General features: G+C 38.4%; 2 long non-coding RNA genes across 2 annotated transcripts; one reads left to right on the top strand and one right to left on the bottom strand.

Annotated features, from left to right (window-relative positions):
• Positions 1-13,993: 13,993 nt before the first annotated feature.
• On the bottom strand, positions 13,994-30,212 carry LOC132673780 (uncharacterized). The gene is made up of 3 exons (XR_009608196.3): positions 29,987-30,212; positions 18,741-18,801; positions 13,994-14,372 (listed from the first exon to the last, which is right to left on the bottom strand). It is a non-coding gene; the product is annotated as an uncharacterized LOC132673780 (long non-coding RNA).
• A 157-nt stretch (positions 30,213-30,369) lies between these two features.
• Positions 30,370-70,889, top strand: LOC132673799 (uncharacterized). The gene is made up of 3 exons (XR_009608206.3): positions 30,370-30,564; positions 52,886-53,016; positions 69,388-70,889. It is a non-coding gene; the product is annotated as an uncharacterized LOC132673799 (long non-coding RNA).
• Positions 70,890-72,089: the final 1,200 nt, after the last annotated feature.

Here is a 72,089-nt window from a genome sequence, read left to right as displayed (position 1 = left end):
GCCTACTGGAATTTACTTCATCAAAGAGCTTATGGTCTACTGTGTGGAGTGGGGTGCAGTGGGGAGGAAGGAGAGGTGTGACAGTGCCATTTACCTCAAGGTAATGGCTTTAGCAGGAGGAAAGTTTATTTTCTCTTATGTAAACAAAGTCAGGAGGTAACCAGTCCACATATCATGACTCTTTCTATCAAGTTACTTTACCATCTTTAGCACATGGCTTTTTTCTCATGGTCTCATGCGTCTGCTTAAACCTCCAGTGCCACAACTGCATTCTAGAGAGAGGGGAAGATGAAAGGGAGGAGAAGAGCACAGGCTTTCCCTCTAACGGTATTTCCTAGAGGTTGCATATGGAATTTCTGCTTCTCTGACATGGTCAACACTCAGTCATGTGGCCACATACCTCACTAAAAGAGGGGCTTGGAAATCTTGTCTTTGGGGGCATCTGGGTGGCTCACTTGGTTAAGTGTCTGACTGTTGATTTTGGCTCAGGTCATGTTCTCATGGTTCGTGAGATCGAGTCCTGCGTGGGGCTCTGTGCTGACAGCTCAGAGCCTGCTTGAGATTCTCTCTGTCCCACTCTCTCTGCTCCTTCCCCCACTTGCATGTGTGCACTGTCTCAAAAATAAACAAACATTTAAAAAACTTAAAAGAAATCTTGCCTTTATTCTAGTACTTACGTAGTTAACTAAAGACTGGGGATTTTACCATTAAAGAAGAAGCAGAGAAGTAGTATGGAGAGAGATGTGGCAGTCTCTATCATGGAGGGTTTTGCAAACACATAAACATATCTCCATAGGAGCTGGCAGGTACTTTTTTGCTGTAGCAGAAGCATGACCAAATGCCACGGGAGAAGAGAGGGAGCTTTGAAACCTAGGGAGGAGTTCATGAAGCATCTGGCATTTTAGTATGGGGAATTTGGGAGCAGACTATTCTAAGTGGAGGGAACAACCTTTAAAAATGATTTTAAAAAATCATAGAGACATAGAAGTTCATGGTCAGTTTACGAAAAGACAAATGGTTCATTGTTACTGATCTCCAAATATATAGAGGGCCAGGGAGGTAGCAGAAGATAAGGTTGGGCATCCATATTGGAGCTAAGTCTCATAGTCTTAATGATCATTCAAAAAGTTTAAGCCTTATTTTGCACATAATCACAAGCCATAGAATGTGTATCAGAAACCTCTAATTGTCCTTTCATATGAACTCATTCCTCATCCTAAAAATGGCTGGACTGTGGTAGACACCCAGTCTGCAGCTCTTCTTGCCTTGTCCCTCTGCCTTGGCCAACCTCAGCCATCTTGGACAGAGTTCTTTAACTTGATCCTGAGCCTCATTACTCATTCCCATTCCAAGCAGTCACTACCAACCATATGAATTTAGAATGAGAGATAAAACCTGTTTTCCACCTGAATTACATGATCTTCTTGGTTCTTTCCTGCTATGAAATGTCAACAATCTATAATTCTCTAAGAGAATATTAATAGAAATGCTTTCCACTTCAGCTTCGGCTAAAGATCCAGGGATAGAGGCTGAGTACAAAGCGGCTAAAGATCCAGGGATAGAGGCTGAGCGCAAAGCAATAGGTGCCAAGAATGCCCTCATGCCAAAGCAGGGGACTAGATCATGCATACAGCTTCCCAGAAAACTACATTCATAAACGTTAGCTAATTGCACACTTTGATGATATAAAAGGTCTGAACTAAAAGAAACACGGGGAAAAAGTGTACGAAGAAAGTGTTACAATGCTGGAGTGTTGGAGGCTGCTTGGAGAGCTTGTTCTCTGTCCCTGGAATTTGGGGACACAGTGGATTGCTCTATGGCAAACCAACCCTCTGAATATTTTTAGAGGCAGAGAGAGCCATGAAGAGTGGAAGGCCATACTAAGAGAAAACTCTTGCCCCCACTTAGAGCATGTATGTGAAGTTAGAAGTCAAGAACAATCTGTATGGGTGTTATCATGTGTAAAATAGCTTTTTTTAATGCTCCATTACAACCTTGGTTATTTCCAGAGCTTAACTAGCTTAAGGACTCCGACGACGTTTGAGAGTGCTATAGCTTTCCCTGAGCTTCCCAGGTAAGGGGAGTCTCACATTTATTCTCTCGAACATGGCTGGAAGACACCCAGCCTAAGAAAGAAGAGGTGAGAGGCCTCTAGATTTATTTGATCAGCACAACAAAAATAGAGTCTTTAAAACTTTTTACTATTACAAATTACTTGATGTCAAATGTTAGATAGCAGTGGAATCAGAGGACAAAGCTATTTCAGCCCCAGCCTTTTATTACTGTGAAGTAATAAATGTGAAGACTGAAACAGCACCACTTGGCATGAGCAACAGAATGGTTCACTTGTAATCTTTTGTTTCAGGTCCCAAGGGTTATTCATAGTAATCATTTAGCCTGATTTATCACTGTTCTCCTCCCACCATTTAAATTATCTTAACAGCTTTACTGAGTTACAAACTCAGTAAATAAGTTTATAAGTAAATAAACTTCACATATTTAAAGTGCATAATTTGATGTTTTGACATATGTATATACCTGTGAAACGATCACCAGAATCAAGATAATGAACATGTTCATCACTTCCAAATGTGTGCTTGTTTCCCTTGTACTACATCCCTCCTGCTTCTCCTTACCCGGCTGTGGTCCCCCAAGCAACAACTGACCTGCTTTCTGTCACTTTGGATTAGTTTGTATTTTCTAGAATTTTCTATAAACAGAATCATACAGAATGCATTCTTTTTTTTTCCTGGCTTCTTTCACTCATTATAATTATGTGGAGATTCATACATGTTGTGTATATCCATAGTTCATTCCTTTTTACAGCTGGGTAGTATTCATTATATAAATATAATATCCTTTGTCCATTCACCTGTTGATAGACATTTGGATTGTATCTGGCTTTTTGTCTGTCGCAAATGAAGCTGCTATGGACATTTGTGTGTAAGTTTTTATGTGGACATATTTTATTTCTCTTGAGTGTATATCTAGGAGCATAATGGCTGAGTCACATGGCAGGTCTATGTAACTTTTTAAGAAACTGCTATACTGTTTTCCGAAATGGTTGTACTATTTTATATTCCCACCAACAGTGTATGAAGGTTCTAGTCCCTCCACATTCCTCACCAGAATTTGGTGTGGTCAGTCTTTGTAGTCATCCTAATAGAGGTGTAGTAGTATCTTGTGGTGTTAAACTCTCTTTCTCCAGTGACTAGAGATGATGATATTGAGCATCTTTTCATGTGCTCATTTGTAAACCATATATTTTTGGAGAAATGGAGTTGTCTGTTCAAATGGATTTCTGTATATTGATTTTGTGTCCTATGACCCTACTGAATTCATGTATCAATTCTAGTAGTTTTTTGGTAGAGTCTTTAATAGGATTTTCTATATAGAGTATCAGGTCATCTCCAAACAGTGGAAGTTTTACTTCTTACCAGTTTGGAAGCCTTTTATTCCTTTCTCTTATCTGATTGCTCTGGCTAGGACTTCCAGTATTATGTTGAGTAAAAGTGGTGAGAGTGGACATCCTTGTCTTGTTCCTGACCTTAAGGGGAAAGAAAAGCTCTCAGTTTTTTACTATTGAGTGTGTTAGCTCTGGGTTTTTCATATGGGGCCTTTATTTGGCTGAGGTGTGTTCCTTCTAAGCCAACTTTGCTGAGGGTTTTTTATCATGAATGGATGTTGTACTTTTTCAAATGAATTTTCTGCATCTATTGAAATGATCAGATGGTTTTTATTTCTCTTGTTGATGTGATGTATCACATTGATTTGCGAATATTGAAACGTCTTTGCATCCCAGGAATTAATTCCACTTCATTGTGGTGAATGATTTTTTTAATGTATTGTTGGATTTGGTTTGCTAATATTCTTTTGAGAATTTTTCTGTCTATTTTCATCAGAGATATTGGCCTCTAGTTCTCTTTTTTTTGTAGTGGTTTTAATATCAGGGTAATGCTGGCCTCATAGAATGAATTTGAAAGCTTTCCTTCCTCTTCTATATTTTGGAATAGTGTGAGGAAAATTTGTGTTAATTCTTCTTCATGTGTTTGGTAGAATTCACCTGTGAAACTATCTGCTCCTGGACTTTGTTTTTGGGTTTTTTTGATTACTAATTCAATTTCATTGTTGGTTTTCAGTCTGTTTAGATTTTCTATTCCTGATTTAGTTTGGTGGGATTATGTTTCTAGGAATTTATACATTTCTTCTAAATTGTCCAATTTGTTGGCATATAATTTTTCACAATATTCTTTTACAATCCTTTGTATTTCTGTGGTGTCAGTTGTTACTTCTCTTTCATTTCTGATTTTTTTTAAAATTTGAAAAATAATGATGTGTCTGGCTAGAGGTTTATCAATTTTGTTGATCTTTTAAAAAGCTTCTAGTTTCATTGATCTGTCCTATTGTGGGTTTTTGGTTTTGGTTTTGGTTTCTATTTCTTTTATTTCTGCTCTAATCTTTATTATTTCCTTCTTTCTTCTGGTTTTGGGTTTTGTTTTCCCCTTTCTAACTCCTTTATATGTAAGATTAGGTTGTTTATTGAGTTTTTTCTTCCTTCTTGACGTAGGCCTGTGTAACTATAAACTTCCCTCTTAGAACAGCTTTTGCTGCATCCCAAAGATTTTGAACTTTTGTGTGTTCATTTTCATTTGTCTCCATTTATTTTCTCTTTGATTTCCTGGTTGACCCTTTCATTATTTAGCAGCATGTTTTTTAACCTCCACGTATTTGTGTTCTTTCCAGATTTTCTTCTTGTGGTTGATTTCTAGTTTCATAGCATTGTAATTGGAAAAGATGGATTCAATCCTTTTGAATATATTGAGACTTGTTTTGTGGCCTAATATGTGATCTGTGCTGGAGAATGTAACATGTGTACTTGAAAAGAATGTGTATTCTGCTGTTTTAGAAAATAATATTCTGAATATGTCTGTTAGATCCATCTGGTTTAATCTATCATTCAAAGCCATTGTTTCCTTGTTGATTTTCTATTTGGATAATTTATTCATTGATGTAAATAGGGTGTTAAAGTCTCCTACTATAATTGTATTACTATCAATGATTTCTCCTATGTTTGTTATTAATTGTTTTATGTACTTAGGTGCTTCATGGGTGCATGAATATTTACAATTATTATATCTTCTTGTTGGATTGTCCCTTTATGATTATATAGTGTTTTTCTTTGTCTCTTGTTACAGTCTTTGTTTTAAAGTATCTTTTGTCTGATATAAGTATAGCAACCTCGCTTTCTTTTGACATCTATTTGCATGATAAATTCTTTTCCGTTCCTTCACTTTCAATCTTCCTGTGTCTTTAGGTCTGAAATGAGTCTTATAGGCAGCATAAAAATCGGTCTTCCTTTTTTAATCCATTCTGTCACCCTTGCCTTTTGATTAGAGCAGTTAGTCTGTTCACATTCAAAGTAATTACTGATAGATGTGAACGTACTGCCATTTTGTTACTGGTTTTATAATGGTTTTTGGAGTTTTTCTCTGTACCTTTCTTCTTTTACTCTCTTCTCTCACGGCTTTCTGGATATCTTTAGTGATATACTTGGATTCCGTTCTCTATTTTTTTTTTGCATTGTATTACTTGTTTTTGATTTGTGGTTACCATTTGGTTTACATTTAACATCTTATACATATAACAGTCTGTGTTAAGTTGATGGTCGCTTAAATTTGAACCTATTCTAAAAGCATTAAATTTTTACTACTCCCCCTCACCACCATGTTTTAGATATATGGTGTCATCCTTTCATTTTGTAATCCCATGACTGACTTTTTTTTTTTAATATATGAAATTTATTGTCAAATTAGTTTCCATACAACACCCAGTGCTCATCCCAAAAGGTGCCCTCCTCAATACCCATCACCCACCCTACCCTCCCTCCCACCCCCCATCAACCCTCAGTTTGTTCTCAGTTTTTAACAGTCTCTTATGCTCTGGTTCTCTCCCACTCTAACCTCTTTTTTTTTTTTTTTTCTTCCCCTCCCCCATGGGTTTCTGTTAAGTTTCTCAGGATCCACATAAGAGTGAAACCATATGGTATCTGTCTTTCTCTGTATGGCTTATTTCACTTAGCATCACACCCTCCAGTTCCATCCATGTTGCTACAAAAGGCCATATTTCATTCTTTCTCATTGCCACGTAGTATTCCATTGTGTATATAAATCACAACTTCTTTATCCATTCATCAGTTGATGGACATTTAGGCTCTTTCCATAATTTGGCTATTGTTGAGAGTGCTGCTATAAACATTGGGGTACAAGTGCCCCTATGCATCCGTACTCCTGTATCCCTTGGGTAAATTCGTAGCAGTGCTATTGCTGGGTCATAGGGTAGGTCTATTTTTAATTTTCTGAGGAACCTCCACACTGCTTTCCAGAGCAGTTGCACCAATTTGCATTCCCACCAACAGTGCAAGAGGGTTCCCGTTTCTCCACATCCTCTCCAGCATCTATAGTCTCCTGATTTGTTCATTTTGGCCACTCTGACTGGCGTGAGGTGATATCTGAGTGCATGACTGACTTTTATAGATATACTTAATTTTACTGTTTTTGTACTTCCTACTTTTCTTACTCTGGCTTATGATCTTTCCTTTCCACTCAAAGAGCCCCTTTAACATTTCTTGTAAGGCTGGCTTAGTGGTGATGTATTTCTTTAAGTTTTGTTTGGGAAATTCTTTCTCTCTCCTTTTATTCTGAATAATAGGCTTGCTGCATAGAGTATTGGTTGTAGGGTTTTTGTTTTTTTGCTTTTCCCCCTTTTAGCCCAGTGAATATATCATATCACCCCCTTCTGGTCTGCAAAGTTTCTGCTGAAAAACCAGCTGATAGCCTTATAGACTTGCTCTTGTATGTAACTGCTTCCTTTGCTCTTGTTGCTTTTAAAATTCTCTTTATCACTACTTTTTGCCATTTCAATTATGTGTCTTGGTGTGGACCTCTTCTAGTTGATTTTTTTGGGATTCTCTGTGCCCCCTGGATCTGGATTTCTATTTCCTTCCCCACATTTGGAAAGTTTTCGGGTATTATATCTTCAAATACACTTTCTGCCCTCTTTTCTCTTTGTTGTCCTTCTGGGATCCCTATAGTGTGAATGTTACTACACTTGATGGTGTAATTGAGTTCCCTAAGTCTATTTTCATTTTTTATTAGTCTTTTTTCTCTCTCCTGCTCAGCTTGATTGCTTTCCAGTACTCTGTCCTCCAGATCGCTGGCCCATTCTTCTGCTACCTCTATTTCTTCCCTCTAGTGTATTTTTAATATCAGTTATTGAGTTCTTCATCTTTCATTCTTTTTATGTTTTCTATCTCTTTGTTGTGAGTCTCACTGAGGTCCTCCACTCTTTCTCAAGTCCAGTGATTATCTTTATGACAATTACTTTAAATTATCTATCTGGTATATTACTTACATTTATTTTGTTTATTTCTCTTGCTATGATTTTGTTCTGTTCTTTCATTTGGACATATTTCTCCATCTCTTCATTTTGTCTAACTCTCTCTGTGTTATATGTTAGAAAGGTCAGCTACATTTCCTGCTTTTGAAAGGCATGGCCTTATGTAGGGGAGGTCTATAGTGCCCTGCAGTGCAATGTCCCCTGTTTACCAGAACCTGACACTTGAGGGGTATCTCCTATGTGTGTTGTGTGTGCCCTACTGCTGTGGCTGAGTGACATTTGCCTCAGTCCAGTCATCTGCAAGAGCTCTCTTTGCCTGTTGTGGGCAGGGTTTGGTCCCTGTGTTGTTAGTGGGCTAGTCTAGGCCACCTTGGGCTTGAGTTGGGTTAGATCAGCTGTTTCTCAGAGCTGTGGTAGTATTGAACTACAGGATGCTTTCCCCATATTGTACCCCACGAAGCTTTCATTGGTGGCTGGCGCCCTGCAGTCAGACCAGAGGTCTGCCCCCAGCCCATTGCTAGAGCCATAGTCATACTGCTATGTGTGGTCTTCTTCCTCTCCCCATGGGGTGGGAGTCATTTTAAGGTAGTGCTGACCCCTGTTGGGGCTGCTTGCACACTGCCATGATTGTGGCAATGCCTTGGGTGCACTCCTACTAAGGGAATGTTGGAGGGGGCAGGTCCATAGGAGAACATGGGTGTGGGAAACATGATATTACCAAGGTTTGCACTGGTCTGCTATGGGAGGGGACCTGGAGTTTCTTTGGAAAGCTGCCAGGGCCAGGCTGGAGGGGATAGTTCACAGGGGAACACAGGTGCAGAAGGCGTTAGCAAACTAGGTGGAAAGTGCTCTTGCTACACTGGTTCCTGCAGGTGTCCATGTATCTAGGCTAGGTTGTGGGGGAGGGAAGTGGTGCTCTCCAGCCTTTTTGTTCTTGGAGAAGTCTCCCAAAGACTCCTGCCCCTCCAGCACATGCTGAGATTAGTAAATAAATGTCCTTCCCATATACTTCAGGCATTTTTCAAACTGCTGCTTCCATGCTGTATCTCAGTGGGGCTGTTTTCTGTGCTGTGTCTTCGAAGGCCTGGACTCAGTTTTGTCTCATTCTGGCTCTCTCAGAATTGAGCCCACTGGTTTTTAAAGTTACACGTGTTAAGCCCCACTGATGGTAAGAAGTTCAGAAGTTAAGCCCCTCTGGTTATCAAAGCCAAATGTTACAGGGATTCTTTTTCCCAGTGCAGGTCCTCTGTACCTAGTTGCCTGGTGTGGGGTCTGCTCCTCTCCTGTCTCTGCACCCATTGCATCCCTCTCTCCCATAGACAGTTCCATGGGTCAGGTTGGCTCCCAACTGCATTTCTGCCCTTCCTACCCTCTTTGATGTGGCCTCTTTACATTTAGCTCTGGAGGATCTGTTCTGCCAGTTTTCAGGTCACTTTCACTGGGTCATTTACACTGATGTGGGACAAAGTGAGCCCAGGATCCTCCTACTCTGCCATCTTCCTCAATTTGTCTCAAACTTGAGATCTTTAGGAATCATCTGGAGAACCCATTAAACTAAATTTCTATGGACCACTAACAACTATCTTAATAGAGGGAGGAGATGGACCAGGAATCTGTAGTTTAACATAGACCTTAAATAATTCTGTTGCAGGAGGTTCACAGCCATTGTGGAAACACACTGATTTTACCTAACATTTGGTCAGGTGCTATGAAAATACTTACGAGAAAAATATTTGTTACAGTCTATGATAACAGTGAAGATTTGGCATAATTGTTAATTGGTACCTGGTCATGTTTTTAACTCACTTCTGCTACATAAATGAATGAAAAATGAATGCCTGGATTAATGAATTAATGGATTTAAATTCTGCTTCTGTGTTCATAAATTGATGAGATTTATGTATAATAACCATATTAGTTATTGATCTAATTATTAGTGCCATATAATTTGTATTGATTTTCTAAAAACATATTAACTTTCAGCCCAATAATATATTTATACTCTAAAACAACTTAGCAAATCCTTTTCAAAATAGTATAAATGAAAATTCTAGTCCAATTCTAGCAATATCATGAACTTGGGGTTAGAAATGTAGGAAATATTGAAGCTTCCTTGGGTTTATGAATGTTTTAACAAGAAAAAAAAATCACCAGTTAAAGAAAAATTTAACACCTATGGTCAGTTGTAAACAGTTACTCTTTACAATATGTCTTATTTCCTCAAGCATTTATTTTTGATGTGTAACAAATAATACACAAGTGACAGAATATAAATATGTTTAAGATGCTCAGTTTATATTGACCACTTGATGTATCATGGCAAATAAAATCCCAGTAGAGAAACACTTCTTGGTTACAGATAGATTTTCCTTCTTTTCAGAGCTTAGGATAGTCAATAAATTAATAATTAATTTAGTACTTTAAAAAATTCTTTCATTATCAAATCTATTTTACCAAGAAAACATTCTCTCTTCTGATAGTTTGAGACTGTCAGTAAATGAGAGAAAGGGTTTGAATTTTATAAATGAGTCTCATAAAAGACTTATAAATTAGCTCAATTCTGTAAATAAAAGCAAAGGATTTTAAATTCACAAATGCTTATTTAAAAAAAAAATTATTTATTTTGAGAAAGAGAGTAAGAGAGTGGGGGAAGGGCAGAGAGAAAGAGGGAGAGAATCCCAAGCAGGCTCTGCACTGTCAGAACACAGCACGACTTGGGGCTTAAATTTATGAACTGTGAGATTATGACCTGAGCTGAAACCAAGAATTGGACACTCAGTCAAGTGAGCCACCCTGGCACACCCACAAATGCTTATTTTTTTACCATTGAGATGCTTAAACAGAACTTTCATTCAGAAATATGATTGTTTCGATGGTGAAATGTTTTTATTTTACAGATAGCACAAACAGGGGAGAGGGACAGAGGGAGACAGAGAATCTAAGCTGTCTCCATGCTCAGCATGGAGCCCAATGCAGAGTTCAATCCCACCACTCTGGGATCATGACCTGAACTGAAAGGAGTTGTATGTTCAACCACTGAGCCACCCAGGTGTCCCTAGATGGTGACATTAAGAACTTTAAAACTAATAGCCATCTCCCACATTCAGACACAAGCACACACATCAATGACAGTGTGTAGTGGGCTAAGAAACAGTGATTAAACATCCAAGCCAAAGCAGGATACCCATACCTCTGGAATATTTCCATATGTGTGTGGAAGAGACTCTCCATTGACTATAAAAAGTACTCTTGTCCTTACTCTCAATGCTGAGCCAATGAGTCATTTCCAAGACCAAGAAAAAAAGAGACAGAACTTAAATCCCAATGAATGTCTCTATCACTTTTTCCCCAGCAACATTGTCTTCTTGAGATACATCTTTCCCCTTAGGTACTAGATAAAACCTCTATAAATATGTGCTTTTAAAATAGGTCTTCCTCTACTTTTTATTCCTTCTCCCATTTCTTGATTTGACAAACTCCTTTTCATCCTTAAGGAAGTATCTTCTCTTTGTTGAAGGCTACTTTCTCTAGCCTTCTCAGGCAGATTACGGGTCCTCTTCTGTTGTATTGGTGTTATTGTTTGCATTCCTCCTAGTCTGAGTATGCCTCAGTGAAAGGACTTATTACTCTTCATCTCTGGCAAATACACATGTGCACACACACATGCATACAAACATATACATGTGTCCACACACGTTCAAAAATTGGTGCTAAACAATTTATATTCATGTATATACATATATATACATATCCACACACACATAAATTTTTAGTTTCAGGTAAAATAAGGAGATAATGAAACCTATAACCTTAAAACTTTTAACGTTTATTTATTTTTGAGACAGAGAGAGACAGAGCATGAACGGGGGAGGGACAGAGAGAGAGGGAGACACAGAACCGGAAGCAGGCTCCAGGCTCTGAGCTGTCAGCCCAGAGCCCGACGCGGGGCTCGAACTCACGGACTGCGAGATCGTGACCTGAGCTGAAGTCGGACGCTCAACCGACTGAGCCACCCAGGCACCCCAAAACTTTTAGAAGAAAATATATAAACACAAACATACACACACACACACCCACATACACACACACACCCACATATTCACTTAATAAAATGAGCTGGGAATGGTTCCTTTTTCAATTTGCTGAATAATTCATGTAAGATTGGAATCATCTGTTCCTCGAACATTTGTTAGAACTCACCTTGGAATCCTCTTGGGCTTAGAGTTTTTTTGGTAGGAAAAATGTTTGGGTACCGATTCAGTTTTTTTATAAGAACATTTGAAATTCCTCTTTAATTTTTGACAGTTACAGTAATTTGTATTTTTGCAGGAATTTGCACATTACCCAAGCTTTCAAATGTGTTATTAAATTTGTTCATAATATTCTTTTTTACCTTTTAAATCTCTGCTCCCTCTGTATTTATGTTGCATTTCTATTCCTAATATTATTTTGTGCCTTTTTTCTTTGCTTTTTTTCTTCAGTCTTCCTGATAGTTTATGTATTATTCCCATTAAAGAAACTACTTTCAACTTAATTTATATTCTCAATTATTGCTTTGTCTTACATTCCATTAATCTCTGCTTTTACCTTTATTATTACCTTTTAAATATTTTACTTTGGCTTATTCTGTTGTGTTTTTTTTAATAAACATTTTTGTTCATGGCTTAATAATTTTTTCAACCATTTTTGAAACCATAATGTAAGCATTCAAGATAATAAATTTCCTGGAGAGCCTGGGTAGCTCAGTCAGTTGAGCATCCAACTCTTGATTTTGGCTCAGATCATGATTCCAGGGTGTTTGGATCGAGCCCCACATCAGGCTCCACACTCAGCATGCTTAAGATTCGCTCTCTCTCTCTCTCCCTCCACCCCTCTTTCCCACTCACACTCTCACTTGCTATCTCTAAAAATAAAAAAAGATTACAAGTTTCCTTCAAGTATCATGTTAGTTGCCTCTCACTAATTTTGAAAGGTAGCATTTTTAAAACTGGTAAGTTTCATCTGATTTCCATTTTAGTTTCTTCTTTTACTCATGAGGTAAACAGAAGCATAATTTTTAATTTTCAGGATTATTGCTATAACAATACTGATCTAGTTGTATGGCGGGCTGTATGATACCAGTTGATACCAGTTTTTATTCAAACTTGTTGAGATTCACATTAGGTCTGGTCACTTTTTATAAATATTCCTTTTGAGCTCAAAAAGAATATGTATTCTCCAGCTGTCAGAAGCAGTGTTTTATGTGCATGATTAAACTTGTTGCTTATGTTGTTCAAATACTCTATATCATTACTGGTTTCTTATCTATCAAAAGTGAAAAAATTGCCCACCAAGATGATAGATTTATCAATTTCTCCTTATTCTATCAATTTTTACTTTAAATATTTTGAAGCTATCTTGTTAGATACACGGAAATTAGAATGGTATCTTCCTGGTAAATCTAAACTTTTAACAATATATAGTGATCATCTTTATCTATAGTATGCTTGTTACCTTAAACTCTATTTTGCCTATATTAATATAGCTACATCAACTTTCTTCTGCGTATTATATCTTTATTCATTTAAAAAAACTTAAAAAAAATTTTTTAATGTTTATTTATTTTTGAGAGAGAGAGGGAGAGACAGAGCATGAACAGGGGAGGAGCAGAGAGAGAGGGAGACAGAATCAGAAGTAGGCTCCAGGCTCCGAGCTGTCAGCACAGAGCCCGATGCAGGGCTCAAACCCACGAACTGTGAGATCATGACCTGAACTGAAGTCCGGTGCTTAACCAACTGAGCGACCCAGGCACCCCTAAAAAAACCTTTTAATTGCTTCTTTAATTTGTAATGTTTTCCTTGTATATAGAACATACATTCTGGATTTGTATGTTTTATCTAGTCTGATAATTTAAACTTATAAATTCTAGTCTATTTACATATATCATGATTACTCATATATTTGGATTTATTTTACCACCTTCTTTTGTGATTTGTTTCATATTGCTCCAGTTGTTTTGAATTTTCCTTTTCCCCCATTCTTTTGGATTGAGATCCACCCCCATTGAATTTTTCCCTTCATTAACTTGGAAATTATATATTATATCTTTATTCTTTTAGTCATTCTCCTAAAATTTTAATATGCTTATATATCTTAACAAATTATAATTTCAATGAGTAGCTTTATCTTTAAGGAATTTAGAACTTTCACACTCCATTTCCATGTGCTATTTACATGCTACTGTTGTCTAGACACTTTGTTCCAACTTATTTCCTTAACTCCCTAAATTGGACATCATTGTTATTGTTTTATACATCATTAACCTTTTTAATGCTCCTACCATTTTCTTCTTGCATTCCAGATTTTTTTTTTTTTTTTTGCAATCATTTCCTTCTTCCCAAAATACTTCCATGAGTCTTTGAGAATTTCTACAGTGAGGATCTGCTGATAGTACATTATTTCAGTTCTGGTTTGTCTCCCACCTCCTAAAACATTAATTGGATTCTCCGGGATGGGAGAGAGGATCTCAATCGTGTGAAATTTTGACAGCTCAAAGCTTCTCCATGGTTGCTATAGATAGTGACAGGAACCCCTTGTTGTTACCAAGACAGTGACAAGGTCCTCTAGAGAGAGATGTTTTTATAAGCATGGCCACAGCCCTCTAAAGCAGGGTTTCTCCACTTTGGCACTACTGATGATTTCATATTTTGGACCAAATAATTCTTGGTTATAGTGAGTGGGTTCTTCTATACATTGCAGGATGTGCAGCATCTTTGGCCTCCATCCACTAGATGGCTTATGTGCGACAACCAAAAATGTCTCCACAAATTGGCAAATGTCCTCTGGGAACCAAAAGTGTCCATGGTTCAGAACCACTCCTGTAGGGCTACATTAGGTAGGCAAGTTCAGGTGACATGTCTTTATTGTCTCCTTGCAATTGTGCTCTAAGTCACTTGAGGATCTTCACATTTTCTCATTTGTAACAGAGCCAACATCATCTGCATCAAAGAAATTAAACATATATATATAGTGTCTTATTTATTACACACACACACACATATATACATACATACATACATATCATATTGTATATACACACACATATACATACAAATATATATATAGGGAAAGAGAAAAAAGAGAAGAGTCAGATTTTCAATGGTTTACCAAAAAGGAAGTAAATGGGAGGCAAGAGGACCAGGTACAAAATGTACACACAAGTAACCTTGAGCGCTTGTACCTCCATAATGATAGTGTCTCCAGTTTCCTCTATCTTGTTGCCATGTAAGAATTTGAGCGTAGTGTTGCAAAATATACTGATTTTTCAGAAGTCATAAGATCCTTGTGTGTATATATGATGTATATACATATAATGTTTCTTCTTTTAAATATAGATCTATGATTTTTTTTATTTAAAAAATTCTTTTAATGTTTATTTCTGAGGCAGAGACAGAGCATGAGTAGGGGAGGGTCAGAGAGAGAGGGAGACACAGAATCAGAAGCAGGCTCCAGGCTCTGAGCTGGCAGCACAGAGCCCGACGCGGGGCTCGAACTCACAAACCGTGAGATCATGACCTGAGCCGACTCGGTCGCTCAACCGACTGAGCCACCCAGGCGCCCCTAGATCTACGATTTTTTAAAACAAACAGAAAACCCCACACTTGTGGGCTGTAGGCCTCTATACTGCAACCTTTGACTTCTACCAGGCACATAATTGTTGCTCAATAAGAATTAGTTTTCCACTCTGTCTCCTGTACTCTTGAGGCCCAATGTCACCCACTAGGTTTGGATCCCAGTGTTCCTTTCAGAGCCTAGGCAAGTTTAACACCATGTTCCTGGATGCTACCTGCATTACCATTGCCTCTTTTTATGTAAAGAAATAGTTTCTTTGCCGCACCTCAGCGAGTGTTTAATTGATCGTTAGATCACTCAATACACATACCCTTTAGGTACTGCCTAAGGAAAGATTAATTTTCAGCCCCAGGAAAGATTTAAAATGGGAAATTCCAGGCCATGCTAATGTGACTAAGGCTTTACCTTAGAAGTAGCAAAGCTGGAGAATTAAAAATGAACCCCATTTTGGCAAAAGAAGCACAATGGTGCTGTTCCTAAATAGTAGAAAATTTTAAAACAAAAAGGAAGAAATCCAGTGTATTATATAAGACTGAACAATACAAAGAGTAAGTTAGAGGTGGGGGTGGTATTAACGAAGAATGTGGAAAATACAAAAAGAGTTGGGACTCCAAAATGCTGAAGGAAAGCATATCGTTATGTGAGTTTGACTGAGATTAAGAAAAGAAATGAGGAAGGGGAAGAACACATATAGTGAGTAAACATTCACAGTACTAGGTGCTTTACTTACATTGGTTAATAATGCTAGTGCTCCCAACCAATTGCAAGTAAATATAATTCCTCTGTTTCCAAAGGGGGGTCAGAAAGGTTAAGCAACTTGTTTGTGGTTGCATAGCTAGTAGGTAGCAGAACTAAGAGGGTTAAAGATAAAAATATTCATATTAGAGCTAAACCTGGCCCTACAATAGGCCTGGGGTGGGGGGATTCCTAACCTGGAAACAGCTCCCTATGCCCTTCCCACTAACCTGAAATTGTAGGCAAACTGTTTTATTTATGAGCTTCATCATTGTTCTAGGAAATAGTTCACAGTTTCAAGTAGACATTAAAAAAAGAAAAAAGGAAAAAGGTAAAGAAAGATTGAGACCTTCTACTCTAAAAATGCTGGAGTTTTAGTAAAACAAAACAAAAACAATCTTTCCACAGTTCTGTAATGATACAGAAAAACATACTACAGATTTACTTGAAAATTCAAAAAATAATTGTTGCCCACTCACAAATACTTTCCAAAGCCTAAGTCATCACAACTTAATAGCAAATCATTTTCTTTCCTTTAGCCACATACATGCAGTGAGAATGCACAAAGTCGATGGAGTTGGGTTGGGTAGGAGCAAAGAGATTTAAACTCTGGTGTAGTCTGTGAATTCCTAGAATTGCAATCCTTGGAAAATGCAATTTGAATACACTGCGTTATCTTTTAATTGCCATTGTGAATGCTAACTACTGGTCTACCTAACTCAAGGCAAAATAGAACGGTAGAATTTCAGAGTGAGAAGTGCCTTTCCTGAGTATCTGGTCCTACTTCGTTGACAAGGGTTGGATCACCTTCTAGGGTCACTGAGACCAAAACCCAGGTTTCTTAACCAGTATACAATGATGTTTCCATGACACTATGCTGTGTCCCATGTCAACATTGGAAAGATGCTTAAGTGAAATCAATTTCAGTTTCATATATTCATGTTATCAGCCATCAAGCCCCCATTATTGAAAGTGACCTGAACTGCTTTGTCCCAGGTAAACTGAGAGAAGTTAATGTACATCTACCATGTGCCCAAACTATTCTAATTGAAATTTAGAACTCACCTTCATGGAAGCTGGGTTATTCAAGTGGGTCACTACTCTCTACCTCACAAGAAGCTTTTATTATCTTTTATTGAATACCTACTGAAAGCAGAAATACAAAGAAGTGGGAACAAACAGGTAAGAAAAAATTGAAGTGATGGTCCCTGTCCATATGGAGTATAAAATTAAAGATGGAAAGAACTGTATGTCACAAGCTATATTGCTAAATTCTATGTCCATGACCTAAACAAATGGGAATTAGGCAAAACACTACATTAGGACTTCTCTGTTCCAAGAAAGGAATTCCATGAAACTCTAGTCTGTGTTAGAGATCATCCATGAAGTCAGCTGCTAAGTTCTGAAATAGGTGAGCTCCAAGAACTGCCTTCTTCCATGTCCCAGGAAGGCATTTAAAAATAATCCTTATTTTTTTCCCATTCTCCATGCCCTGAATATGGTAGGTGACTTTGACCCTGTTGCTAGCACAGTATTTAAAACTGTGCTAAAACATCTTTCCCTGCATCAGAATGAACCAGAAGGCTGCTGAGTTCCAGTTATTGCTCACACTCAGCCTCCACCTTCTTAGACTCTTTCATGCCCTTTATTTAGGCCCAGATCAGTCTCCTTTCCTAGGCTGTAAGCATCCCTGTCCTCAAGGAAGCTTGGCATCCTCAGCATCTTGCGAAGTGCCTGGAACATTGGAAGGGCCCCATACCTCTTTATCAAACTGTACTGAATTTAAATACTGAAGGAACAAGCAGAGTAAGGAAGGAAAAAAATCCAGATGACATAAGATTATTTTTCAAGTAGAAAAACTGAGGTGTAGAGAGATAAAATACTAGTCTAAAGTTTCCTGGTATTAGATTAGATAAAATGTGCAAGTCTATAAAAGTAAGTCTGTATACTTAAACTGCAGAGTTTCTGATTTACACAGAAAACCACCCATCTGGTTTCAGGGCAAAAAGTCTGCTTTTTGAATTTTTAAATAGAAACAAACTATGAATACACAACTCTTGATGAGAAAGAGAATGAGACAAAATAATTGATGAAAACAGTACACTAGAATAATAATCAACTATGTGTCAATTTCAGCTCTTCCAATGACAGCCCAATCGATGAATCTGTCTTGGCAGATAATTACTTGCTGTATCCTTAGCCCATAAAGTGATCAATAAAGTCAAATGTCCAGTTTAATATTTTACATTTAATGATTATATAATAACAGGCAGCAGAATATAAGTTGAGGAAGATTAATGGAAGGATAGACATGGTGCCAATATGTTTTTTCCTTCTAATTAGTGAAGCCCTAATGTAAAATTCAAAATGTGCTGAATTGAAGCCTTTCTTTCTTAGCACTCTGCTAAGCAGCTGAAATTATGTTTAGAGATTTGGTAATTGAGTTTCTAATTATCTAGTAACTCAAATGCTTCATGAAATGCTTTAAGAGTCTTGCCCATCCTCTGGCTGGGGAACTGGTTTGGTGAGTCCAAGTGCCTATGCTTTTTCCGTGGGAGAGAGTGTTCACCTCCCCCAAGCCATCAGAGGAAAAGAAGCCTGGTACAGTCCTCTGGCCTGGCTGTGCTGTTGGCCAGGCAGTGATGTTCCAGGGGAATTGTGGGCTGACCGTTTTTGTGGTCAGGTTCCTCTGAGCCCTGCTTGCCCTTGCTCACTTGCCATGAACTTGGCTTCACTAAAAATTCACCACAAATCAATTTTGTCAGTTTCCATTATTTTGTTGTTCACCAAGGAGTAGCCCAGGCACGTGTTGAATAATTCATGATGGCAGTGGTGTTGATCCTATTTTCTGGGTAAGAAAAACCTAAAGCCCCAGAAGGCCTCACTCTGTGAGTCAGTCCCCAGACACTGGAGTGCCTGCTTAGCACATGCTACCGGGCAGGGTAGGTTTAAATGCCTGTGCCACCTTTCTTTCTCTAGTTCCTGTGTGAGTCACTTACCCAGCAGTAGGTGTCAAGGAGGAGACTTGCCAGGTTTGAACTTAATGTAATATATATAGACCTGGGAAGATAAGAATTATATGGTAAGACTCTTAATTGGCAAGTGCTGAGCATTATTAGATTCTGAGTCTCTGCATCAGGATATAGGGAAAAAAAAGAAAGATACAGAAATAAGGAAATATATTTTTATATATGATATATGCATGAATCTATGTGAGACATAATGTTGGCTGCCAGGCAATCCAGAATAGAAAGGAATTATAACTATGGCAAAGAATTCACAAACAGTTGTGAATGAGCAAGCCATAGGCTGTGAGTTACTATCTCAAAGGCGGATTTCTCTGTTTTTAGGATAAAAGATGTAGGCTGCAGTGCTCCCTCAGAGCTAACATTGAACATTACTGTATCAGTTAAAGCCAACACCCAGGACAGAAAGGTAGGGGCCAAGGGTGGCTGGCTGCACAGGGATAATCCAGGGGCAGCAGCACTGCAGCCCAAGTGGTGGCTTTCACCTAGCAGCTCCAGACTCTGGCTCTTCAGGGCACCCAGAGGGGAGTATGGGTGAGCATGGTGGGAGTTCAAGATCTCCCATGAGGCTGCTACATACATACAGAATGTGCCAGTATGTTCATTTACAGTGAGACTCTTAACTACCACAGGGCCTGGGCCAAGTAGGTCTGCAGGCTCCCTGTGGCAAGCTCACCTGAGGAGCCACTCAAATCAGAAAGCTGCATGGAAGCAAACAGATGGGACTACAGTGACTGAAAAGCTCCCCCACGGCAAAGGAGACTATCAACAAAATGAAAAGGCAACCTGCAGATTGGGAGAAGATATTTGCAAACCATATATCTGTAAAGGGGTTAGTATTCAAAATGTAGAAGGAACTCACAACTTAATAGCAAAAACCTCTATACTGTTTTCTGAAAAAAAACTAAAATAAAATGAACTGCCACATGATCCAACGATCCCTCTTCTGGGTGTATAACCAAAGGACATGGAATCAGGATCTCAAAGTGATATGTGCACTCTCATGTTTACTGCAGCATTATTCACAATACCCAAGGTATGGAAACAACCCAAGTGCCCACTGATGGATGAATGGACAAAGAAATTGTGATATATATCTATAGAAATATGTAGTAGAATATTATTCAAACTTAGAAAACAGGGAGATCCTGCCATTTGTGACAACATGGATGAAGCTGGAGGACATTATGCTAAATGAAGTAAGCCAGACACATAAAAATACTGATCTCATATGTGGAATCTAAAGAAGTCAAATACATAGAACAGAGAATACAAGTGTAGTTATTAGGGGTGGGGAAGTGGAGAAATGAGACGTTGGTCAAAGTGTACAAAGTTGCAGTTACGTAGGATGAACAAGTCTAGAGATCTAATGAACATGATAAGTACAGTTGATAATACTATACTGAATACTGGATGTTTGCTATGAGCATGGATTTAAGGTGCTCTCATCACACACATAAAAGTGGCAACTATGTGAGGATATGATATGTTGATTAGCTTGACTATAGTAATCATCTCACTATATGTATATAAACTCATGTTGTACACCTGAAGTGTATGCAATTTTTATTTAAAAAGATAAAGGAGGAACATACAGAGATAAAAAAGAATACTGTGTGGTGAGCATAGATTGAGAGCAAAGGGAGAGAGGTGGTTTAGAGGGGCAGAATATCATGGCTCTGGAAAAGCCTAATAATGTATCCCAGTTTTAGCCAAGTGCATTCAAGTACACCTTTTCCTCCATGTCTGGACGGCTATAAATAAACATTAATAAGGTCTGTGACTTACCCCTTTTATTTTTAAATTTTTTATTGTAAAATACACACAAAATTTACCGTCATACCCATTTTAAGTGTACAGTTCAGTAATATGTACATTAATTTTGTTGTGCAACCACCACCACCATCCATTTTCAGAACTCTTTGTAAAACTTGAATTTTCTTATTAAACAATAACACACCATTCTCCTCTCCACTCTCAATCCCTGGAAATTGTGATTCTATTTTCCGTCTCTCTGAATTTGACTATTCTAGATACCTCCTTTGTCTTTTTGTTATTGGTTTATTTCACTTAGCATAGTGTCCTCAGGTTATCCATGTTTTGCAGCATATATCAGAATTTCCTTTTTTTTCTTTACAGCTGAATAATATTCCATTGTATTATATACCACATTTTGTTCATCCATTCACATATTAATGGTCACTTGGGTTGCTTCTACCTTTGGCTATTCTGAATAATGCTGCAATGAACATGGGTGTACAAATATCTCTTTGAGACATTGTTTTCAATTCTTTTGGGTACATACCCAGAAGTGGAATTGCTGGGTCATAATTTTACTTTAAATTTTTTGAAGAACCACCATACTGTTTTTCATAGCAGCTATATTATTGTGTATTTCCCACCAACAATTGAAAAGGTTCTGGTTACTCTGTCTCTTTACCAACACTTGTTATTTTCTGTTGTTGTTTTTGATAGTACTCATCCTAATGGATGTGAGGTAGAATCCCACTGTAGTTTTGATTTGTATTTCTATAATAGTGATGTTGAACAGCTTTTCATGTGCTTGTTGGCCATTTGTGTATCTTCTCTGGAGAAATGTCTGTTCAACCCTTTTGCCCATTTTTGAATTGGATTACTGTATTTTTCTTAAGCTTTAGTTGTTCTCTATATATTCTAGGTATTAATCTCCCCTTATCAGATATATGATTTGTATTTTTTTCTCCCATTTTCTGGGTTCCCTTTTTACTCTTTTGACAGTGTCTCTTAATGCACAGTATTTTAAAATTTTCATTAAGTCTAATTTGTCTATTCTTTTGTTGCCTTTGCCTTTGGTGTCATATCCAAGAAATCATTGGCAAATCCAATGTTGTCCCCCTTTATTAATTGAATATTTTATTCTGAGATAATTGTAGGTTAATATGTAGTTTAAGAAATAGTGGAGAGAAGTCTAATGTTTCTCCCCAGTGATAACATCTTACAAAACTATGGAACAACACACAACTAGGATATTGACATTGGTACACTAAAAATACAGAATATTTTCATCATCACAAAGATGTCTCCAGTTGCCCTTTGCTGTTTTCCACAGTGGCTATGTCTATTTACATTCCCACCAATAGTGCATGAGGGTTTCTTTTTCTCCAAATCCTTAACATCCTTGTTATTTCTTTTTTTACTCTAGTCATTCTGACACGTATAAGATGATACATCTCGTGGTTTTGATTTGCATTTCCCTGATGATCAGTGATGGTAACATCTTTTCATGTTTCTGTTGGCCATCTATATTTCATATATGCTAGATTTTAATCTTTTGTTGGATATATGGTTTGCAAATGTTTCCTCTTTGTGTATAGTTTGTCTCTTCATTCTCTTAATAGGGTCTTTCACAGAGCAAACGTTTTTAATTTTGATGAAGTCAAATTTTTAAAAAATTAAATGTAATTTATTGTCAAGTTGGTTTCCATACAATACCCAGTGCTTATCCCAACAAGTGCCCTCCTCAATGCCCATCACCCACTTCCCCCTGTCCCCCCCCCCATCAACCCTCAGTTTGTTCTCAGTATCCAAGAGTCTCTTATAGTTTGCCTCTCTCCCTCTCTGTAACTTTTGTTTTCCTCTTCCCCTCCACCATGGTCTTCTGTTAACTTTCTCAAGATCCACATATGAGTGAAAACCTATGGTATCTCTCTTTCTCTGACTGACTTATTTCACTTAGCATAATACCCTCCAGTTCCATCCACATTGCTGCAAGTGGCCAGATTTCATTCTTTCTCATTGCCAAGTAGTATTCCATCATGTATATAAACCACATCTTCTTTATCCATTTATCAGTTGATGGACACTTAGGCTCTTTCCATAATTTGGCTACTGTTGAAAGTGCTGCCATAAACATTGGGGTATATGGGCCCCTATGCATCAGCACTCCTATATGCCTTGGATGTCTTTTTTTGAAAAGTGTCTATTCATGTCTTCTGCCGATTTCTTTAGTGGATTGTTTGTTTTTTGGGTGTGGAGGTTGGTGAGTTGTAGCCCTTTATCCGATATGTCATTTGCAAATATCTTTTCCCATTCCATCCATTGCCTTTTAGTTTTGTTGATTGTTTCCTTTGCAGTGCAGAAGCTTTTTATTTTCATGAGGTCTCAATAGTTCAGTTTTGCTTTTAATTCACCTTGCCTTTGGAGATGTGGTGACTCTTAGTGTGAAACCTAAAAACTCTTTGCCTAACCACAGATCCTAAATATTTTTCCTCTTTTTTTCTAAAAGTATTATAGCTTAAAATTTTACATTAAATCTGTGGTACATTTTGAGTTATTTTTTGTATAAGGTGTGAGATCCAGGTCGAAGTGTTTTTGTCGTTGTTGCTGTTGTTTTCTCCAGTACAATTTTTTTAAGAGTGTATTTCCTCCACTGGATTGCTTTTTCATCTTTGCCATATGTCAATGGACATATTTTTATGGGTAGGTCTGTTTTAGGCTCTCTCTTCTCTCCCCTTGATCTGTGTTTCTCTTTAGATAGCAAAACTGTAAAGTTGATTACTATAGCTATATAATAAGTCTTATAATTCAGTAGACCAATTCCTCATACTTTGTTCTTTTTCAAAACTGTTTTAGATATTCTAGTTTCTTAGTCTTTCTAAATACATTGTAGAATAATCTTATCTATGACTATAAAATAATCTTGCTGGGATTTTGATTGAGTTAAAAGGTCTTTCAAGAAGTGACATCTTTACTATGTTGAGTCTTTCAACTTATTAAAACTGTATATCCCTTTTAGATTTTTGATTTAGATCTTTGATTTTTTCACCAGAATTCTGTAGTTTTCAGCATATAAATCCTATAAATGTTTGATGTACCCCTAAGTATGTCATTTTTTGACTAACTGTAAATTGTAAATGGACAGATTGTGTCCACATGTTCTTTGCTAGTACACAGAATCAGAATTATTTTAGCCTTATTTTGTATTCTGAAATTGACGAACCGATTAGTTCTTGCAGTTGTAGATTCCTTGAGATTTCTATGAAGAAAATCATGTCATGTGCAAATATCAAATGTCGAACCAGTTTAAGTACCACTATGTGCCCATTTATAACACCATTGTCTAAAATATTTCCTCTACGTTCATTTAGAACTGCACTAGACAGTATTAGAATTTTTGCTTCAGTCAGTAGCCTAATTTGGAAAACTCAAGAGGAAAAGGAAAGGCTAATGTATTTACCCCTATTTTTGCTTATTATGGCCTTCCTTCCTGATGTCCAAGATTCCTTCTTTTATCATTTCCTTTCTATTTAGAGAACTTTTTTCAGCCATTCTTTTAAGATATATCTGCTTGAGACAGTGTCTCTTAATTTTCCTTCATGTGAGGATGTCTTGATTTCCCTTTAATTCCTGAAGGGTATTTTACTGGGTATATGATTCTGTCTTTCTTTCCTTTTCCTTTTTTTCTCCCTCCATCCCTCTTTCTTTCTTTCTTTCTTTCTTTCTTTCTTTCTTTTTCTTTCTTTCTTGTTGATTTTTAAAAATTTAAATCCAAATTAGTTAACATATAGTGTAATAATGATTTCAGAAATAGAATTTAGTGATTCATCACTTATCATACCCAGTCCTCATCCCAACATGTGTTCTCCTTAATTATCCTTCCCCATGTAGCCTATCCCCCCGCCATCCAACACCCCTCCAGCAACCCTCAGTTTGTTCTCTATATTTAAGAGTCTCTTATGGTTTGTCCCCTCTCTGTTTTTATATTTTTTCTTCCCTTCCCTTATGTTCATCTGTTTTGTATCTTAAATTCCACATGAGTGAAATCATATGATATTGGTCTTTCTCTGACTTACTTTGCTTAGCATAATACCATCTAGTTCCATCCACGTTGTTACAAATGGCAAGATTTCATTCTTCTTGATTGCTGAGTAATATTCCACTGTGTGTGTGTGTGTACACACCACATCTTCTTTATCCATTTATCTGTCAGTGGATATATGGGCTCTTTCCATACTTTGCCTATTGTCAGTAGTGATGCTGTAAACATTGGGGTGCATGTGCCCCTTTGAAACAGCACTCCTGTATCTTTTGGATAAATACCTAGTAGTTTTTGAGGAACCTCCACTCCATAATTTTTCTGGAGTGGCTGAACCAGTTTGCATTCGCACCAACAGTGCAAAAGGGTTCTTCTTTCTCTGCATCCTTGCCAACATCTGTTGTTGCCTGAGTTGTTAATTTTAGCTGTTCTGACAGGTATGAGGTGGTATATCTCATGGTGGTTTTGATTCGTATTTACCTTATGATGACTGATGTTGAGCCTTTTTTCATGTGTCTGTTAGTCATCTGGATGTCTTCTCTGGAAAAGCGTCTATTCATGTCTTTTGCCCATTTCTTCACTGGAATATTTGTTTTTTGGGGGTTGATTTGATAAGTTTTTTGTAGATTTTAGATACTAGCCCTTTATTTGATATGTCATTTGCAAATATCTTCTTCCATTCTGTCGGTTGCCTTTTAGTTTTGCTGATTGTTTCCTTCACTGTGCAGAAGCTTTTCATCTTGATGAGGTCCTAATAATTTATTTTTACTTTTCTTTCCCTTGGCGCCAGAAACCTGTCAAGTAAGAAGTTGCTGTGGTCAAAGAGGTTGTTGCTTTTTTTTATCCTCTAGGATTTTGATGGCTTCTTGTCTTATGTTTAGGTATTTCATCCATTTTGAGTTTATTTTTGTGGTATAACAAAGTGGTCCAGGCTCATTCTTCTGCATGTTGCTGTCCAGTTTTCCCAACACCATTTGTTGAGGAGACTGTCTTTTTTTTTCCATTGGCTATCCTTTCCTGCTTTGTGAAAGATTAGTTCAGAATACATTTGTGGGTCCATTTTTAGGTTCTCTATTCTGTTCCATTGATCTATGTGTCTGTTTTTGTGTCAGTACCGTACTGTCTTGATGATTACAGCTTTGTAATACAGCTTGAAGTCTGAAGTTGTGATGCCTGAAGCTTTGGTTTTCCTTCTCAGGACTGCTTTGGTTATTAGGGGTCTTTTCTGGTTCCATACAAATTTTAGGATTGTTTGTTCTAGCTCTGTAAAGAATGCTGGTGTTATTTTGACAGGGATTGCACTGAATACATAGATTGCTTTGGGTAGTATTGACATTTTAACAATATTTGTTCTTCCAATCCATGAGCATGGAATGTTTTTCCATTTCTTTCTGCCTTCTTCAGTTTCTTTCACAAGCTTTCTGTAGTTTTCAGTGTATAGATTTTCCACCTCTTTGGTTAGGTTTATTCCTAAGTATTTTATGGTTCTTGGTGCAATTATAACTGGGATCGATTCCTTGATTTCTCTTTCTGCTGCTTCATTCGTGGTGTATAGAAATGCAACTGACTGCTGTACATTGATTTTATATCCTATAACTTTGCTGAATTCATGGATCAGTTCTAGCAGTTTTTTGGTGGAGTATTTGGGGTTTACTACATAGAGTATCATGTCATTTTTGAAGAGTGAATGTTTGACTTCCTCCTTGCTGATTTGGATGCCTTTTATTTCTTTGTGTTGCCTGATTCCTGAGGCTAGGACATCTAACACTATGTTGAAGAATAGTGGTTAGAGTGGACATCCTTGCTGTGTTCCTGACCTTAGGGGGAAAGCTCTCAGTTTTTCCCCATTGAGGATGATATTAACAGTGGGTCTTTTGTATATGGCTTTTATGAGCTTGAGGTATGATTGATTTAGAGTTTCATAGTGTTGTGGTCTGAAAAGACACAAAATACCCCTACTTTCTTGAGGGTTTTTATCCAAAAGGATGCTGTATTTTGTTCAAATGCTTTCTCTGCATTTATTGAAAGGATCATGTCATTCTCATCCTTTCTTTTACTAATGTGATGTATCACATTGATTGATTTATGGATATTGAACAAGCCTTGCATCCCAGGGATAAATCCCACTTCATGTGGTGAATAATTCTTTTATTGTATTGTTGGATATGGTTTGCTAGTATCTTCTTGAGAATTTTTGCATCCATATGCATCAGAGAAATTGGTTTGTAGTTCTCCTTTGTACCAGGATCGTTGTCTTGTTTTGAAATCAAGGTAATGCTGGCCTCATAGAATGAGTTTGGAAGTTTTCCTTCCATTTCTATTTTTTGGACCAGCTTCAAAAGAACAGGTGTTAATTTTTTTAAATGTTTGGTAGGATTCCTGTGGAAAGTCACCTGGACCTGAACTCTTGTTTGTTGGGAGATTTTTGATTACTGATTCAATTTCTTTACTGGCTATGGGTCTGCTCAAATTTTCTATTTCTTACTGTTTCAGTTTTGGTAGCTTATACATTTCTAGGAATGTGTCCATTTCTTCCAGATTGTGCAATTTGTTGGCATATAATTATTCATTATATTTTCTTATTGTTTGTATTTCTACGGTGTTGGTTGTGATATCTTCTCTTTTATTCATGATTTTATTTATTTGGGTCCTTTCCTTTTTCTTTTTGATCAGTATAGCTAGAGGTTTATCAATTTTGTTAATTCTTTCAAAGGACCAGTTCCTCATTTCATTGATCTGTTCTACTGTTTTTATTTTATTTCAAAATCATTGATGTCTGCTCTAATCCTTATTATTCCCCTTCTGCTGTCTTTGGGCTTTATTTGCTATTGTTTTTCCATCTCTTATAGGTGTAAGGTTAGGATTTGTATTTGAGATCTTTCTTCCTTCATTATGAAGGCTTGAATTGCTATATATTTCCCTCTTATGACCGCCTTTGCTGCATCTCAGAGGTTTGGAGCTGTTGTGTTTTCATTTTCATTGGCTTCCATGTACTTTTTAATTTCCTCTTTAATTTATTGGCCAACCCATTCATTCTTTAGTGGGATGTTCTTTAATCTCCAAATATTGTCTTCCCAAATTTTTTCTTGTGGTTGATTTTGAGTTTCATAGCACTGTGGTCTGAAAATATGGAAGATATGACCTCAATCTTTTTGTACTTGTTGACAGCTGCTGATTTGTGTCCCAGTATGTGATATATTTTGGAGAATGTTCCATGTTCACTTGAGAAGAATGTGTATTCTATTGCTTTAGGATGAAATGTTCTGAATATATCTGTTAAATCCATCCAGTCCAGTGTGTCATTCAAAGTCATTATTTCCTTGTTGATTTTCTGCTTAGATGATCTGTCCATTACTATAAGTGGGGTGTTGAAGTACCTTACTATTATGGTATTATTATCAATGAGTTTCTTTATGTTTGTGATTGATTTATATATTTGGGTGTTCACGTTGGCGACATAAATATTTACAATTGTTAGATCTTCTTGGTGGATAGACCCCTTAATTATGATATAATGTGCTTCTTCATCTCTTGTTACAGTCTTTATTTTAAAATCTAGTTTGTCTGATAGAAGTATGGCTAATCCAGCTTTCTTTTGGCGACCTTTACCATGACAGATGGTTGTCTATCCCCTTACTTTCAATCTGCAGGTGTCTTTATGTCTAAAATGGGTCTCTTGTAAGCATATAGATGGGTCTTGTTTTCTTATCCATTTTGATATCCTATGTCTTTTGATTGGAGAGTTTAGTCCATTGACATTTATAGTGAGTACTGAAAGATATGAATTTAGTGCCATTGTGTTGCCTGTAGAGTTGGTATTGTTCTCTGGTCCTTTCTAGTCTTTGTTGCTTTTGGTCTTTTTTGTTTTGTTTCATCTTTTCTCCATTCAAACAGTCCCCTTTATAATTTCTTGTAGGGCTGGTTTAGTGGTCACAAACTCCTTTACTTTGTGTTTGTCTGGGAAACTCTTTATCTCTCCTTCTATTTTGAATGACAGCCTTGCTGGATAAAGAATTCTTGGCTGCATATTTTTCTGATTCAGCATGTTGAATATATCCTGCCACTCCTTTCTGGCCTGCCAGGTTCCTGTGCATAGGTCTGCTTTGAACCTTATCTGTCTTCCCTTATAGGTTATAAGGACTTTTTTCCCTTGCTGCTTTGATAATTCTTTCCTTGACTATGTATTTTTGTGAAATTGACTATGGTATGCCTTGGTGATGGTGGGTTTTTGTTGAATCTAATGGGAGTTCTCTGTGCTTCTTGGATCTTGATGTCTGTGTTCTTCCCCAGATTTGGAAATATTTTCCACTATAATTTGCTCACATATACGTTCTCCTTTTTCTTTCTCTTTATCTTCTGGGATTCCTATGATTCAGATGTTATTCCTTTTTAATATGATACTGAGTTCTCTAAGTCTTTTACTGTGCTATTTTTCCTTTTTTTCCCTCTTTTTTTTTTGCTTTATTCTCCATAATTTTGTCTTTTGTATTGTTGGTTCACTGCTCTGCTTTGTCCATCCTTGCCATCATGGTATCTGAGACTGCATCTCGGTTATACCATTTTTAAATTTTGTCCTGACAAGACTTTACTTCTTTTATCTCCACAGAAAGGGATTCTATGCTTTTTTTTCCAACCCTAGCTAGTATTCTTATGATCATGGTTCTAAATTCTAGTTCAGACATTTTGCTTATAACTGGGTTGATTAAGCCCCTGGCTGTCATTTCTTCCTGTTCTATCTTTTGGGGTGAATTCCTTTGTTTTGTCATTTTGGAGGAAGAAAAAAATGTAAAAAATTAAAAATTAAAATTAAGAAATTAAAGACAAAACAAAAAATCAAATGAAGGAAGCTAAATCCTGTGTTTTGGTCTGCTTGTTTAAAAGGCTTGATAGAATAGAGAAAAAAGGGGAAGAAAAGAAAATTTAAAAAGTAAGAGAAAATTAAAAAATTAAATTATATAATGGAAGAAAATTAAAGAAAATTAAATAGAATTTTAAAAACCTTAAAAATAATAAAATATAAAGTAAAAAATAATTAAAAAATAAAGAAAAAGGAAAAGAAAATTTCCTCTTTCTGTATCCAAGAAAAATAAAGGGGAAAAAGGAGAAAAAAAATTCAAACAAAAATAGAAGCAAAAAAAAACCAAAACCAAAAACCACTGAATAAATGAACCAGCAAACAGAATGAAATGCGAATGAAGTTATATCCAGTTTCCCCTAGAACTGAAAGTACAAAGCATTCTATAGTCTGTACACTAAGCAGGTAGAGGGACTTGTGCTGGCCTTCTAGGGGATGTGCTTGGAAAGCGCAGTTGGGTGGGGCTTGGTGTCATCGCTCTGTTTTCCCCTAGGTGGCACTGCTTAGCTTACTGGGGTTGATCAGCATGGCATGCATGCATGTGCATGGGAGAGGTAGCAATGGCTTTACCTGGTTCCTTAGTCTGTGGCACAGGAACTTCATGCTCTCACTGACCTGGGATCAAGCACCCCTCCTTTGGCTCAGGCCTCCATCCACTCCCCACCTATACCCTGTCTGTGTCCAAGCTGTCTGCCTGCCAGGTGGTACCTCCCTCCAGAGTTTTATCTCAGATGGGATTGTGTTTCAAAACCCCACACTTCAGAGACCCCTGTGGCTTGGACACACACCAACTCTGTGGGAGGGTCTCACTAAGCAATGGCCAGGTGCCAGCTTGCCCCAGAAAACGTCTGTGTGGTCACACAATGGCAGAGGTTCAGAGATTATGACAAATCACAACACACAGCTGGGGCCAGGTTTTACCATACTCTGATGTCTTTGTCCCAATACCAGCAAATGTGGCTGCTCTCCAGAGTCTGCTGAGACCTTTGCCTATGGGGAGGCCATAAGGCCTCTACCATATACTCTTCAAGCAGGGGAACCACTCTTCAAGCAGGGGAACCACTTCTCCTTGTGTGGCACACAGACCCCTCAGACCCTGCTGCCTGCTCCTGGGGATTCACCCTGCTTCCTCACCAGAGCACTGCCAGGTACTGAACTCCAGAACTTCAGACTCTGTGCTCCACTGTTTATAGAATCCTGATGGTATTTAAACCCTCTCCTTTCTTCTTGTCAGTGGTTTTGGGGAACAGATTTCTTGTCCAGTCCCCTGTAAGTGTTTTCACTCTTTCTCTTTCTTTCTCTCCAGCTACTTTTGGAGGGCTGTTTTTCCTGTACTCTCCCCATGTGCTGTACTCTCCCCCTTTCTCTGTCCTTTCTCTGCAAAAACAGCTCCCTACCCTCTGTGGCTTTTCTCTCCCCCACTTCACCTCTCCACACCATATACCTTCCAAGTTCTGTGGCTCAATTTAGGCAGATTATTGTGTTAATCCTCAGATCACTTTGTGTGTGCAAAATGGTTTGGTGTTGATCTAGCTGTGTTTCAGGGATGAGACAAGCTGAGGGTCTCCATGCTGCTCTGCCATCTTGATCGCCTGGTTTCTTTTCTTTAAACACTTGAAAAATGTCACACCACTTTCTTCTCGCCTCCATGCTTTCACATAAGAATCTGCTATCATTCACATTGCTATTCCCTCACATATTGCTAAACACTTTCAAGAGTTTGCTTTGTCTTTAGTTTTTAGAAAGTTGATTATGATGTGTCTTATAGATTCCTTTGGATTTATCTTGTTTGGGAATTATTTTGCTTCTTAAATCTGTAGGTTTATGTCTTTTGACAAATTTTGGAAGTTTTCAATCATTATTGAATACTTATTCAGCCCTGCTGTCTCTTCTACTTTTGCAACACTGATGACCCAAATATTAGATCTTTTGTTATTGTTTCACATGTCCCTAAGACTCTATTAATTTGTTTTCCATCTATTTTCTCTCTGTTGTAGAGATTGGGTAATTTCTATTGTTCTGTCTTCCAGTGCACTGATTCTTTTCTCTCTCCTCTCCATCCTGCTGTTAACCCCATTTATTGAGTTCTAAGTTTCAGTTATTGTACTAGTTCTTCATGTATATTCTGTTTCTTTAATGAGGCATTCCATTTTTTTTCTGAGACTTTCATTTGTTTCACATGTGTTCATAATTGTTCACTGAAAATTTTATTATGTGTGCTTTAAAATCTTTGTCAGGTAATTCTTTTTTTTTTTAATTTTTTTTTTTTAACGTTTATTTATTTTTGAGACAGAGAGAGACAGAGCATGAACGGGGGAGGGTCACAGAGAGAGGGAGACACAATCTGAAACAGGCTCCAGGCTCTGAGCTGTCAGCACAGAGCCCGATGCGGGGCTCGAACCCACGGACCGTGAGATCATGACCTGAGCCGAAGTCGGACGCTTAACCGACCGAGCCACCCAGGCGCCCCGATTTGTCAGGTAATTCTAACATCTCTTTCATCCTGGTGTTGGCATCCATTGATTGTCTTCCTCATTCAGTTTCATGTCTTTATGGGTCTTGGTATGAGATTTTTAATAGAAACTTAGACATTTTTATTGTTATGAGATTGTGGATCTTACTTAAAACTGTTTTAGTCTCCTTATGACACCATTCTGGCAGAGTAAAAGAAGTCTAAAGTCTCATGTACACAAATCATGTGCCAAAAGTAATTCAAATTTAAAACTTCAGGGAACAACGGACACTCATTATTACCAGGTAGGGGTAGAAGTACAGGCTCCATATTTGACCTCTATAAACACCTGTGGCAGAAGATGGTCTTCTTAATACTGCTGGGTGGGTGTGAGAATTCTGGATTTTCACTAGGCCTTCCTTCATCGATAGCTCTTTTGTGGCTCCCCTTTTTCTGGCTTCAACACAGACTTTTCCCCCTTCTATCTCCATAGTTTTGTTTCACATATGTTAACACCACTGACGAGGCTATGACTTTCTTTCATGCTGAATTATGCCTTCGTTAAAGTTTTGGAAACTGAATTGCCTGCTTTGACTCAAAAATGTTCTTTTATCTGCATATAGGAATTCTTGACTATAACATTTGGATTTTTGGATTTTTCTAGCTCCCAACTTTAATCAGACCATGTTTTCCCTGGAAGTTATTGAATAGCTTACTCTGCCCTTCCATGTGCTAAATACAGTCTTCATTCTTAGGATATTCTGTTGGCCTCTCCCCTTCCTATCATTTTCTAAAAAGAAAACTAGGAATCAGTTATCCATTTCAAAGGTAAAGGAATCATAGTCATTCCATTCTCAGATTCTCAAAGTATCCATGTGATGCTCCCCAGGAAAAGTTAGTAGTAAATATAAAATGCTTAGGGATGCAATTCTATATTCCAGATGTAAATGGAATCACTACTACAGTATTTTCATCTGCAAGGAACATAAAACCTGGCTGTGCTGCATGTGAGGCAATATCCTTCCAGCCATGGGTGCTGATAGTCAAGGAGAGACTGAATTGTCTCTGACTCACTAGCACTTAGCACACAGAAGCTCAGTGAATATTGTCTACATTAACTGTTAAGGATCAGACCTTACACAGGATGGGGCAGAGAGAGCAGTGGGAATGAAATGTTGTAAAGTATATTACATAACATATATTGTAATGTTATTGTTAATTTCCTGTGTACTTCATTCACTCATTCTCTGACCAACTATTAAAGGAATATCTACTGTGCAATAAACACTGCTGGGGTTTGGGTGTCTTTAAATGTGGTTCTCTGGGAAACAGACTCTGAGGTGGAGACTTGTGTGCAAGAAATTTGGGGGGAGGGCTTCCAGGAATATCTATAAGGGAATAAGGAAAGCAGAGGTAGGCAGGATTGCTGGAGAGAATTTGAGCTGTGATGCAGTTGCAAATGAGGACTTGGCTGATAGCACAGAGACCAGGGGCAGGGAAAACCTTCAGAGTTATCCTAAACTGAGGCAGTGAGGCTGGGCCTTTGTGTGTTCACATTGACCAGTTATTGGATAAAGGAGAATGCTTAAGCAGGGCAGCTTTGTTCAGCTGTGTGCATTTCCAGAAAAGAGACTCAGCTGTGAGCTGACAGCAGACAGCAATCCCAAAAGCTAGAGAAATGGGAGCCTTGTTGTGAGAGGGAACTGGATGGCACACCACAGCACCCACAATATGAGGTTACAAATAGATGGCTAGGACAGAATTTTTGTTCTCTTGGAACTGGCAGTTGCAGTAGATGAGACAGACATGTAAAAAAATACTTATGATCAGCCATGATAATTTTAAGGAGAGTAAGAAGTTAAAAATGCCATAGGAACTCTCATCAGGGAGCAACCAACTCCTCTGGGTAGGTCAGGAGAGACCTCTCTTCAGCAGTGAACTTACTGTGCTCATTCTAGTTTTGAAGGGAAAATTCCATGTCATCATGTTTCATGGAGTAGGTAATGAATTACAAAAACTTGAAATTCCTTTGAAAGATAGGCTCTGTACTTCACCAAGTAAAGAGAAGTAAATCATGTATTAATGGAGCCGATATTTTCAGGGAGTTAGCACCACAGGCACCCCGAGCACAGATCCAGCAAAGAGATAGGAAAGGTGAGCATGCGGGTTATGTGTAATGTGGAAAATAACCTTTTAAACTTTTATGCCCCTCTCTAGGGCAAGAATGCTATTCTTTAAAAGGTTAGTCTACTACAAAAAAAAAAAAAAAAAGGACTACTTCATGTTTCATTCCAGAATCAATTTTTCTATTAAAAATAAATTGCACTTTAAGTAACCTGTGATATGTTCAGCTAGAGCTAGTGGCTAGATGAAACTTTTATGTCTGCAGTCCTGGTGATTTGGAAGGACTGTTGAACTACTCAGAACAGAATGTGAATGTCTCTGATCTTCTGAAACTTGGATTGCCCCATCTAACCTTAATCCTAGTGGAATTTCACTGCTGTTTGATGGGTCTTAGGCCCCCAGTGGTTGCTTTGTGCCCAGTGTTTTGTGATCATTAGGAAAATCCAGAGCTCTTCTCCTTTTTATCTCCATTGACAGAAGTTCACTGCCCTTTAGGAGTTTAGAGTTCAGTTGGAGAGTCACAGAAACATAAAACAACTGGAGAATGATTCATAGGCGATATGTAAGCAAGTGTGGGTGTACTACAGAGAGAGTCCTTGAGAAGCTTAGAAGAATATAGGAAACCAGGAAGTTCTCTTAGAGGAGGCCAGCATGAAGCCAGGTTTTGAAAGAGATGATGGACTGGTACTGAGAGGGTGCTGGAGTGTTCAGAAGGACAGGGGCAGCTGAACACAGGCCCAGAGGAGGAAATGACTAAGATGTCTGCAGGGTCTAGAAAGCACCTCCTTTTGGAAAACAATTTTCTTTGAGAAAGAACTGAACTTGGGGGTAATGAGACTAGTCAGACCCAGGGAAGCTTGTTACTCTAACAAAGAAACCTAAATCTGTGACCTTGGACTCTTTTTATCTATTTGCTCACTTCCTGGAGAAATTAAAAAGGGATCAAATGTGTGTTCTGATAAGAAGGTTCTTGGCCTTAAGAGACAGCAAATTACCAGAATCATGCCTTCTGGTTGAAAGGGACCTTAAAGGCATCTGATCTAAACATCCATCTGATACTTGAGTTTCCTTAGCAGTGAATGCCCCAATCAAGTCTTCATTTAGCTGAGACCTGAACAACCCTAGTGTTACAGAATTTACTACATCTTTTTATTCATGAAATGAGGATAAAATGCTGAAATCTGTCACCTTGTACCAGATCTGGTGGTCTTGCCAATGAAGCAACACTGAATGGACCATGGCCCTCATTCTAGGCTACAAGCCATATATGTTAGGCAAATTTACATCTATTCTTTTGGTAGCAACATTACAGTATGAACTAAATTAAGGTTAATTTCAAATAAGAAGTCTAAGGTTGTAGGGGCATCTGGGTGGCTCAGTCGGTTAAGTGTCCAACTCTTGATTTCAACATAGGTCATGATCTAACAGTTTGTGAGTTCAAGCCCCGCATCGGGCTCTGCACTGACAGTGTAGAGCCTGCTTGGGATCTCTCTCTATCCCTCTCTCTCTGCCCCTCCCTTCCTATCTCTCTCAAAATAAATAAACTTTTTTTAAAAAGTCTAAGATTGTTTTGTTTGTTTTCCTCAGCTGATCTTCATGCATCTGGGATTTGTTTGGACTCAAATGAAGGACCTTATACTTGTCTCGATCATGTTCTACTATTTTAGATTATATTAATTTTGAAAACCTATGGAGTTTTTGGCTCAAAGTCTTTACTTAAATGTGTTTGCCATTTAGCCTGGCTTGGTGTAATCTGAAGATTTGATGAATAGTTTTCATGAGTTACCTGATACAATTAATAATCAGGGTATAGTCAAGGAAAGGACCCTCAAACAAGTAGGAAGAGAATGTTACCTTATGTGTTCACCTAATCCTAAAGCCACAGGTGAGCCAGATACACCCCAAAGAGGGAAGTGACTGAAGGGGGTAGGAGAGTCATGGCGAGGTGTGTCCTTCTACCAAAGCTGGAAGACTTCTCAGCAAGAATGTAAGCAGAAGAGGATGGCAGCCATTTACTGGGCATTGATTATGTGCCAAGACAGAGCTAAGTATATTGCATACATTACAAGCTTAGAATTATCACCACCACTTTACATGTACAAAATGATGGCTTAGCGACCTGTCATCCCAAGGTGGAAGGGGTAGGGACAAAATTCAACCTCAGGTTTGTTTGGATCCAAAACATGTACTTCAATTGCCAAACTGTTGGAAGTTACTGTCTAGTCACACGGAGACATAACCAGAGAACCCCTGGGAAGTCCCAGGAAATGTGAGGACCCTTGGTCTATTCATTGTGAGTGTTCTGAGGTGTGTGAATAGAGAAGGATCTCTGTTTGGCCTCTGTTTGGCTTGTGTCTTACTAATTAGCTTTTATAAGTAGAATTTCTCTGCTCCTTACTGGAAGTCCTAATTGTGTGATTGGAAATCACTCCAAATCTACTAATTGTGATGATACAAAGGATCATTTCACAGGAAGGGTCCTAATGGTGACCAAATTAGTGCCGAATATCCCAAGAAGGGACAAGGAAGCATGAACCACAGAGAAATTGAGTTCCTGCGTTGGTTTCCACGTGACTGAAGGGTCTGAAATGCACAGAGTGCCCAGCATCTCCTTAGTGCCTGTGTCTTCTTGCTTGGTTGGGTCATGTCTCAGTGTACAGACTTATCTCAGGGGCCCTGGTGCTTCTGTCTCATCTTGACTTTCTTTTCTGGGTCTTATTCAGAGGTTTTCTGTTGGGGAGACAAATAGCATCTCTTCCATTTCTCCAGATTTTAAGCTCATATCCTTTGATTATGCCGAGAAAAAAATCTTGATTGTATGAGGGTAACACTTGCAGAATGGTACAGGAGAGTGGTTGGCCTCATGTCACCTTCCTGACACACATACCCTTTAGGCAGGGCCAGCTCGCAGCTGCCTCTCCACCTCCTCACTGTTTGATCTCAGCACTCAACCCTACAGTTTCTTACCAGAGACTGACAAGTGGAAAAGATAAGAGAACTTAGGTTTAAATTCTGCTCCCACCCCTTACTGGTTGTGTGATCATGAACAAATGATTTAATATTAGCCTGTGTCCTGATCTGTTAAAAAGCAACGATTTCTGTCTCTGTGGAACTAGATGAAGTTAAGGAAGAGCTTTCCAAAAGAGAAAAGAGGTGAGCTGAATTCTGCAATCAGCTGACTGTTCAAAGCATACCAGGCTAGGAGTGGAGAAGGGAAAGCGTTGCTGTTGCTGATCATGATGATGATGATGGAGAGGATGGAGAAAGACGATAGTGAACATTTCTAAATGTGTAACTGTGGGCCAGACATTGGCCTCACACTTTCATATACAGTCTTATTTTACCTTCACAAATTTTTTAATTTATTTACTTTTGAGAGAGAGAAAATCTGAAGCAGGCTCCAGGCTCTGAGCTGTCAGCACAGAGCCTGACGTGGGGCTCAAACCCATAAACCTGAAGATCATGACCTGAGCCGAAGTCGGACACTTAACCGACTGAGCCACCTAGACGCCCCAAGGAGATGGAAGTTTTAAAGACATTCAGTAACTTTGACTAGGATCAATCAGCTATTAAAGTGCTAAACCAGAAGCCAATTTGATGCCTGGCTTTTGCTCCTTCCAAGAGAATGCTTGGTCTGCTCCTCAGCTGAGATCATTAGTGAACAACAGAACCTACCCCTACTCCCGAGCTAGTGCTGGTCCTCCGTATCCCCCAACCCCTCCTACTGATGATCTCTGAGCCCTGGGACCTTGAAAAGGGAGTCTGTATAATTTATCATAACGGTATTCCTTCATTTGAGAACACTATTTACATTCCTAAAAATATTTAATACACTGAAAATGTATAATTTACAGTTAGAAGACTGAAATCCTATTCCCAGCTTCTCCATTAACTGGCAGTGTGGCCTTAGGCAAGTCAATCTTTTTAAGCCTCAGTTTCTCATTTGCGAAATGACAATCACATAGCTTCTAGGATCCCCCTGTGGGATTCTTTAACTCTTTGATGCTACTATGCAGTCAGGAACACTTAGCCTTAGCATGTGAAAATGACAGAAATGCCTGAACCACAGCACACCATCCAAGGAACAAATGTTGCAATTTCCATTTTTCTTACATATATAAAAGACTTTTGCCTTGCCATTATTGTTTTGGACATTCTATACCCTATTTGGGTGACCATACAATTTATTATCCAAATCAGGAGGATACTCTGGGGAGTGAAAGCAGATGCTGTTAATAACTGCACCAGGACAGCAGGCATTAACCAGGATCCTCACATTTTCCATAGACAACCTTGCCATTGCTCCCTTTGTGGCTGCTCCGCCCTTTCCTCCTTCTCTCCTCTGGTTCTCTTCCTTGGGCTGTAACAAGAGTGAAAGGCCCCACAGACAGAGGTGTGAGTTCCCTCAGCCCCTTAATGGAGTGTTAAGTTCAAAGCTGAGGTGTGAGCATTTAAATGCTAACACTTAAGCAAGTTTGTCTGCAACAGAAACACCCTGTTTAAGGTTTATTCCTCACACTAGTTTTAAAAACCATTTTGCATTGTTAATTTCCACTCCACTCAATCAGTAACTTGCTTATTTTTTCTTTCTGCATGGCTCTGTGTAAAATAATTCTTTGATTTCTGTAACTGGCTTGGGGAAGACCAAAAGGAGCCAGGCCTTGGACTCCCAACAAGGAGCAAGGTCTTTAGTAATTTCTTGGGTCATTTTTACTGTGTCCTGTCTTGGTGTTTCCTGCATGCTCTGGGAAATGCTAGGGGTCAGAAAATAGATTTTGTGGTAGTCTGTGAGCAACTGAAAGTGATTCTGTTTACAAATATAGTTCCTGTGAACATTTTGTTTTTGGAGGGAAATGTTGGTGAGCTCAGGGTCACGTATCTGCACTCTGTCTACGGACAGTCAAATTGGCCCCCTTTCTGAGGCCACCAGAATCCATGGCTTGATTCCTACTCTAAAAGTATTTTTAAAAATAGAAGATGGAGCCAATGAAATTCCAGGGGAAAAAAAATGCTATTATTATCAAATACTGTATCTAAGTACCTCACAGTAACTTTAATATACTTTTGTTGAACTGAATCACCTTTTAAAACAATTCTATATAGAACTTGGCCATTTTAGGTGAATGGATGATGAAAATTTTAGCAAAAAAAGTAAAAGATAGGTCTTTTTGCTATTAATATAGTTTAGTGAATACAGTGTTTGGTGACTCGTGTAAAAAAGTCTTAATCATTTTTGCAGTGCTCAAATAAAATTCTCTCATTTAATGATATTTTCTACCATTAAAATCCTCTCTACATGGTTACTATTATTTAAAAGTATGATTTATTATCAGTGTTTGAACCGTAAAACTGCCTGTGAGATAATTAGTATTTCTGCAACTGTGAAGAGAAGATTGTTGTCTCTATAGTTTGTAAGCTGACAGGTCTTTGTTTTCAAATGGTTTCCTCTGCAGTTGTGGGGAATGTGTACTTTTTAAAATGCAGTTTTAGCCAGCTGCCAGAGGGCCAGGTAGAACAGGAGTTGATACAGTGTAAAATTAATAGCTTTAAAAAGACTTAACACTCAAATCTTTTTCTTCGGTAACTCTCTGGGAGAGTCTGTGGGTGTGGGGGAGCCCAGGGGAAGGTGGAGCCTGATCAATGCTTGATCATCTCAGTCTCTTGTCCATTGTTCCTATCACAGTGCCAGCTGCCTAAGTCACAGGGCTCTCTCTGCACCTTCCCCACCACTGCCGTCACCCGTGTGAAATGGCACTACTTCAGTCTCACAAGAGAGATGCTGAAAATAGCATTTTGAAAGCTTTATTTAAAAAGCTTTTTAAATGTCCGTTTATTTTTGAGAGCAGCATGAGTGGAGGAGGGGGAGAGAGAGGGACACAGAATCTGAAGCAGGCTCCAGCCTCTGAGCTGTCAGCACGGAGCCTGATGTGGGGCACAAACCCACTAACCATGAGCTCATGACGTGAGCCAAAGTTGGATGCTTAACCAACTGAGCCACCCAGGCAACCCTGAAAGCATTATTTTTTAAAATATTCACTAAAATCCCTCATCTGTTTTTTTTTGTTTTGTTTTTAACTGTGAGACTGATTTACATGGGAAATATGAGTGAAGTTTACTCCACATGAGCACACATTCACTGACTGCTAATCTGCCCATACCACCGCCTTCCCCCTGCAATGAAACCTATAGTGCAGGTACAAAAATAATGTCACTTCAGGAGGGTGGGAAACCACTAGAGCCGAGCACCTGGGGCTCCCTTGCAGGGTGTTCATGAAATATGGTCTTCAGTTTTGTGTATCCAAAAATTCTTAAACATCATTGTCCCTAGAGGTAATTGGTCTCTTGAGGCTGCTCTCCAATGACTGGATGCTCTAGAAGTTGCTGTCCGCATCATAATGCAAAATGAGTAGTTTACATCAAGAATTATAATCCTACTGGCAGGTCTAAACAACATGTCAAATTATGACCAGAAGGTTGGGGCAAGCAAGGGAAGTGAGAGCTTAATAGCTAAGTCCAGGTTCCAACCCCATCCAACTCCAGGGTCCCAACTTCCACGTGACCTTGAGAAGTGACTTGACCACTCTGGGATGAAGTCAGTGCATCTGTAGAATGGGTAAACTTATGGGGATAGGGTGAGAATCAAATGATATTTTTGTCCAAATGCCTAGGAAAACGGTTGCAACATGGTAGGTACTTAATAACCTGCTGACTAAAATATTTGACTCAATAGGAATCATATTGGAGTTTTGTTCAGGACAGTGACTTCAGTAACAAAGGAAGGGTTCATTCATCCCTCTCACCTGTCATCAAATTTGTTACCAAATTTGGCCAATACCAGTACAGTTCATAACCACCACAAGAACACAGGGCACTCACAGTGTTAATTTATAAAAGTTGAGCCCGAATTTTCTGGCTCTGGCTGCCTCTATCAGTGATGGCATTTTAACAGACAGAGAGCTAATGGTGTTGAGAGCAAATGGGGAATTGTCTGATCCTGATGTTTCCTTCCAACCTATTCTAGTTTCTTAGCAGTTATCTTTACAAATTAGACCCATGTAAGAAAGTCTTGGTTTCTTTTTCATGCTTGATTTCACACATGTTCACAAATCTGCCCTGAGAGTTAGGCTTTTTATTCAGTGGCTCCAAGACCTCAGAGCTGGGCTCATTACCACGACATGCAAAGCCTAACATTATCCGGTCAGGACCAGGAGGGTTTGGGTACAAGCAAAAGTCAATGTAGTAGATGTGCCCTATCTGGTACACTAATCATTCACACTCTCATTTCTTCAACAAATATGTATTGGACATTGACTGTGTACGGCTTTTTTTTTCTAGAAGCTGAAGATTCAGGGGTTGACAAGGGAATCTTGCATTCTGGTGGGGGTTACAGACAAGAAATGAAGAGAGAGAGGAAATGAAAGAAATCAGTATATAAGAGCTACACAGGGAATCAAAATAAGGTGAGGGAATGCAGAGTAAAGACTTTAGATGAGGCTGTCAAGGGAAATTCTCTGTGAAGTGATACATAAGCTAAGCTGTGAATCAAAAGGAGGACACAGACATGCAGTGAGTGTGAAGGAAACTGAGGCAGAGGGTGCCATTCATGCAGAAGCTCCCAGGTGGGCACTAGCAGGTGGGTCTGGTGATGACCAGACCAAAGTCCAGAGTGGCTGGGAGAGGGCAAGAGGAGGGTATAGAAGAGGTAGTCAGGGTTGGTCAGCGAGGGTTTTGTAGCCAGAGTAAGGAGGTTGGAGTATTTGCTTAATGTGATGGGAAGCCATTGGAGGGTTTTAAGCAGAGGAATGACAATATTGGATTCATATTTAATAAATAAGCCACTCTAGGTGCTATGTGTAAAAGAATTATAGCTAATAAGAGGAAGCAGGGGGACTATTACAGTATCTCTGGCAGTATATAAGGATAGTGGTAGTGGAGGCAGCATCCTAAGGACTTGCTAATGGGCTGGATGTGGAGAGTGTGGGGGGAAAAGAGAGAAATCAAGGATGACTCCTATGTTCTTGGACTGTGCACCTGCATGGAAGGTGCCATTTCCTGAAATGAGGAAGACAGGAGGAGGAAGGGGTTTATGGGAAGAAATAGCAAGTAACTGCTCTGAGAGCACTCTTGGAGATTATTCATGAATCCTGGGGGTGAATTTTCTATTGCCACCTCTCCACAAGTAGGCACTCACTTCCAGGCATACCCTATCTTGTTTTACCTTGAAGCCAAAAATGCATGGAAGACACTCCCCAAATTCGAAAACCCTCAACTGTATTTAGCCTTTAGGTGAAAGAAGAAACGGAAGAACAAAATCAGAAAATGAAGTTTTATTTTGAAAGCCAGTTTCCATTTTTAATGTTGGGTCACATGCAGTTTAAGTCATGATTTAAATCCGTCAACTTTAAAATTGTACCTCTCTGTGTATTTATGACAGAAGAAATACACATACACACAAATATGTCAACCAACGCCATGTCACCTATTCCTTTTCATTATTAACTCATTAATATTTTCAGTTGCCTTTACCTTTTGATGAATTTAGCCAAGCTATGAACAATGGAGGGCAGAACTAGAAGGGCTGAGGCCTTTTTCTTTCTTTGATTAATCTTCAAGTGGTAGGATTTTAGATGTTTTACTTTGTGTTTTTTAATATTTTAAAATACATTTTTTTGGCTCCTTTTCTTTTATTTGCGTATAGTTGATGCACAATGTTCCATTAGTTTCAGGTGCACAACAATGTGATTGACTCCATGTTATGCTGTGCTCACCATAAGTGTAGCTACCATATCACCATACAACAGTATTACAACAACATTGGCTATATTCCCTATGCTTTACCTTTTATTCCCATGACCTATTCATCCCATAACTTGAAGTCTGTGTCTCCCACTCCCCTTCATCCCTTTCGCCCATCCCCCATAACCATCAGTTCTCTATAACAGTCTCATTCTGCTTTTTCTTTAATCATTTGTTCTGTTTTTTAGATGCCACATATAAGTTAAATCATATATTTTTATTTTTCTGGTGTATTTCACTAAGCATAACACTCTCTAGATCCATCTGTGTTGCTGCAAATGGCAAGATCTCATTCTTTTTTATGACTGATGGTCTATTTTATATATATGGTCTATATATATATGGTCTATATATATATATATATACACATATATATATATATATATATATATATATATAAAGTTTTGCTTTATATATATATATACACACATCTTCCTTATCCATTCATAACACTTGGGTTGGTTCCATATCTTGTCTATTGTAAATAATGCTACAATAAACATAGGGGTGCATGTATCTTCAGGATTAGTGTTTTCATTTTCTTCAGATAAGTACACAGTAGTGGAATCATAAGGTATTTCTCATTTTTGGAGAAACCTCCATACTGTTTTCCATAGTGGCAGTACCAATTTACATTCCCACTAACAATGCATGATGGTTCCATTTTCTCTACATCCTTGCCAACCCTTGTTATTTCTGGTCTTTTTTATTCTAGCCATTCTGACAGGTATAAGATGATATACCTCATTGTGGTTTTGATTTTCATTTCCCTGATGATTAGAAATATTGAGCTTTTCATATGTCTGTTGGTCATCCGTATGTATTCTTTGAAAAAATATTCAGGTCCTCTGCCCATTATTTTGATCAAATTATGATTATGATTATGATTATTCTTTATATATTTTGGATATTAACCCCTTATCAGATATATCATTTGCAAATATCTTCTCCCATTCACTAGGTTCCTTTTTTGTTTTGCTGACAGCTTCCTTCACTGTGCAAAAGCTTTTTATGCTGGTGTAGTCCCAATAGTTTGTTTTTGTTTCACTTGTCTTAGGAGACATTTCTAGAGACATGTTTGACATTCGCTATAGAAATTACTGTGCTTTCTTGTAGGAGTTTTAGTTTCCGGTCTCACATTTCGGTCTTTAATCTATTTTGGGTTCGTTTTTGTGTATGGTATAAGAAAGTGGTCCAGTTTCATTCTTTTGCACGTAGCTTTCCAGTTTTCCCAACACCATTTATTGAGGAGACTGTCTTTTCCTCATAGTATATTCTTGCCTCCTTTGTCATGGATTAATTGACCGTAAAAGCATAGGTTTATATTTCGGGTTCTTTGTTCTGTTGATTTATGTGTCTGTTTATGTGCCAGAACCATACTGTTTTGATTACTGCAGCTTTGTAGTATACCTTGAAATCTGGGATTGTGATGCCTCCAACTTTGTTCTTTTTCAAGATTGCTTTGGCTATTTGGGGTCTTTTGTGGTTCCATACACATTTTAGTAGTATTTGTTTAATTCTGTGGAAAATGTTATTTTGATAGGGATTACATTAAATATGTAGATTGCTTTGGGTAGTGTGGGCATTTTAATATTCTCCTGATCTATGAGCATGAAATATATATTATCAATGTATTAGAGTTTTCAGAGCGCAGGTCTTTTACTTCCTTGGTTAAGTTTATTCCTAGGTATTTTGTTCTTTTTGATATAGGTGAATTTTTTTAAAATTTCTCTTTCTACTACTTTATTTGTGTATACAAATACAACCAATTTCTGGGTATTAACTTTGTATCTTGCAATGTTACTGACTTTATTACTTTTAATAGCTTTTTGGTGGAGTCCTTAGGGTTTTCTATATATAGTATGTCATGTGCAAACAGTGAAAGTTTTGCTTCTTCCCTGCCAATTTGGATGCCTTTTATTTCTTTTTCTTATCTGATTGCTATGGCTAAGACTTCCAGTATTTTGTTGAATGAAAGTGGTGATACTGGACATCCTTGTTTTGTACCTGACCTTAGGGGAAAAGCTCTCAGTTTTTTACCATTGAGTACGATGTTAGCTGTGGATTTTTCATATATGGCCTTTAATATGTTGAGAGGTATGTTTCCTCTAAACCTACTTTGTTTATCATGAATGGATGCTAAGTTGTGTCACATGCTTTTTCTGCATCTACTTAGATATGATTTTTATCTTTTATTTCATTAATGTTGTGTATCCTATTGATTGATTTGGGAATATTGAACTATCCTTGTATCCTCAGAATAAATCTCACTTGATTGTGGTGAATGATCCTTTTAATATGTTGTCTAATCAGCCTGATAATGATTTGTTGAGGACTTTGCATCTATGTTGATCAAGGTTATTGGCATATAATTTTCTTTTTTGTGTGTGTGGTGTCTTTGGTTTTGGTATCAGAATAATGTTGGCTTCATAGAATGTATTTGGAGGCTTTTCTTCCTTTTATACTTTGGAATAGTTTGAGGAAAATAGGCATTAACTCTTTTTCATGTATTTGGTAGAATTCACCTGGACTTTTATTTATTTATTTTGGTAGATTTTTTTGATTACCAATTCATTTAATTACTAATAACTTCTCTGTTTAGATTTGCTATTTCTTCCTTATTCTGTTTTGCAAGGTTATATACTTCAAGGAATTTATCCATTTCTTCTAGGTTGTCCAATCTGTTGGCATGTGATTTTTCATAGTATTCTCTTACATTCCTTTGTGTTTCTGTGGTGTCAGTTGTTACTTCTCTTCTGTTATTTCTGATTTATTTGGGTTCTCTCTCTTCTTGATGAATTTGGCTAAAAGTTTGGCAATTTTTATTTATATTTTCAAAGAACCAGCTCCTGGTTTTATTAAGACTGTATGCCTTTTATATTGGCTCTGATCTTATTATTTCCTTCCTTTTACTCCTTTTGGGCTTTGTTCTTTCTTCTTTTTCTAGTTCCTTTATGTGTGAAATTATATTGTTTATCTGAACTCTTGCTTGTTTCCTGAGGTAGGCCTATATCATTATGTATTTCCCTGTTATAACTGCTTTCACTGTGTCGCAAAGATTTTGGACTGTTGTGTTTCCATTTTGATTTGTCTCCATGTATTTTTTTTATTTCTCCTTTCATTTCTTGGTTGATCCTTCAGTTGTTTAGTATCATGTTATTTACATTCTACAAAACACATTTGTGTGTTTTTTTCGTTTTTTTCTTGGAACTGATTTCTAGTTTCATACTGTTGTGGTCTGAAAAGATGCATGATAGGATTTAAGTCTTCTTAATTAATTTATTGATACTTGGTTTGTGACCTAACATGACCTATCCTGGAGAACATTCCATATGCATTTGAAAAGAATGTTTTTGGATGGAATATTCTGTATATATGTGTTAAGTCCATCTGGTTTAATGTGTTATTCCAAGCCACTGTTTCCTTATTAATTTTATGTTTGGAAGATCTATCCATTGTTGTAAGTGGGGTATTAAAGTTTCCTACTCTTATTTATTACTGTCCATTTCTCCCTTTATGTCTGTTAATATTTGCTTTATGGATTTAGGTGCTCTCATGTTGGGTGTATAGACATTTACAATTATATTTATGTAATGCCCTTCTTGGTCTCTTGCTATATATAGTCTTTGTTATAAGCATTGCACCCCTGGCTTTTTTTTCCACATTGATTTGCATGGAGTATCTTTTTCCATTCCTTGACTTTTAGTCTACATATGTATATAGGTAGAAGTGAATCTCTTGCTGGCAAAATATAGATGGATCATGTTTTTTTATACATTCCCCTACCTGTGTCTTTTGATTGGAGCATTTAGATCATTTACATTTAAAGTAATTGTTGATAGGTATATACTTCTTCCCATTTTGTTAACTGTTTTCTAGTTGTTTTTGTAGTTCTCCATTCCTTCATGATTGATGACTTTCTCTAGTGTTAACTTTGGGTTTGTGGTTACCATAAAGTTCATATACAACATCCTAAGTATATAGCAATCTATATTAAGTTGATGATTATTTAAGATCCAACATATTCTAAAACAAAGACTACTCCTTCCTCCATGTTGTTTGTATATGTTGTCATATTTTACATCTTTTTATTCATAATTAATTTTCTTACATCTAATTATGGCTTTCTTTTTTTGTATTAAAATAAGTCCTTTTAATGTTTCTTGTAAGGCTGGTTTAGTGGTGATTAACTTCTGTTTGGGAAACTCTCTCTTCTTAAATTGCTAGGTAGAGTATTGCTAGGCTGGTTTAGTGGTGATTAACTTCTGTTTGGGAAACTCTCTCTTCTTAAATTGCTAGGTAGAGTATTGTCTGTTACAGGTTTTTTTTCCTTTCAGCACTTCAAATATATCCTGCTTCTAGCTTGAAAATTTTCTGCTGAAAAATCAGCTAATAGCCTTAGGGAATTTCCTTTGTATTAACTACTTTATTTTCTGTTGCTAGCTGTTAAAATTATGTGTCTTTATCTTTGACATTTTAATTATTATGTGTCTTGGTGTGGCTCTCCTTGGGTTTATCTTGTTTGGAACTCTGTGCTTCCTGAACCTGGACGTCTATTTCCCTCCCTATGTTAGGGAAGTTTTCTGGCCATTGCTCTGTTCTCCTTCTTGGACCCATATAAAGAGAATGTTTGTGCTTGATGTTGACCAAGACATTTTTTAGCCTACCCTCACTTTTTTTTTTTTTCTTTTTTTGCTATTCAGCTTCAGTGCTATCCATTATCCTGTCTTCCAGATCACTGATCTGTTTTTCTGCATCTTCTAATCTGTTGATTCTCTCTATTGTATTTTTCATTTTAGTTATTATATTATTCAACTATGATTTTTTTTAAAAAATGCTTTCTTTGTCTTTGTTGAAGGTCTCACAGAGTTCTTCCACTCTTCTATATAATATATATATATAATATATATATATAATATATATATATATTATAAATACTATAAATAAGTATTTATACTTATTTGATAAACTAGACTCTGGGTTCAAGGGGCCAGAACCCATCACTGCAGAACCAGCACCTAGTCTATATCTGGCCTATACTGGGTATTCAAACTGAAAAATGGAGAAATGAATGACATCTTTGTCAGTCCATAGTTAGGACATCTGTAAGAATATCCTCAAAGTTAAGACTATGCTTTGACATTGAAGGAGATATATGACAAGTTAGGAGTAGAGCCATAATTCAAGTAGATTTAAACATTTAGTAAGGGCCTCCTATATGCCAGATGCTTACTAGGTATTGGAGATACAAAAAAGAATGGAATATGGTTCCTCCATTAGTGACCTATTCATGCAGCTCACAAATAGGCAATTCAAAGAAAATGCTCCAGGATGTCTGAGAAGATGCTCTACCTGGATGGGGAATATACTAAGTCTGCTCTAGGGATTAGAAAGGGGGGATCCCAAGACAAAATAAGAGGTGAACAGAAAAGGATTCTGTGAACCCAGAGTGTATGCTCAATTGTTGCTGCATGTGTGGCCTGGGAGTCTTTGATGGGACAAGGTCTGTAACATTTAAGTTACCTTAGCCTATCCAGAGTGTGTACTGCGTATCTGTAATTATATGGTAATATAATCTGTAATTATATTTAACCTCACTTATCTGAAAATTCAAATAAGAACACATAACGGTTGATGAACTTCACTGATTTATTAGTGTCCATCTACATAACGGCAGCACTTTGACCTTCCAAATATTTTTATTCTCTAAGGGGAGTCCCACTGCCCATGGTCTTCTACCTCTCTCCACTCTGTAGACCTTTTGAAGGAGCATCTCTTCACCATGGCTGCCCCAACCCTTTGCGGGAACCTCCTCTCTGACTCCCTGGTGGACACAGCGGGCACTGCAGCCATGTGTTGCTGCTCCATGGTCCTCCACTCTTCCAAGTGGGGTAAAAGTCTTTCCCACTCTGAATAACACTTGATTATATGGGTGCAGAATCAACACTGTTCATGTCCAAAGTGTAGCTTGAAAACGGCCCTCAGCTTTGTTCTACAGACTCTCTATAAAAAATCAGACTTAATTTTTTGGCCTGATTTTAGTGTAGACATCGCAGTGCTCCTTCTGAATCCAGCCAAACATCCACACACACATATTGTTCTTTCCCCAAAACCAGTTCACCAACATCATTCCTCCTAGCTTATGCCACGATAACCACAGGCCTTGTGCCTATTTCATAGTATAGGTTTTTGTTCCAGCCTCCAGCTGGCTTCTGATGGGTCTTGTCTCCTAGTGTTCACTTCCTCATGCAGTCATCACCCACATTATGCCAGGGTCAGTCTGTGTGAGAAAGCACACAGAAGATGTGATCATACACCTTGCCAAAGTTAGGTTACAAAGGAAACTCTTTCTCTTAGATCACCTGCTCTAGGAAAAACTAACTGCCATGTCCTGAGCCTTGAAAAGAGGTCTTATTGATGAGGAACTAAGGACTTTAGCCAACAGCCATGTGAGTGAGTCTTCTTGGAAACAGATCTTCCAGCCCAATCAAACCTTCCAGGGATGTAGCACTGGCTGACAGCTTTACCGCAGCATCATGAGAGGCCTGTTTCAGAACCATCCTGGCTAAGCCAGTCTCGGATTCCTGACACTCAGAACTGTAAGATAATAAATATTTATTGTTTTAGGCTTCTATATTTTGGGAAAATACATAATACAGTGATAGATTAGGGGGGCCAATTATAGACCCCATATACCTACTCTTCTAAGGGTTCGGCCAGGACCAGCCTGTTCAAGTGATATAAAGTATTTTTAGTTGCTTACTTCAAGGAACATTGCTAATGTATTAGGGAGAAAGAAGGCAAAATGGCTGAAATACATTGCTTTCAATAAAAATGCTCTTGCTACTTAACTATGATCATGGTGATAACAAGAATGCCCTGTCATATAATGGGGTAACTGATGCACACTTCCCACCATTTCTGAAGGTTAACACAAAACTCATAACATGGATGGTTGCCTCTTAGGATGCTGTATAAATCCAGCGTGCTAGTTTTTTCCATTTTTAATGTGAATTGACAAGGGCCACTTTAGCCTGTTAGCACTTCTTTTCTGAAGAAGAACCCCGACATCTTTTAGTGCCCCCAGCAGCAAATGACTTACGCCAAAGCCTATTCTTCTTCTTTAGATAGAAACCCTACTGACACCTGCTATATTGTCTATTAGATAAAGAAGATCTTATAGAATGTGGGTGAAATGGGAGATTTGCCAAGCAGAAGAAACGCAGGCTATAGGCCTTTCTTTTGTCAGCCAAAGAAAAATTGTGGTAGTCAGGAAAACAGTTGTGAAAGACATCTGTGCCAACTGAAATGCCAGGTTACCTTTTCCTTCCTTATTCTCAGCTCTGCAGACACAACTTCATTAGTACTGAGTCTATTTTATGAAGCCTTTTTATAACTACAGGTTGTCATTCCGACTTAGTTACTAATCCTGGTCACATATTAAGGGCTTTGATTAAGCAATTTGCTTTTTTCCTTCCTCTCTTCCATCTCATTGAAAGATTACAGAGTTTGAGCATGAGGTTAAAGGATTACATCTGAATCCTGAGAGTCCCGCCACTGCTCCAGCTGCCTGTCATTTCCTGGAGTGGTTACTTATCTGTCAATATTTCTTCCCTTTTTTCCCAAGTCCCAGGCCTACTTGATCTTGTCCGTTTGGCTCGGCTGGTGGAGGAATAACAAGGGTCTTCCCATCATGCAACATTCTGGGATACATCATGACAGAGAAATCTCAAAGCCCAGGTCAATTATAACAGAAGATGTGCACCACCTCTGCCCCTGAACGTCTTCTGGGGCTGCAGTTGTTTAAAACTAAGTCACCTGAAAAATGCAAGGAAATGTGTGTCTGGTTCCTGGCTGACTTTCTGCTTGTTTAGCAGGATACAAATAGCAGAAGACTAATACTCTGTGTGTGTGGTTTGTGGTCAGGAAGAGGGAATAAAGTTGGCAGCTACCTTATTGTGCTGTAATTACTTTTTAATTAGAATTCATTGAATACAGATGGATTCTTCCTGTTCTTTCGCCCACTGATGTTTTTAATATTCCCACATCAGATATTATGAGGCAGTAGCCAGCAGTGAATTACATAAAATAATCCTGTAGCTGGTAGTGACTTACAGAAAGTAACCAACTTAACCATTTGTCTTAGATGAAAAATGATCTTACACCTTTTTGTGGATTCTATTGCTGGTTTGTTGATATAGTGTTTGTTTACTCTCGTTCCTGCAGGAAAAAAGTACCATAGTTCTTGTATCAAATTACTGTAACTGACTGGAACATTTTTATTTCAAATAATGTACCATCATATTTTTTTTTCATGGTGACATTGATAAATTTGCCAGATTTCTCATTTTTTTCCTCCCTCCTACCAATGAATAATTTGAACCCAAACGTGAATGGAATGTACAATTTCATGCTGTTATAAAAAATCATTGCTCATCACATTCTAATTGTAACTAAGTTTGAACCTGAATAGCTATTTGCAGTATTTTGATAGAAATAAGAAGTAATTTCCATTTTTTTGCTCCAGGGTCTCTCTACATGAACTGACATATGATGCATTTTTGAAGTCACACTTAATAATTCTCTTTTCATTATAAACAACCGCACCCTTGTTGAATAGTAAACCTCAAATTAGGCTTACACAGGCCTATGTAATATACCTAAGAAACATGATTTATTCTAATGTAATAATGGCATAGATTTATAAAGCTTGACTACTCCAATGCTCCTCGTTATGGTTGTAAAATATTTGTGGCCGCCGTGGGATTTTCTAGATCATTATTTTAAAAAAGGAAAAACCCATTTTGACAGATGAACTGGGGCCATTCTGAGCAAATCACAGATACTTCATATAACAAGGCCTCCAAAGAGGGGAGCATACACTTATTACTATGGCAACCTGGATCAAAACACTATTTTAGTGGAGAGTTTCCAGTTTTACAATGCAATGATGATTGTTTATAGTACCACTGAAACCAGATTCAGCAAAGGTTTAAGAAATGAGCTGACAAGAGGAAAATCATTATAGATAAACTGGGGATACCTGAATGGGATAGCATGGAATCTGCCATTATTTGATCAAATACTGAAATTTATTGCCCAAGACAATAGAAACAATGGAAGAGGATCGAGAAGATGAGAAACATCCTAAAGTTTCTTCTGTTATAATGGTTTAGACCAAGATCAGTCCTATCTTAGGTTAAAACTTTGAAAGCAAAGATGTGTTTTAAAGGACATATCTTTCACATCCCTTATTTTTCTATCTGCAAAATACCTACTTGTAACTTTAAAGTTGTGGGCTAACACTTCTTTTCCTAGCATATTCCATTTGACAGAGTGTAACATGGCACAACTCAAGAACTATGCTCATCACACAGGGCCGTGTGCTTGCACATGTCGACATGATGTGACAGCTGGTTGCAGTCCTGCTCTGTTATTTTTATATAAATGGAATTTTTACACGGAAAGAGAAAAATTGTCTGGATCATGAGTTGTCCACTTTGCTAAATCTGTCTTAAAATATCTAAAGATACCACTGGGTGGACAAAGTACATTGAAGTGAAGGGTTGAATAATCATTTATTTGTTTAGCAACTATTTACTGAGCATCTCCTGTATGCCAATTGGTGGGTATATGGGTGTGCATGCTGCTAGGTGTGCTGTGGTAAGAGAGTGTGAAAGTGAGGGTTAAAGAGAAATATTGAAAAATGTAGAAATAGAAAATTACTAGACAGGAATTGAATTTGGTTCCATTCCAGTATTTGTTAACCAGAATAGTCTTTCAGTCTTTGAAGGGAGAAAGAAGAACCATATTTACTGAATTTCTGCTCTATGCAAAGCTCTGTGCTAGGAGTTCTACATACTATTATGTCATTTAATATACTGGGAAACTGTAGGTATTATTGTGTTTATTTTTCAGATAAGTAAACTGAAATAAGAAAGCTAAAATAAAAAAGTCAAGTACATTGAGCGAGTACATGTGTAGCACTAAAAAAAAATTATGCATCAGGCACTGTTTTAGCATGTTAACAAATTTTAACTCATTTAATCCTTGTAGTAACCATTGAAAGCAGTACTATTGTTATTCTCGCTTTACAGATATGGAAGAGGTTGAATAACTTGCTTCAGGTCACACAGCTAATAAATGGCAGAGGCAAGATGTGAGCCCAGGAAGTATGCCCTGCTACCACTGCGCAGTGGAGGTGTGTGCTGAACCTAATCAACAATCTGTAAGTAATCAATAGCTTAAGTAATCAACAACACGATTGTGATCTGAGCCAGGTCTCCTGATTTACCACACACTTCCTTGTTTTCAGCTTCTTTGTCTGCACAGATACACACTATAGGTATCAAACATATATTACATTTGTTTTATTCACATAACTGTTCCTCTTCAAGTATAAAATAATGCCTCAAAATCATTTCGAAGATTTTACTCTGCTTGAGTAACGAAGATCACAAAATTACAATTTGGTTCTGAGCAAATGATGACATCCTTAAGGTATTTCACAATGTCAGAAAATTTTGAAGACCTTAAGTAGCCTCATACTGTGTGAGGTAAATGGCTATAAACTATACCAGCTTTTGTTCAACTGAATGTGTGCATGTTTATAAATAAATTTGTGATTTCAAATAGAGAATCATCTGTCTATACTGATGTCACATTATTGGAAATGTGTGATGAAAAGCACCATTGTTTGGCCACCAGCACCTGTTTTCCCCTTGCTTTGATAGTGGTACCCTGAATTTCCTGTGGAGAAAAACCTTCATACCCTGTCTATCATTTTTTCATGTTGATGTATTGAAAATGGATTCAAGGCTGTGTGGTATTTTCTGTGGAGAGAACCTTTTTCTCTTGGACTTGTTGATATGGAACTACTGACTGTCCCTTTACCACCACATGGGGGTTTTGAAAATGAAGGCTGCATGGAGGGAAGCAGAACCAAGAATAGGAAAAAGGTCAAGTCTGATAAACATCATTTCAGGCCCAGAATGAAGTGGCATCTCATTTTAGATGTATCTCAGGACTTTTCAGTTAAAGCAGCAGATACTTTTGCTTTTTTGTCAAAGCCAGTTTGAGTTTAGAACTGATATCATTTGCAATCTATAGAGTCCTAATTAATACATTACTTCCTCTCATTCCCCTAAGATCAGTAGCCTCTTCCTGCCTATCTTAGGATATACTTTAACATCCTTAATAATTGCTTTGTGGTCCTGTGTGGTCTGCCTCTATCTACTTTCTGGGCACAGATCCAGTCCATGGGTCCCTTCTTTTCTCCACATTACAAATAGGTTTTGATTTCAGTTTTCAGCTTTAAAAATTCACCTTTGGGAGCCTGGGTGGCCAGTCAGTTGAGCATCCAACTCTTGATTTGGGCTCAGGTTATGATCCCAGGGTCATGGGATCAAGCCCCACACTGGGCTCCATGCTGAGTGTGGAGCCTGCTTAAGATTCTCTCTTTCTCTCCCACTGCCCCTCTCTCCCAATCACTCACTCTAAATAAATAAATGATAGATGATTCTTCATATTCATTATTTCCTATCACTTTTCTCTCATGGTTCCAACTTTATTTACTCAGTCACAACTTTGTAGACCATCTTTAAATAATCCAAGTGGTAAGTTTTTGCAGGTTCTTTGTCAAAGGAATTCTTTGAAACAAGACCCACTTCCCACCTCCACCTGGTGGAATGTGTGGGGAAAGGCAACAGGGCAATTAAGTACGTTTGGAGTATCTCTTAGCTTTCCCAGAATCTCTTCTCCAAAGTAAAAGTGCATTTCAAAGCAGTATGCAAATTCTTTGGGCACTGTCTTATCTTTAGGATTTTCTTCTTAAAAGTTCCATATTTCACTATTTTGGGGGCCTTTTGTCTGCTCAGTCGTTTGCTTCTTTAGAGTTTTGTTCAGCCCCTCCTCTGTTTCAGGATGCCTGCTCTTCACACTCACCTCTGTTCGTTTCACTTGCTGCTATTTTGTTTGGATCACAGCCTCTTTTTGCCTTTCCTCTTCATAGTGTTAATTCTACTCTCAGTGTTTTCCTGTCTTTAGCCTCAGGGGCTCTCTTTCCTTCCCCCTCTTTCCATGTTAGCTGATTTGTTTGTCCTGAAAGGGAACATGAACATGTAGTCTCTTAGCAACTCTGATGAAGGCTTGACCAAAGTATCAAATGTAGATTTTTGTGATATTTTTTATCATATTTGGGCAGGACCTGGGAATACCCCAGGTTTTCATTTGAGAATCAAACCCCTTATCCAGGAGTATGAAATGTAGTCATGTTAATCAGTAAATAGGTGAGGGCTGATTACAAAAGTATATTTTTGTGCTAGAAAAAAGTGATGAGGGCTAGATAATATAATTTTTGTCTCAAAGACTTGGGAACAGGCAGCATCATGCTCTGGAAAGAGGACTTGCTCAATATTTGGGATATCTGGCTTTTAAGTATAGACATAGATCATGGACTTTGGTGCCATACAGGCTTGGGTTCAAATCCCAGATTCCAAATATTAGCTGTGTGTCCTCCATTTTCAACCGTGAAATGGTGGAAATGATATTTAAATGATATTTCTTACAGGAAAGTATGTAAAGCATTGCCTGGCATATAATAAGTATTAATTTAATTTTTATTTCCTCTTTTCTAATTTGCCTGATGTATCCAATTTCTATGGGCCTCAGTACTTATAAAACAACCACAAGTAAGTAAGAAAATGGCAATAAGTACATGCCTATCAATAATTACTTTGAATGTAAATGGACTAAATGCCCTAATCAAAAGATCTAGGATGACTGAATGAATAAAAAAGCAAGACCCATCTATTTGCTGTCTACCAAAGACTCACTTCAAACCTAAAGACAAATGCAGATTGAAACTGAAGGATGGAAAAACATTTACCATGCAAGTGCAGTTAAAAAAAAAAAAGCTGGGTAGCAATAATTAAATTAGACAAAATAGACTTTAAAACAAAGACTATACCAAGAGAAAAAGAAGGGTATTACATAAGAAAAAAGGGAACAATCCAACAAAAGGATATACCAATTATAAATATCTATGCACCCAACATGGAAGCATCTAAATACATATAACAAATATTAATTAATAGATATAAAGGGAAGAATTGAAAGTAACACAATAATAGTAGGGTACTTTATCACCCCACTTGCATCACTGGATTGATCATCCATACAGAAAATCAATAAGGAAATGTATCGAATGACACATTAGATCAGATGGACCTAACAGATATATACAGAATATTCCATCCACAAAAGGCAGAATATACATTTTTTTCAAGTACACATGCAATATTCTTCAGGACAGGTCACACATTAGGCCACAAAACAAGTCTTACTCAGGAAGACTTTATATTTTGCATCCTTCTCAACCACAATGGTATGAAACTGGAAATCAATTATAAGAACAAACCTAGAAAGAACACAAATACATGGAGAACGTGTAATAATACAACTTGCTACTAAACAATGAATGAGTCAACCAAGATATCAAAGAGAAATTTTTAAAAAATACATGGAGATAAGAGGAAGACCTAAAATGTTGGAGTAGTAGGAGGACCCTGGGCTTACCTTTGAATACAGCTAGATAAATATCAAGTCATTCTGAATACCCTAGAAATCGATCTGAGGGCTGACAGAACAAACTGCACAAGAAGAGGGAGAGAAGAAACCACATTGTGGGTGGCAAGAGGTGTGGAGATATGGCTTGGGGGAGAAACAGATCATGGGTGCTGTGGAGGGGAAGGAGCTCAGGTGGTGTTGAGAGGGAGAGGAGCATACAGGGCATTGCACAAGGAAAACATTTCTCCATAGTCATTGACTAGGAAACAAGAGGCATTTATTTTCATGAGATCTTATAACTAGCAGGGCCCAAAGATTAGAGTTGTAGAGGTCCCTAGCATGGCTGGTATAGAGCCCTAAGAGCACTGCAGTGCTCCTAGAGAGAAGGCAGCAAGTAACCCGGGGGCAGATGTCATGATCTGAGGGTCACCTGAGATGCACTGGGGGGACAGTTCCCCCTTCTTGGAGTGCATCTGAGAGAGGTGGCATTGCCTCTCCAGGGACAATGGAGCCAATGGGCACCATTTCCTTTCCCAGGTTCCCAGCATGGTGCAGAGACACCTGCTGAGGGTGGCTAACCTGGACACTGGCCCTTTAGTGTGCTTGCTCCAAAACTCACGCTCCTGTGCTCTGGTGCAACTGTCCTTCTGGTCAAACTTGCATCAATCCTAGCACAGTGAGACCCTTTCCCAGAAGACCAGGACAGGTCCCCCCCACATCAAGTCCCTGAAGTTTAGAGTTTTAAAAATCAGCCAACATGGCTGGATAGAGCCAAAAGGATACTGCACTGCTCCAGGAAGGCAAGCATCCCAGACACAGACAGTTTGAAAACAGTGATCTGAAAAACACCTAGGATGCACTAGGAAAAATTATTCGTTCTTCTGGGAGGGTTTCCCTGACAGCTGTAAGCAGGTTCCCCTCTCCAGGGAAAAAGGAGCTGGCTGGTGCCATTTCCCTTCCCTGCCCCTCAGCGTAAACTAACTTCAGTAAACAGTACAGCCCCAACCCTGGCTGCCTAATCTGTCCACACCAAGCTCCCCGCAACACCCTGTGCTCTGCTTGTACTGCTTTTCTTGGGCAAGGTGCATGAGACCCAGTGCAACAGGCCCATCCCCCAGAAGACCAGCACAAACCCCCACATGCACCATATGTATTACCATATGTATTGACCATAGAGTTCTGCAAAGCTTCAGCTCTAGTGGAAATAACATCAGGTCTCTTTTAACAAGCAGACAAGAACACACCTAGTTAACACTCTCCACACTCTGCCCAAGGTCCAAACACTCTCTACTGCAGGCAAGGAGAAACTCTGCAGAGGACTGACCTGAGGGACAGAGCACCCATAACACAGCAGCACACACCAGAGATATTTCCTTAAGTGTCAGGCCTGGGACATTAATGGCTTTATGAAGAAGAGGTCATATAGTTTCAGGAGCATGAAATATAACAGGCTTTCCTGACACACAGAAGAAAACAGGCCTAGACAAAATGCCAAGACAGAGGAATTCATCCCAAAAGCAAGAACAAGAAAAGGTCATGGCCAGGGATCTAATCGAAACAGATAAAAGCAATATGCCTGATCCAGAATGTAAAGCAACAATCATAAGAATACTAGCTGGGCTTGAGAAAAGCATGGAAGACATTAGGGATATACTTACCACAGAGATAAAAGAGCTAAAAACTAGTCAGGCTGAAATGAAAAATGCAATAACTGAGATTCAAATCTGACTGGATGTAATGACCACAAGGATGGGAGAAGTAGAGGAAAGAATAAGTGATAAAGAAGATAGAATTATGAAAAATTATGAAGCTGATCAAAAGAGGGAAAGAAAAATCTTGGATCACAAAAATAGACCTAGTGGACTCAGTGACTCAATGAAACATAATACATTCATATCATAGGAGTCCCAGAAGAAGGAGAAAAGGGCTCACAAGGTTTATTGGAAGAAAGTATAGCTTAAAACATCCCTAATCTGGGGGAAAAAATGGACTTCCAGGGGCGCCTAGGTGGCTCACTCAGGAGTCCAACTTCAGCGCAGGTCATGATCTTGTGGTTTGTGAGTTTGAGCCCCGCGTCGGGCTCTGTGCTGACAGCTCAGAGCCTGGAGCCTGCTTCTGCCCCTCCCCTGCTCATGATCTGATTCTGACTTTTTTTCTTTTTTTTTTTTTTTAACGTTTATTTATTTTTGAGACAGAGACAGAGCATGAACGGGGGAGGGGCAGAGAGAGAGGGAGACACAGAATCGGAAGCAGGCTCCAGGCTCTGAGCCATCAGCCCAGAGCCCGACGCGGGGCTCGAACTCACGGACCACGAGATCGTGACCTGAGCTGAAGTCGGACGCTCAACCGACTGAGCCACCCAGGCGCCCCTGATTCTGACTTTCAATAATAAACGTTAAAAAAAAAAAAAAAAAAGAAAATGGACTTCCAAATCCAGGAGGCAGAGAGAACTCCCATCATAATCAAAAGCAGGCCAACATCAAGACACGTTGTAGTTAAATTCTAAAATATAAAGAAAACAACCCTAAAAAACAGCAAGACAAAAGAAGACCCTAATTTACAAGGTTAGCAACAGATCTTTCCACAGATACTTGGAAGGCCAGAGGGGAGTGGCATAATATATTCAACGTGCTGAATGGGAAAGATCTACAGCCAAGAATATTCTAACCAGCAAGGCTATCATTCAGAATAGAAGGGGAGATAGTTTCCCAAACAAAAACTAAAGAAATTTGTGACCACTAAATCAGCCATGCAAGAAATATTAAAGGGGACTCTTCAAGTAGGAAAGAAAGACCAAAAGTGACAAAGACTAGAAAGGAACGGATAAAATCTCCAGAAACAATGACAAAACAAGTAATATAAAGGCACTAAATTCATATCTATCAGTAATTACTCTCAATGTAAATGAACTAAATGCTCCAATCAAAAGACACAGAGTGTCAGGTAAAAAAAAGAGATCCATCTATATGCTCCTTACAAGACTCATTTTAGACCTAAAGACACCTGCAGATTGAAAGTGAGAGGATGGAGAAACATTTACCATGCAAATGGACATCAAAAGAAAGCCAGAGTAGCGATACTTATAATCAGACAAACTTGATTTTAAAACATAAATGGTAACAAGACATGAAGAAGGGCACTATATCACAATAAAGGGGGCTATCCAACAAGATCTAACCATTGTAAATATTTATGCCCCCAACTTTGAGGAACCTAAATATGTAAAAGTATAACAAACATAAACTCATTGATAACAATACAATAACAGTAGGGGATTTTAACACCCCACTTACATCAATGGACAAATCATCAAAACAGAAAATCAGCAAGGAAACAATGGCTTTGACACACTGATCAGACAGACTTAACAGATATAATCATAACATTTCATCCTAAAGCAGAATACACATTCTTTTCAAATGCATATGGGACATTCTTCAGAATAGATCACCTACTAGGTCACAAATCAATCCTCAACAAGTACAAAAATATTGAGATCACACCATGCATATTTTCCAGCCATAACACTATGAAACTTGAACTCAACCACAAGAAAAAATTGAGAAAGACCACAAATTCATGCAGGTTAAAGAACATCCTACTAAAGAATGAATGGGTCAACCAGGAAATTAAAGAAGAAATATGAAAAAGAAAACATGACAGTCCAAAACCTTTGGGATGCAACAAAAGCAGTCATAAGAGGAAAGCCTACGGCAATACAGGCCTACTTTAAGAACCAAAAAAATCTCAAATAAAGAACAAATGAAGTCTAAGGTCAGCAGAAGGGAAATAATAAAAATTAGAGCAGAAATAAATGATACAGAAAGAGACAAAAAAAAAAAAACAGTAGAAAAGATCAATGAAACCAAGAGCTGGTGCTTTGAAAAAATTAATAAATAGATAAGCCCCTAGACAGACTTATCAAAAAGAAAACAGAAAGGACCCAAGTAAATAAAATCATGAATGAGAGAGAAGAAATCATGACCAAAACCACAGAAAAAATACATGGAAACAAATGAAAATGAAAACACAGCAGTCCAAAATCTTTGGGCTATAGTAAAAGCAGTTATAAGAGGAAAGTTTACAGTAATACAGGCCTAGCCTCAAGAAACAAGAAAAATCTCAATTCAACAACCTAATCTTAAACCTAAAGGAGCTACAAAAAGAACAAACCCCAAAGCCAGTAGAAAGAGGGATACATTAAAGATTAGAGCATAAACAAATGATATAAAAACTAAAAAACTTAATACAAAAGATAAATAAAACCAGGAGCTGGTTCTTTGAAAGGATGCACAAAATTGATAAGCTTTTAGCCAAATTCGTGAAGAAAAAAAGAAAGGACTGAAAAAAAATAAAATCAAAAATTAAGGAAGAGAAATAATAATGGCCCCCACAGAAATACAAAGGATTATAACAGAATATTATGAAAATTATATGCCAACAAATCATACAACCTAGCAGAAATGTATAAATTCCTAGAAACATATAACCTCAGGAACTGAATCAGGAAGAAAGAGAAAATTTGAACATACCAATTACTAGCAATAAAATGCAATTAGTAATAAAAAAAAAAAAACTCCACAAATCTCCCAACAAACAAAAGCCCAGGGCCAGATGGCTTCACAGGTGAATTCTACCAAACATTTAAACACAAGTTAATGTCTATTTTTCTCCAATTATTGCAGAAAATAGAAGAGGAGGAAAACTTTCAAATCCATTCTATAAGACCAGCATTATCCTAATACCAAAACCTGACAAAGACACTACATAAAAAGAAAACTACAGGCCAATATCTCTGATAAACATATATGCAAAAATCCTCAACAATATATTACCAAACCAAATTTAACAATACATTAAAAAAATCATTCACCATAACCAAAGTATTTATTCCAGGAATACAAGTGTGGTTCAATATTTGTCAATCAATCGGCATGATACATCACATCAACAAAAGATAAATAATCACCTCAATAGATGCAGAAAAAGCATTTGACACAATACAACATCCACTCATAATAAAAAATCTAACATAGGTTTAGAGGGAACATACCTCAACATAATAAAGGCTATATATGAAAAACTCACAGCTAACATCATACTCAATGGTGAAAAACTGAGAGCTTTTCCCCAAAGGTCAGAAACAAGACCATGATGATGACTCTCACCACTTTTATTCAACACAGTATTGGAAGTCCTAGCCACAGCAGTCAGAAAACAAAGAAGTAAAACTTATACTATTTGCAGATGACATGATACTTTATTTAGAAAACCCTAAAGACTTCACCAGAATACTACTAAAACTGATAATTGAATTTAGTAAAGTTCCAGGATATAAAATCAATGTACAGAAATCTCTTGCATTTCTGTACACTAATGAGGCAGAAAAATTAGGAAAAAAATCTCATTTACAAGTGCACCAAAAACAATAAGAAATCCAGGAATAAATGAACCAAAGAGATGAAAGACCTATACTCTGAAAACAGTAAACATTGATGAAAGAAACTAAAGGCAACACAAAGAAATGGAAAGACATTCCATGCTCACAGATTGGAAGAACAAATACTGTTAAAATTTCTATACTACCCAAATAAATCTACACTTTTAATGCCATCCCTATCAAAATACCAACAGAACTATAACAAAAATATCAAAGAACTAGAACAAAAGTCCTAAAATTTATCTGGAACCACAGAGGACCCAAATAACCAGAGCAATTTTGAAAAAGAAAACAAAGCTATCAGTATCTCAATTCCAGACTTCAAGTTATACCAAAAGCTGTAGGAATCAAAACAGTATGGTACAAAACATACATATAGATCAGAACAGAACAGAAAACCCAGAAATAAAAGTACGATTATAAGGTTGATAAAGCAGCAAAGAATATACAATGGGAAAAAGTCTCTTCAACAAATAGCGTTGGGAAAACTTGTCAGCTACGTGCAAAAGAATCAAACTGGACCCCTTTCTGACCCCATCCAAAAAATAAAGTCAAAGTGGATTAAAGGTCTAAATAGGAGACCTAAAACCATAAAAATATGGTGAGTACAGTCAATAATGTCTCTGACATCAGCCATAGCAACAGTTTTCTAGATGTGTCTCCTGAGGCAAGGGAAATAAAAGCAAAAATACACTAGTGGGACTACATCAAAATAGAAAGTTTCTTCACAGGGAAGGAAATAATCAACAAAACTAAAAGGCAACCTACCAAATGGAATGAAAGAAGATATATGCAAATGACATATCTGCATATCTGATAAAGGATTAGTATCCCAAATATATAAAGAACTTATATGATTCAACACCCAAAAAACAATCCAATTAAAAAATGGGTAGAAGATATGAACAGACATTTCTCCAAAGAAGCCATCCAGATGGCTAACAGACACATGAAAAGATGCTCAACATAACTCATCATCAGGGAAACGCAAATCACAACTACAATGAAATATGACCTCACACCTGTCAGTATGGCTAAAATGAAAAACATAAGAAACAACAGATGTTGATGAGGATGTGGAGCAAAAGGAACCCTCGTGGACTGCTGGTGGGAATGCAAACTGCTACTGCTACAGCCACTGTGGAAGAGAGTATAGAGTTTCCTCAAAAGTTAAAACCACCTTTACAACCCAATAATCGCACTACTGGGTATTTACCCGAAAAATGCAAAACACTAATTCAGAGGGATACATGCACCCCTACATTTTATAGCAGCATTATTTACATTAGCCAACTTATGGAAGCAGCCCGAGTGTCCATCACTAGATGAATGGATAAAGATGAGGAATATATACTCAATGGAATAATTTTCAGCCATAAAAAGGAATGAAATCTTGTTATTTGCAATGACATAGATGGAGCTAGAGAATATTATGCTAAGTGAAATAAATGAGTCAGAGAAAAACAAATACCATATGATTTCACTCATATGTGCAATTTAAGAAGCAGAACAAAGCAGCAAAGGCAAAAGAGAGAGAGAAAGAGAGACAAACCAAGAAACAGACTCAACTATATAGAACTGATGGTTACCAGAAGGGAGGTAGATGGGGAGGGGATGGGTGAAACAGATGATGGGGATTAAAGACTGCACTTGTTGTGATGTGTGGGGAATAAACTTAGAAATTTCCTGGGTTTACACCAATGGGTTAACAAAGCATAAAGAAGTACAAAGCCGTAGGATGCTCACACCCAAGTTTGGGTAAACAAGATTAGGTAAATAAATACAGAGAAGGCAGGGCAGAAGCCCCAGTATAGAATATATGAAATAAACAAGATTAGGTATTCAGGGTGGAAGCGGCCCCCAATTTAGTACTATAGCAGAAAGCTGCTTTCACCGGAAGGAAGTACCAACTTAGGTAAACACATAAATAGGGCTATAGACCACCACTGCAGGTGAAGCAGCCCAAACCAGAGATGATTAACAAAAAGAAGGTGCCTTGTTAACCCTGAGGTCACCTGTCCTATGTCTCATCCCCTAGGCTAGCTAAGATAAATAGAGGTGGTGCCTCATGTCTGCTGTAAACAACCTCCCACCTGGCTGCCCAGCTCTAGGATTTTATTTTGTATTAACCCAAACCCCTAACTCCAAATATCTTCAAGACCCTCTTTCCCTCACGTCCATGAATTAATGTTCCCAGATTCATTGTCGCTTTGTGCACATCCATCACCATGTTTGTAAACCTTCTGATCCTAATAAAAATGTGGCAAGGACCCAGACATCAGCCATCTCTTGCCTTTAATCCTGCTTCCTCTCTCTTGCTAGACAAGAGAGAACTTTAGACTTAGTGATGAACACTGGGTGATGTATGGAATTGTTGAATCAGTATATGGTACACCTTAAATTAATATAACATTATGTTAACTATACTAGAATTAAAATAAGTGGAATTATTATATACAATGGAATATTACCCATAAAAAAGGATGAGATCTTGCCATTTGCTACAACATAAGTGAAATAAGTCAGAGAAAGACAAATACCATATGATTTCATGCATATGCAGATCTAAGACAAAACAATTGAACAAACAAGGAAACTGTGACAAAAAAAATCCCAAAAAACCCTTGTCAGAGGGGATGTACGTGGGGGATAAGTGAAATAGATAAAGGACATTAAGAGATACAAACTTCTAGTTATAAAATAAGTCATGAAGATGAAAAGTAAAGCATAGGGAATATAGTTAATGATATTGTAATATCATTGTTTGGTGGCAGAGGGCAACTACACTTATCTTGCTGAGCACTAAGTATAGAATTGCTGAATCATTCTGTTGTAAAGCCAAATATAACACTGTATGTTAAACTTCAATAAAATCAATTGCCTTATTTTTCTAAGCTGTTTCAAGTTGAGTTTCTGTCACAACTAAAAGAGACCTACATGCTTTTGCTTCCCTCAATATGTTGGCTTCATTCCCTCCAAGTAGAGTTCCCTATGAGATGAGACCTACAGTCACAGGCAACTCCTATCTATTTAATTTATTCCAACTCTACCACCAGTTAGAAAGTTGTTCTGTTTCCTTAGTTCCCAGGGGAATAATACTGGAGAAGAGCTCTGATTGGTCAATCTTGGTCATGTGCCCTTCTGTGGTCAGGGGGATAGGGTTCTAAGATTAGAAACCACCCTAAAACCTTAAGATTTTGTGCAAGTAATGGTTCTATAAAACTCAAAGAAATGTTCCCCCAAAAAGGCAAGGTGTACTGGGCAGACAATATAATTGGTGTCTCCCACACCTATACTTGCCTATCTAATTCTGAGGTTTATTGAAATGATGCATGTGAAATACTTGGAAAATACTGCAACGTAAAATCTTATTGTTTATTTTTATTTTGAGAGAGAGAAGAGAGAAAGAGCACACACGAGACCTGGGGAGGGGAAGAGAGAGAGGGAGGGAGAGAATCCCAAGTAGGCTCCACACTATCAGTGCAGAGCCTATTTCAGGGCTCGATCTTACCAATAGTGAGATCATGACCTGAGCCACAATCAAGACTCAGATGCTTAACCGACTGAGCCACCCAGGTGCCGCTGTAAAATCTTATTCTAACTTATTACTAATTGGGACTCTATAGATGACAGAAACTCAAATGTATCAACATAATATTTTCTCCTGAATATATTTTTTCAGACCACAATATTGGCCCCAAATAGTATTCATATTGCTCCACTTGCCCACAGAGAATTCTCGTTTATAATAGAAAACTGGGAATTACTCCGACACTCACATCAACTACAGAGCAATTCTCTTATGAGTCACGCAGACTATGTTAAATGCCAAATTCTTCCTTTCCCACTCATTCACTTTCTTGTGCCTCACCTAGTAGGATATACAGGTGATTTCAATGACCTCGTGTTTTCAAGGCCACCAAATAGCAGCCACTGTCCTTGAGAACTCAAGGAGCAGAGATGTCTCAGTCTGGTTGTGCAATGCACTCTTGACCCTTGACCCAGTAGCGTTTAGTTAGGTTGGAAGGGGCAAAACAAATGTCTTTGAAAAAGTCACTTATTAGACAAATATGGAAGCGTACAGAGTGAAAATATGTAGTCCTTGCCCCTTAACTGGTCCACAGTCCACTACAGAACATTAACAAGCACAAGATTCTAACTCAATGGAATTATTGCCACGTTAGAGCAGAATTACTGTGTAAGCTCTCAGAAGGGGCAGTGTCTTAGTCGGTTCCAACTGCCATAACAAATACAATAGACTAGGTGGCTTAAACAACAGAAATTCATTTTCTTGGAGTTCTGGAGGTTGGGAAGTCCAAGGTGAAAATGCTGGCTGATTTGGTTCCTGGTGAGGCCTCTCTAGTTTACAGACAGCTATCTTCTTGCTGTGTTTTCATGTGGTGGAGAACATGGTGTCTCTCAAGGGCAGTCATCCCATCATGAGGGCCCCAACCTCATGGCCTCATCTAACCCCAATTACCGCCCAAAGGCCCCATCTCCAAACACCATCACACTGAGGGTTAGGGCTTTATCATAGGAACTTGGAAGGGAAATAATTCAGTCTATAGCAGGCAGCAATTCCTGCTAAACATTTCTGCAGAAGATGGTTCAGGATAACATAATAAAACCATAAGGCCAAACATTACTAAAAGTATTCAAGGTTGCTGCTTCTAGGTAGGTGGATTTTACACATGTGTATTATCCAACTCTAGGGGGCACCATTAAGTAGACTGTTGTAGACTTGTGTGTTTATCATGATTTTGTGTGTGTGTGCAGAAGTCAATTGTTTTAAGGAGTACATTTTTCAAATAGAACTGAACATAGTAAAAATAACAGCCTTGAATATGACTATTTATAGTTGCCAACATTTATTGTAGCTTATTGTGTGCCAGGGACTATGTGAGATCCTTTATATATTTTATCGTTTCACAGAATGTCAGATAAGTATATCCCCATTTTACACCTAAAGAAACTGAGACGTAACAGAACGAGGCACACAGCTGCTAAGTACTGGCTGAGCAGGAGTTTCCATGTAATGATCCTACCTCTGACCTGTAACTGTAAGCCACTCTGCTCTCCTCTCCACGCCTTCCTTTGCTGGCTGACAAACCTTTCACCCATCCCTGAACTGGGTGCCAAGTCACACAAACAGACTTGGGTCCCCTTTCCTGCTGCTGGACCACATTTCCTACTGCAAGGGACAAATCTCTGGCCATGCTACCCCTGGCCCATCGTATGCTACCCTGATGCAGAGTGTGCCTGGAGCTGTCAGCATGCCAGGAAACATTTAGCAGGGCGAAAGGAAGGGGGGAAAAAAGTACAGTGTATGTGTGTTGCCAGTTATTTAAAGTAGGCCAATTACCTCAAACTGTAAAAACATACTCAAGTTTAAATACCTACAAATCACTTTAACAAATTTAGTAACAGAAAATTCTCACTGCTTGCTCTGTTTGTGCTGTAGCAAGTGCAGTTTGTTTGAGAAGCATGTGGTTGAGTAACTGTGGGTTATATTAGCAGCACTTCCTCTCTTACGTGTGTATTCATAAGTTCTGCAAAAAAGGCCAAAGCAGTTATGTTTGTGCCACCCACGTGCTGTTATCTTGTGAAGACTGGAAATAAATCTCATCATTTCCTAATCTGATATTCTACATGTTTCTGGGTGGCATTTTTATTCATGAGTTTTGGCCCTGAGTGACCTATGGGAGGCTAGTAGGTGCAGAGGGGAGATTCTCACTGAATCCACAGGAGCTGCAATGTCATAGGTCAGGGAGTGGCCTGCCAGCAAGCCACAGGAACACCCAGGCAGCTAGAAGCCAGTCATGAACATAAATGGAGTACTACATGGCAAGGACCATGCAGAGGTCAAGGAGAAAGTGGCCAGCCCACAGCAAACAGTTCCTCTTCTGCTGTAGCCCAAGGGGAATCAGTAAGGGGGAGGGGTGGGCTTCAAAACAATTACGCTGTGCTCATTCTAGAGTTATTATTCCATTTGGGGGTTAATTGCTGTAGTGTGAACCCAGACACTGTCTAATTAGGAATAAGCTTGTACTCGGGAACAATTACCCAGCTAATTGGTCTAGTGCACGTATAACTCTGAAGACCGGGTGGAAGAAACAATGGTGAGAGACAGAGTCCTTCCAAGTCTGGGGTGTTTCATAGAAATAGCACAGAATGTCAGGGTTGGAAGAGACTGTAGAGATCATTTGAGTTACAGGCTCATTTTGCAAATGAGGCCCAGGCACACAGAAGGTTGGTGGCAGAGCAGTGCTAGAATGTAGTTCCCTCCTGTCTCTCAGCCCACTACTGGCTGGCTGATACCCACACTGTTTGACTGACAGGATCCAAATAAGTAGAAACAGTGGTATCAAGTGGAGGTTGGAATCCAGGCCCTACACCGGGAGAGTTTTGAGAAGCAAGGGTGGGTTGGATGTCAGTGCATCACCCACCCTGTCCACCGGATTCCAAATTCTCTGGAAGATGTAAATGAGCAGGGGCCCACATCTACCCAGCACTTCCAGTTCTCATGTTTTTCAACAAAACCATTCATACTCTGACCATTTACTGAGCCTCTGTTATGTGCTCCGCCATGTGCCAGGCCCTAGGCTAGGTGCTAGGGAGCAAACTTAAATAAGATGTAGTCCTACTCTCATCTACAAAGACAAGGGTCAGGTGGGAAGCTTCTAGCACAACTGGCTTCCATGGGATGTGGCAAATGGACAGATTTCCTAGACTATTTTCAGAGGAGGACATTGTTTCTCTGTCCATATTTCCTCTACTACTCATGATGTTTAGCAGAGTCCCTTGTAAGGGGGGGGGGAAAGTGCTTATGAATCCACCTGTAGAAGTTAGGGATAGTTGAAATGCAGAAAAATATCTTCTGGCTCAGAGAAAGCCAGTACATTTTCTTATATTTTCAGAATATATTCAGTACTACCTTCCTGCAATATATATATATATATAGATTTTATTTCAGCTTGCCTGAATGAAGAGAAAATAGACTCAAAGTTATGATAGGTCCTTTTAAGTCCCTTGGCCATTTGAAGACAAGCTATTCTTTATTGGAAAGAAGACATTTTAAGAGTATTCTTTGTTTTTTTCTGGGGAAACTAAATACTTATAAAGGGACTTTTTTCCTAGGAATTTTTGAACTTTACATAGTAATTGCATATGTATTTCAAGCAGTGTCAAAATTAAATATCTGCTGAGAGAGTAAGGGAGGAGGTGTGGAAGGTGTAGAGGGGTGAACAATGGAGTGGAAAGTGACAGTTGATTAGTTTTACAAAAAACTACTTGCTTAGAATGATAACATGCACCAAAAGGTAGCCTTCATAGGCTGGCTTGTGTGTTAATACATTGCTTCCTTATTCATTCAACAAATATTTGTCAAGTCCTTAAATGTGCCAGGCCTTTTGCTAGATGCTGAATAAAGACCGCAAAACAAAGCACAGTCCCTGGTTTCATGAAATGGATGGTACAGTGGAGAGAAAATGTTACATAAGCATATGTATTGGTAAACCTAGGTTAAGTTATGCTGCAGTAACAAGTAACCTCCATATCCTAGTGACCTTTTGGTTTACTTTTTGTTCACATTAGGTCCATTGTAGCTCTGCATCCTGCCCTCTTCATTTTGGACCAAGACTGAAGGAGCAGCCCCTGAGACATGCCCTCTTGTGACAGAGGAAGAGTGATGGCCGAAACCACACAATGGCTCTAGCATTTTTTCCCCAGAGCACACTCTTTTGCCCAAAGCAAGTCATATGGTCTAACTTGATGTCAATCAGGTGGGGAAGTTTAATCCCCCAAATAGAGAGGGGCTGGTAGAAAGGACAGCAAATGTTTTTGAACAAGTAATGTAAGTGTACCAAAAATTACAAGTAAAAATGTTAATGATAATAAAAGCTCTGGGGACAAGAAGAGAGGGGTGCGATGGAGAGTAACAATGGAGAATGATTTAGACTGACGGTGGTGGTGTTGGCAGCTCTGGAAAGGCTTTTCTGAACAAGTAACATCTCAGCTCAAACCCAAGAGATAAAGAGAAGTTATGCAATACAAGGGTTGAGAAAAGAGTAAGAGAGGAACAGCATGTGTAAAAGTCCTGAGGCAGAGAAGAGTTTGGCATGCTTGAAATGTTGGCAAGAGGCAGTACCATGTATTGGCCAAGAGTGGAGGCATCCTGGATTTCAATCCTAGGTCTATCCCTTACTAGCCATGTCTAACTGACCTATCTGTGCCTCATTTTCCTCATGTGTAAGTACTGGGTGTGCTTGGCTCATGACAGTCATTATTACTAATGGAAAGAAAACCCTGGTGGCTGCAGTGTGATGACCAAAAAGTAAAAGAAATGAGGCTGGAGGGTACCCACATCTGTGGGGACCTGTACATCTTGGAAAGATTTGAATCTTAGTCCTAGAAGGTACTTTAAACTAGGGAGTGACTTAGTTCAGTGTATACTTTATATTTTCCTATCATATTCTGGGGAGATATTCTCCATCTAAACAACTATCTGTTTTTGGAACATAATGAAATCCTGGTGAGACCCTGATGGACAAAGGGAGGCAGGGGTGGGGTGGAGAGAGAAATGAGCTTCAGACCAGGAAAGAATTGAGAGAGGGATGAGAGATGGGAGAAGAGAGCTGTCCCTCTCCCCAGTCTGCCTGATATGAGAAAGAAGGCATTTATTTTAACAAGCATGGGGAGAGGACAAAAGGGAGGCCGAGGGCTATTCTTGTTAAGGCCTCAGCAGCCGAGCAGCAGGCACAGTGAGAGGCAGGAGACTGATGGGGTGAGCTGCAGCCTGGCTCAAAGGGGGTCCCCTGACCTCCAGAATGGTGAGGGGAGAAGGGGGCTCACCACTGCTCCAATGACACCTCTATGGAGATGCTTTAACACTTCCAGACAGTCTTATTGAAAGTGGCCTGGTCCTCTGGCTTCCTCTGAACTAGTGCATCCTCAAACAGCCTTCCCCACCCTGGGAGCCATGGGTGCTGCTGGGACACGGGGGGTGAGGGGTTGGACAAGGCTCCAGAGAGTCTTGCACTGCAGTGCTTCCGGGGAGATGGTGCCGCTGCATCAGCTGGATGACAAAACACTGTTAATGGCACCAATAAAGAAGTGTGAATGTAATTTTCTCCTTCTTGTTATTTCCACAGTATTTGGCATATTATTTAACAGATCAACTGGCCAGTCACGATCCCTTCTGAAGCCAAGTCTTTCTTTTTTGTGCTGGAAGATTCCTAAAATGCAGGGCCGCTCAGCTATAAGCTCATCAGTTGGAAATAGGCCATACACAAATGGAGCACATGACTAATACCAAATGAGAAAGTGATTGAGTTCACTCCAAGTTCTGAAAGCTTTCGAGGACAGCGGTTATAGCCTTTGAAGTACCAGTGCTTCGGAGGAAAGAGCAGCTAGGGAGGAAATGCAGAACTCTACGTCTTATGCCACATTAAAATATATATGTATGTTAAGTTGGAGGAAGTATAAAGCTGAGGATATATGTGATGAGAATAAAGGCAATATTTTGGAGCTTTAGAGTGAGAAGGTCTGGCTATGGTCGTAGCTACCATTCCTAAGAAATTATTCTGAACCAGGAGCTGTTTGGACACTGCTATATTCAGTCACTTAATGCTCCCATCTGAGCACTCTGCTTTCTAGGTGAATAACTAAGGTTATTTACCTAGGGTCATACAGTTTATAAGCTTGGGCAATCTGGCTTCAAAATCTAATGTTACCGTCACACACATATCCTGTCTGATATACAAAATGATGAAGAGGGGCAACTCGGACCTGAGCACTCACATCTGAATATACCCCTTAAATGCAAGGGGATAGGAAAGATACACACATAACTTTTTACATATATAAAAAATATGATATATATATAATTTTATATATAGACATGGACATTTTCAGAAAGGAAAAACAAACTCTTATCTTTGCAAAGCAGTGTGAGGTGGGTGGGCTTTTCATCTTAATCTGTACAGTTATAATTTTAGCCATGGCCATGTTTTACTACTGTGATTAAACATGTTTGGGTTTTTTTTTAAGATCTAATTTTTTCCCCTAATTTTATATATGTACTAAGCCATAAATAACTGGAGGGTTGTTGATTAATTTTCAACAGAAAAAAAAAAACAAACTTGAAAAGATATGCTGATACATCATTTCCATGTGTGCTCATTTTTAAACAACCAAGATGGAGGTTGTAATTCCCAAAGCAGGGTGTTACAGCTTTGAAGTTTCAGGGTTGTCTGTTCATTAATTTCTCAGGGAGCAGGAGAAAAAAGATATTCAAG

The sequence above is a fragment of the Panthera onca genome, chromosome C1, assembly GCF_046562875.1.
Source record: "Panthera onca isolate mPanOnc1 chromosome C1, mPanOnc1 haplotype 2, whole genome shotgun sequence".
In the NCBI taxonomy this organism is placed as follows: domain Eukaryota; kingdom Metazoa; phylum Chordata; class Mammalia; order Carnivora; family Felidae; genus Panthera; species Panthera onca.
Note: the sequence above shows the minus strand (reverse complement) of the source record. Positions and strands in the feature narration are given on the sequence as shown.